This window comes from Bombina bombina, chromosome 7, assembly GCF_027579735.1.
Source record: "Bombina bombina isolate aBomBom1 chromosome 7, aBomBom1.pri, whole genome shotgun sequence".
Lineage (NCBI taxonomy): Eukaryota > Metazoa > Chordata > Amphibia > Anura > Bombinatoridae > Bombina > Bombina bombina.
The window spans coordinates 454,004,077-454,076,165 of NC_069505.1; the positions used below are offsets into that span (position 1 = coordinate 454,004,077).

General features: G+C 40.3%; 1 protein-coding gene across 1 annotated transcript; it reads left to right on the forward strand.

The window, feature by feature from the left end:
* The first annotated feature begins 616 nt into the window (after positions 1-616).
* On the forward strand, positions 617-34,020 carry LOC128636429 (gastrula zinc finger protein XlCGF26.1-like). The gene is made up of 3 exons (XM_053689444.1): positions 617-724; positions 18,749-18,844; positions 32,921-34,020. Exons 1-3 carry the CDS (start codon positions 667-669, stop codon positions 34,018-34,020), a joined length of 1,254 nt encoding a protein of 417 aa, XP_053545419.1. The 5' UTR covers positions 617-666.
* The last annotated feature ends 38,069 nt before the right edge of the window (positions 34,021-72,089 follow it).

Sequence of the window (72,089 nt, forward strand, 5' to 3'; positions counted from 1 at the left end):
GTGTGACAGAACCAGTCCCTGTGTCAGCGCTGAATGAGTTGTGTGTGTGTTTCAGGTGCCTATAAAGTGTGTGACAGAGCCAGTCCCTATGTCAGCGCTGAATGAGTTGTGTGTATTTCAAGTGCCTATAAAGTGTGTGACAGAACAAGTCCCTGTGTCAGCGCTGAATGAGTTATGTGTGTTTCAGGTGCCTATAAAATGTGTGACAGAACCAGTCCCTGTGTCAGCGCTGAATGAGTTGTGTGTGTGTTTCAGGTGCCTATAAAGTGTGTGACAGAAACAGTCCCTGTGTCAGCGCTGAATGAGTTGTGTGTATTTCAGGTGCCTGTAAAGTGTGTGACAGAACCAGTCCCTGTGTCAGCGCTGAATGAGTTATGTGTGTTTCAGGTGCCTATAAAGTGTGTGACAGAACCAGTCCCTGTGTCAGCGCTGAATGAGTTGTGTGTGTGTTTCAGGTGCCTATAAAGTGTGTGACAGAACCAGTCCCTGTGTCAGTGCTGAATGAGTTGTGTGTGTGTTTCAGGTGCCTATAAAGTGTGTGACAGAACCAGTCCCTGTGTCAGCACTGAATGAGTTGTGTATGTTTCAGGTGCCTATAAAGTGTGATGACGTTGCCGTGTATTTCTCTATGGAGGAGTGGGACACAAGGAGCTATACAAGGACGTCATGGTGGAGACTAATCAGAAACCTCAGACCACTGAGATCCCAGCGCACAAGGACTCAGGTAACACAGATTTTATTGTAAACCAACTGGGTCTCCTAAAATGGTTCCTAATAAATTATTTAAGTGTAATTCAGTGCTAGCTTTTACTTTGCATATGGATAATACGTACGTATGCCTAATGCACTCACTTTAGTCATCGTGTCTGCTCAGAGATCTGGCAGTGTGAGTATAACTTGACAATGATGCATATTGGCGCATCACCAAACTTGCTGTTCTGAAGACATTATGGGGGATAGTTATCAACGTGTCAACTTTCCTGCCTTCGCCGGCCCAATACGCCCGCCTAAGCTCGCCTACCATCGCCGCCGCAGACCTGAAAAAATTCGCCTAAGTTATCAATAAATCTGTCAAAAAGCTGCGCACCAAATACGGGGCGATGAGCAGCGGACTGTGAGAGTTATCACTCATCCGATCTCGCTGCTCTTCGGCTTTTTTTACAGCTTTATTGCTAGCCTGTCACTAAGCACCCACACTAAACTACACTGTTCTACCCCCTATACCAGTGCCCCCGGAGCCCCCCGCAACTCAATAAAGTTATTAACCCCTAAACGCCGCTCCTAGACCCCGCCGCAACTCTTATAAATGTATTAACCCCTAAACCGCCGCTCCCGGACACCGCCGCAACCTACATTATACCTAGTAACCCCTATCCTGCCCCCCTATACCGCCGCCACCTATAATAAATGTATTAACCCCTATCCTGCTGATCCCGCACCTCGCCGCAACTAAATAAATAGTTTAACCCCTAAACCGCCGTTCCCGGACCCTGCCGCAACCTATATTACATTTATTAACCCCTAATCTGCCCCCCACACCGTCGCCACCTATAATACATTTATTAACCCCTATCCTGCCCCCCACTACACCGCCGCCACTGTAATAAATTTATTAACCCCTAAACCTAAGTCTAACACTAACACCCCCCTAACTTAAATATTAATTAAATAAATCTAAATAATATTTCTATTATTAACTAAATTAATCCTATTTAAAACTAAATACTTACCTTTTAAATAAACCCTAATATAGCTACAATATAAATAATAATTATATTGTAGCTATCTTAGGATTTATTTTTATTTTATAGGTAACTTTCCATTTATTTTAGCTAGGTACAATAGCTATTAAATAGTTAATAACTATTTAATAGCTACCTAGCTAAAATAAAGAGAAATTTACCTGGAAAATAAATCCTAACCTAAGTTACAATTACACCTAACACTACACTATACTTTAATAAATTATTCCTATTTAAAACTAAATACTTACCTGCAAAATAAACCCTAAGATATCTACAATATAATTAATAATTACATTGTAGCTATTTTAGGATTTATATTTATTTTACAGGTAACTTTGTATTCATTTTAGCTAGTTAGAATAGTTATTAAATAGTTATTAACTATTTAATAACTACCTAGCTAAAAGAAATACAAAATTACCTGTAAAATAAATCCTAACCTAAGTTACAATTAAACCTAACACTACACTATCAATACATTAATTAAATAAATTAAATACAAATATCTACAATTAAATACAATTACATAAACTAACTAAAGTACAAAAAATAAAAAAAAGGGCCTTTTTGTGGGGCATGCCCCAAAGAAAACTGCTCTTTTGCCTGTAAAAGAAAAATACAACCCCCCCAACATTAAAACCCACCACCCACATACCCCTAATCTAACCCAAACCCCCCTTAAAATAACCTAACACTAATCCCCTGAAGATCATCCTACCTTGAGTCGTCTTCACTCAGCCGAGCCACCGATGGAACTGAAGAGGACATCCGGAGCGGCAGAAGTGATCCTCCAAGGGGCGCTGAAGAAATCTTCCATCCGATGAAGTGATCCTCCAGTCGGCGCTGAAGAAGTCTTCCATCCGGGCGATGTCATCTTCCAAGCGGCGCTGAAGAAGTCTTCTATCCGGGCGATGTCATCTTCCAAGTGGGGTCTTCAATCTTCTTTCTTCAGGATCCATCTTCATCCCGCCAACGCGGAACATCCTTCTTTCCCGACGGACTACCGACGAATGAAGGCTCCTTTAAGGGACGTCATCCAAGATGGCGTCCCTTCAATTCCGATTGGCTGATAGGATTCTATCAGCCAATCGGAATTAAGGTAGGAAAAATCTGATTGGCTGATTGAATCAGCCAATCAGATTGAGCTCGCATTCTATTGGCTGATCGGATCAGCCAATAGAATGCGAGCTCAATCTGATTGGCTGATTGGATCAGCCAATCGGATTGAACTTCAATCTGATTGGCTGATTCAATCAGCCAATCAGATTTTTCCTACCTTAATTCCGATTGGCTGATAGAATCCTATCAGCCAATCGGAATTGAAGGGACGCCATCTTGGATGACGTCCCTCAAAGGAGCCTTCATTCGTCGGTAGTCCGTCGGGAAAGAAGGATGTTCATTGTCGGCGGGATGAAGATTGAAGATTGAAGACCCCGCTTGGAAGATGACATCGCCCGGATAGAAGACTTCTTCAGCGCCGCTTGGAAGATGACATCGCCCGGATGGAAGACTTCTTCAGCGCCGATTGGAGGATCACTTCATCGGATGGAAGATTTCTTCAGCGCCCCTTGGAGGATCACTTCTGCCGCTCCGGATGTCCTCTTCAGTTCCATCGGTGGCTCGGCTGAGTGAAGACGACTCAAGGTAGGATGATCTTCAGGGGATTAGTGTTAGGTTATTTTAAGGGGGGTTTGGGTTAGATTAGGGGTATGTGGGTGGTGGGTTTTAATGTTGGGGGGGTTTTATTTTTCTTTTACAGGCAAAAGAGCAGTTTTCTTTGGGGCATGCCCGACAAAAGGCCCTTTTAAGGGCTGGTAAGGTAAAAGAGCTTTGAACTTTTTTAATGTAGAATAGGGTAGGGAATTTTTTTTATTTTGGGGGGCTTTGTTATTTTATTAGGGGGCTTAGATTAGGTGTAATTAGCTTAAAATTGTTGTAATATTTTTTAAATGTTTGTAACCTATTTTTTTATTTTTTGTAACTTAGCTTTTTTATTTTTTGTACTTTAGTTAGTTTATGTAATTGTATTTAATTGTAGTTATTTGTATTTAATTTATTTAATTAATGTAATGATCGAGTAGTGTTAGGTTTAATTGTAACTTAGGTTAGGATTTATTTTACAGGTAATTTTGTATTTCTTTTAGCTAGGTAGTTATTAAATAGTTAATAACTATTTAATAACTATTCTAACTAGCTAAAATAAATACAAAGTTACCTGTAAAATAAATATAAATCCTAAAATAGCTACAATGTAATTATTAATTATATTGTAGCTATCTTAGGGTTTATTTTACAGGTAAGTATTTAGTTTTAAATAGGAATAATTTATTAAAGTATAGTGTAGTGTTAGGTGTAATTGTAACTTAGGTTAGGATTTATTTTACAGGTAAATTTCTGTTTATTTTAGCTAGGTAAGCTATTAAATAGTTAATAACTATTTAATAGCTATTGTACCTAGTAAAAATAAATTGAAAGTTACCTATAAAACAAAAATAAATCCTAAGATAGCTACAATATAATTATTATTTATATTGTAGCTATATTAGGGTTTATTTTAAAGGTAAGTATTTAGTTTTAAATAGGATTAATTTAGTTAATAATAGAAATATTATTTAGATTTATTTAATTAATATTTAAGTTACGGGGGTGTTAGAGTTAGTGTTAGACTTAGGTTTAGTGGTTAATACATTTATTACAGTGGCGGCGGTGTAGTGGGGGGCAGGATAGGGGTTAATAAATGTATTATAGGTGGCGAAGGTGTAGGGGGGGCAGATTAGGGGTTAATAAATTTAATATAGGTTGCGGCAGGGTCCGGGAGCGGCGGTTTAGGGGTTAAACTATTTATTTAGTTGCGGCGAGGTGCGGGATCAGCAGGATAGGGGTTAATAACTTTATTATAGAGGGCGGCGGTATAGCGGGGGCAGGATAGGGGTTACTAGGTATAATGTAGGTTGCGGCGGTGTCCGGGAGCGGCGGTTTAGGGGTTAATACATTTATTATAGTTGCGGCGGGGTCAGGGAGCGGCGGTTTAGGGGTTAATACATTTTCTATAGTTGCGGTGGGCTCCGGGAGCGGCGGTTTAGGGGGTAATCATTTTATTTAGTTGCGGCGGTGTAGGGGGGCAGATTAGGGGTGTGTAACTAGCAAAAGTAGTCAGATTGTGCCGCACTTGTGTGCGGAACATCTGGAGTGACGTAAGAATCGATCTGTGTCGGACTGAGTCCGGCGGATCAAAGCTTATGTCACCAAATTCTACTTTTGCCGGTATCTAGGGCTTGATAACTAAGGTGAATCAGCCTCGCCACAAATACGCTGAGGAATTCCAGCGTATTTGAGGTTGATGGCTTGATAACTAGGCCCCACTATGTGGGAAATGGTTGTGTGCACGGGGCAAACGCACGTATGCTGTATTAGGTGACATATACAGTAAAAGGTGGCCTAGTAAATAGATGTATTTTTACTGTGCAATAGTCAAATGCTCAAACTTACATCTTAATTTTTTCTCTTTACTGATCTATGAGAAATATAATTATATTAAAATATAAAATAATGATCAATGCTTCTTGTCAGAGGGTAACAGACACTAAAATACTCTCAGTTCTTACATTTATTATTAATAATTATTCATTTACTTTTTTTCACTTACCGCAGGCTCATTGTGCCGCATTATATAGCTGAGTTATCAAATCCCATATGAAGCAAATTGTTATCATACTATAGGACGGTCACCTGTCATACGGCTAACAGCTCACTAGCGCTCTCTATAGAAGGGTCAGGTGTCATTGGCGCACTCCATAGAAGGGTCAGGTGTCATTAGTACACTCTATAGAAGGGTCAGATGTCATTAGTACACTCTATAAAATGGTCAGGTGTCACAAGCACACTTTATAGAAGGGTCAGGTGTCACAAGCACACTCTATAGAAGGGTCAGGTGTTATTAGCACACTCTATAGAAGGGCCAGGTGTCATTAGTACACTCTATAGGATGGTCAGGTGTCATTAGTACACTATATAGAAGGGTCAGGTGTCATTAGCACTCTCTCTATAGAAGGGCCAGGTGTCACAAACACACTCTATAAAAGGGTCAGGTGTCATTAGCACACTCTATAGAAGGGTCAGGTGTAATTAGTACACTCTATAGGAGGGTCAGGTGTCATTAGCACTCCCTATAGAAGGGTCAGGTGTCATTAGTACACCCTATAGGAGGGTCAGGTGTCATTAGCACTCCCTATAGAAGGGTCAGGTGTCATTTGCACTCTATAGAAATGTGAGGTGTCATTAGTACACTCTATTGAAAGGTCAGGTTCCATTAGCACACTCTACAGAAGGGTCAGGTGTCATTAGTACACTCTATAGGAGGGCCAGGTGTCACTAGCGCTCTCTATAGAAGGGTCAGGTGCCATTACAACACTCTATAGAAGGGTTAGGTGTCACTAGCACAATCTATAGAAGGGGCAGGTGTCATTAGTACACTCTAAAGAAGGGGCAGGTGTCATTAGTACACTCTATAGAAGGGTCAGGTGTCATTAGTACACTATATAGAAGGGTCAGGTGTCATTAGCACACTCTATGGAAGGGTCAGGTGTCATTAGCACACTCTATAGCAGGCTCAGGTGTCATTAGTACACTCTATAGAAGGCTCAGGTTTCATTAGTACACTCTATAGAAGGCTCAGATGTCATTAGCACACTCTATAGAAGGGTCAGGTGTCACTAGTGCTCTCTATAGAAGGGTCAGGTGTCATTAGCACACTCTTTAGAAGGGTCAGGTGTCATTAGTGCACTATAAAAGGGTCATGTGTCATTAGCACACTCTATAGAACGGTCAGGTTTCATTAGTACACTCTATAGAAGGGTCAGGTGTCATCAGAACGCTAAATAACATAATTTATGTAAGAACTTACATGATAAATTCATTTCTTTCATATTGGCAAGAGTTCATGAGCTAGTGACGTATGGGATATACAATGCTACCAACAGGGGCAAAGTTTCCCAAACCTCAAAATGCCTATAAATACACCCCTCACCACACCCACAATTCAGTTTAATGAATAACCAAGCAGTGGGGTGATAAAGAAAGGAGTAGAAAGCATCAACAAAAGAAATTTGGAAATAATTGTGCTTGATACAAAAAATCATAACCACCATAAAAAGGGTGGGCCTCATGGACTCTTGCCAATATGAAAGAAATGAATTTATCAGGTAAGTTCTTACATAATTTATGTTTTCTTTCATGTAATTGGCAAGAGTCCATGAGCTAGTGACGTATGGGATAGCGATACCCAAGATGTGGATCTCCACTCAAGAGTCACTAGAGAGGGAGGGAATAAAATAAAAACAGCCATTTTCCGCTCAAAAGATTAATCCACAACCCAAAAAAATAAGTTTATTTTCATAATTGAAAGAAAAAAACTTAAATCAAAAGCAGAAGAATCAAACTGAAACAGCTGCCTGAAGAACTTTTCTACCAAAAACTGCTTCCGAAGAAGCAAATACATCAAAACGGTAGAATTTAGTAAATGTATGCAAAGAAGACCAAGTTGCTGCTTTGCAAATCTGATCAACTGAAGCTTCATTCTTAAAAGCCCACGAAGTGGAGACTTATCTAGTAGAATGAGCTGTAATTCTCTGAGGCGGGGCCTGACCCTACTCCAAATAAGCTTGATGAATCAAAAGTTTCAACCAAGAAGCCAAGGAAATAGCAGAAGCCTTCTGACCTTTCCTAGGACCAGAAAATAAAACAAATAGACTGGAAGTCTTCCTGAAATCTTTAGTAGCTTCCACATAATATTTCAAAGCTCTTACCACATCCAAAGAATGCAAGGATCTTTCCAAAGAATTCTTAGGATTAGGATATAAGGATGGGACAACAATTTCTCTATTAATGTTGTTAGAATTCACAACCTTAGTTAAAAATTTAAAAGAAGTCCGCAAAACTGCCTTATCCTGATGAAAAATCAGAAAAGGAGACTCACAAGAAAGAGCAGATAGCTCAGAAACTCTTCTAGCAGAAGAGATGGCCAAAAGGAACAACACTTTCCAAGAAAGTAGTTTAATGTCCAAAGAATGCATAGGTTCAAATGGAGGAGCCTGTATGGCCTTCAGAACCAAATTAAGACTCCAAGGAGGAGAAATTGATTTAATGACAGGCTTAATACGAACTAAAGCCTGTACAAAACAGTGTATATCAGGAAGTATAGCAATCTTTCTGTGAAATAAAACAGAAAGAGCTGAGATTTGTCCTTTCAAGGAACTTGCAGACAAACCCTTATCCAAACCATCCTGAAGAAACTGTAAAATTCTAGGAATTCTAAAAGAATGCCAGGAGAATTTATGAGAAGAACACCATGAAATGTAAGTCCTCCAAACTCAATAATAAATCTTTCTAGAGACAGATTTACGAGCTTGTAACATAGTATTAATCACTCTATGACTTAGTACTAGGCATTCAATTTCCATACCTTCAAATTTAATGATTTGAGATCCTGATGGAAAAACGGACCTTGAGATAGTAGGTCTGGCCGTAACAGAAGTGGCCAAGGCAGGCAACTGGAAATCCAAACCAGATCTGCATACCAAAACCTGTGTGGCCATGCTGGAGCCACCAGCAGCACAAATGATTGTTCCATGATGATTTTGGAGATCACTCTTGGAAGGAGAACTAGAGGCGGGAAAATATAAGCAGGATGATAACACCAAGGAAGTGTCAGCGCATCCACTGCTTCCGCCTGTACATCCCTGGACCTGGACAGGTATCTGGGAAGTTTCTTGTTTAGATGAGAGGCCATGAGATCTATCTCTGGAAGACCCCACATCTGAACAATCTGAGAAAATACATCTGGATGGAGAGACCACTCCCCTGGATGTAAAGTCTGGCGGCTGAGATAATCCGCCTCCCAATTGTCTACACCTGGGATATGTACCGCAGAGATTAGACAGGAGCTGGATTCCGCCCAAGCAAGTATCCAAGATACTTCTTTCATAGCTTGGGGACTGTGAGTCCCACCCTGATGATTGACATATGCCACTGTTGTGATATTGTCTGTCTGAAAACAAATGAACGGTTCTCTCTTTAACAGAGGCCAAAACTGAAGAGCTCTGAGAATTGCACGGAGTTCTAAAATATTTATTGGTAATCTCGCCTCTTGAGATTTCCAAACCCCTTGTTCTGTCAGAGATCCCCAAACAGCTCCCCAACCTGAAAGACTCGCATCTGTTGTGATCACAGTCCAGATTGGCTGAACAAAACAAGCCCCTTGAACTAAACTATGGTGATCTATCCACCACGTCAGAGAGTGTCGTACATTGGGATTTAAGGATATTAATTGTGATATATTTGTATAATCCCTGCACCATTGGTTCAGCATACAAAGCTGTAGAGGTCTCATGTGAAAACGAGCAAAGGGGATTGCGTCCGATGCTGCAGTCATGAGACCTAAAACTTCCATGCACATAGCCACTGAAGGGAATGACTGAGACTGAAGGTGCCGACAGGCTGCAACCAATTTTAAACGTCTCTTGTCTGTTAGAGACAGAGTCATGGACACTGAATCTATCTGGAAGCCTAAAAAGGTAACCCTTGTCTGAGGAATCAAGAAACTTTTTAGTAAATTGATCCTCCAACCATGTTTCTGAAAAAACAACACTAGTTGATTCGTGTGAGATTCTGCAGTACGTAAAGACTGAGCTAGTACCAAGATATCGTCCAAATAAGGAAACACCGCAATACCCTGTTCTCTGATTAGAGAGTAGGGCACCCAGAACCTTTGAAAAGATTCTTGGAGCTGTTGCTAGGCCAAATGGAAGAGCAACAAATTGGTAATGCTTGTTTAGAAAAGAGAATCTCAGAAACTGATAATGTTCTGGATGAATCAGAATATGAAGGTATGCATCCTGCAAATCTATTGTGGACATATAATGTCCTCGCTGAACAAAAGGCAGAATAGTCCTTATAGTCACCATCTTGAAAGTTGGTACTCTTACATAACGATTCAAAGTTTTCAGATCCAGAACTGGTCTGAATAAATTTTCCTTTTTTGGGACAATGAATAGATTTGAATAAAACCCCAAACCTTGTTCCTGAAGAGGAACTGGCATGATTACCCCTGAAGACTCCAGGTCTGAAACACACTTCAGGAAAACCTGAGCGTTTACTGGATTTGCTGGGATACGTGAGAGAAAAAATCTTCTCACAGGAGGTCTTACTCTGAACCCTATTCAATACCCTTGAGAGACAATGCTCTGTATCCATTGATTTTGGACAGATCTTATCCAAATATCCTTGAAAAACCTTAATCTGCCCCCTACCAGCTGAGCTGGAATGAGGGCCGAACCTTCATGCGGACTTAGGGGCTGACTTTGGTTTCCTAAATGGCTTGGATTTATTCCAATTTGAGGAAGGCTTCCAATTGGAAGCAGATTCCTTGGGGGGAGGATTGAGTTTTTGTTCCTTATTCTGACGAAAGGAACGAAAACGGTTAGAAGCCTTAGATTTACCCTTAGGTTTTTTTATCCTGAGGCAGAAAAACTCCCTTTCCCCCAGTGACAGTTGAAATAATAGAATCCAACTGAGAACCAAATAAATTATTACCTTGGAAAGAAAGAGATAGTAATCTAGATTTAGATGTCTTATCAGCATTCCAAGATTTAAGCCACAAAGCTAATATAGCTAAAGACATGGATCTAACATCAATTTTGATAATATCAAAAATAGCATCACAAATAAAATGATTAGCATATTGCAGTAAGCAAATAATGCTAGATAAGTCAGAATCCAATTCCTGTTGCGCTAAATTTTCCAACCAGAAAGTTGATGCAGCCGTAACATCAGCCAAATAAATTGCAGGTCTGAAGAGATGACCTGAATATAAATAGACCTTCCTTAGATAAGATTCAAGCTTCCTATCTAAAGGATCCTTAAAGGAAGTACTTTTCTTCCATAGGAATAGTGGTACCTTTAGCAAGAGTAGAAATATCCCCATCAACTTTGGGGATTTTTTCCCAAAACTCTATAGATTTTGCTGGTAAAGGATACAATTTTTAAAACCTTGAAGAAGGAATAAAAGAAGTACCTGGCTTATTTTATTCCTTAGAAATCATACCAGAAATAGCCTCAGGAATAGGAAAAAACCCTTGGAGAAACCACAGGAGGTTTAAAAACAGCATTTAAACGTTTATTAGACTGAACGTCAAGAGGACTGGTTACCTCAATATCCAAAGTAATTAACACTTCTTTTAATAAAGAACGCATATACTCTATTTTAAATAAATAAGTAGATTTGTCAGTGTCAATGTCTGAGGAAGGATCTTCTGTATCAGATAGATCCTCATCAGAAGAGGATAAATTATTATGTTGTTGGTCATTTGAAATTTCATCATCTAAATGAGAAGTTTTAAAAGACCTTTTACGTTTATTAGAAGGTGGAAATGCAGACAAAGCCTTCAGGATAGAATCAGAAACAAATTCTATAAAATTTACAGGTATATCATGCACATTAGAAGTTGAAGGAACTGCAACTGGCAATGTACTATTACTGATGGATACACTATCTGCATGTAAAAGTTTATCATGACAACTATTACAAATGACATTCGGCTAAATAATTTCTACAATTTTACAGCAAATGCACTTAGCTTTGGTAGAACCGATGTCAGGCAGCAATGTTCCAGCAGAAACTTCTGAGGCAGGATCAGATTGAGACATCTTGCAAAATATAAGAGAAAAAAAAACATATAAAGCAAAATTATCTATTTCCTTATATGACAGTTTCAGGAATGGGAAAAAATGCAAATAGCATAGCCCTCTGATAGAGAAAAAGGCAAGAGGCAAACATCAATGGGGTATTGAAATAATGAAAAAGTTTGGCGCCAAGTATGACGCACAACGTAACTTAAACTTTTTTGGTGCCAAAAATAACCGGAAATGACACACTCGCGTCACTAATGACGCAACCGTGTGAAAGGTCTCGGCGTCAAGTATGACGCCGGAAATGACGAAATTGCGTCATAAACGTATTTTTTCACGCAAAGAATGACGCAATAAAGTTTAGCATTTGACGCACCCGCGGGCCTAATACCGCCCGCAATTTGCAAGAAGTAGTCAATTGAAAAAAAGACTAAACCCCAGGTAAGAAATACATTTCTTAAATTTTTTTTTATATTCCCCAAATATGAAACTGACAGTCTGCAGAAGGAAATACATGAACCTGACTCATGGCAAATATAAGTACAATACATATATTTAGAACTTTATATAAATGCATAAAGTGCCAAACCATAGCTGAGGTGTCTTAAGTAATAAAAAGCATACTTACCCAAAGACACCCATCCACATATAGCAGATAGCCAAACCAGTACTAAAACAGTTATCAGTAGAGGTAATGGTAAATTGAGAGTATATCGTCGATCTGAAAAGGGAGGTAGGAGATGAATCTCTACGACCGATAACAGAGAACCTATGAAATAGACCCCCGTTAGGGAAATCATTATATTCGATAAGTGATACTCCCTTTACGTCCCTCTGACATTCGCTATACTCTGAGAGGAATCGGGCTTCAACAATGCTGAGAAGCGCATATCAACGTAGAAATCTTAGCACAAACTTACTTCACCACCTCCATAGGAGGCAAAGTTTGTAAAACTGAATTGTGGGTGTGGTGAGGGGTGTATTTTTAGGCATTTTGAGGTTTGGGAAACTTTGCCCCTCCTGGTAGGATTGTATATCCCATACGTCACTAGGTCATGGACTCTTGCCAATTACATGAAAGAAAGAAGGGTTAGGTGTCACAAGCATACTCCATAGAAGGATCAGGTGTCACAAGCACACTCTATAGAAGGATCAGGTGACATTAGCACACTCTCTATAGAAGGGTCAGGTGACATTAGCACACTCTCTATAGAAGGGGCAGGTGTCATTAGCACACTCTCTATAGAAGGCTCAGGTGTCATTAGCACACTCTATAGAAGGGTCAGGTGTCATTAGCACACTCTGTAGAAGGGTCAGGTGTCATTAGTACACTCTATAGAAGGGGCAGGTGTCATTAGTACACTCTATAGAAGGGGCAGGTGTCATTAGCACACTCTATGGAAGCAGCAGGTGTCATTAGCACACTCTATGGAAGGGGCAGGTGTCATTAGTACACTCTGTGCTAGTGACACCTGACCCTTCTATAGAGAGTACTAATGACACCTGACCCTTCTATAGAGAGTGCTAGTGACACCTGGCCCTCCTATAGAGTGTACTAATGACACCGGACCCTTCTATAGTGTGTGCTAGTGACACCTATCCCTTCTATAGAGTGCTAATGACACCTGCCCCTTCCATAGAGTGTGCTAATGACACCTGCCGCTTCCATAGAGTGTGCTAATGAAATCTGACCCTTCTATAGATTGTGCTAGTGACACCTGACCCTTCTATAATCTATAGAAGGGTCAGGTGTCATTAGTACACTCTAAAGAAGGGCCAGGTGTCATTAGCACACTCTTTAGAAGGGCCAGGTGTCATTAGTACACTCTATAGCAGGCTCAGGTGACATTAGAACACTCTATAGAAGGGTCAGGTGTCATTAGTACACTATATAGAAGGGTCAGGTGTCATTAGTACACCCTATAGAAGGGCCAGGTGTCATTAGCACTGTATAGAAATGTGAGGTGTCATTAGTACAGTCTATTGAAAGGTCAGGTGCCATTAGCACACTCTATAGAAGGGTCGGGTGTCACTAGCGCCCTCTATAGAAGGGTCAGGTGTCATTAGTACACTCTATAGAAGGGTCAGGTGTCACTAGCACAATCTATAGAAGGGTCAGGTGTCATTAGTACACTCTATAGAAGGGTCAGGTACCATTAGCACACTCTATGGAAGGGTCAGGTATCATTAGCACACTCTGTAGAAGGGCCAGGTGTCATTAGTACACTCTATAGCAGGCTCAGGTGTCATTAGTACACTCTATAGAAGGGTCAGGTGTCATTAGTACACTCTATAGAAGGCTCAGGTGTCATTAGCACACTCTATAGAAGGGTCAGGTGTCATTAGTACACTCTATAGATGGCTCAGGTTTCATTAGTACACTCTATAGAAGGTTCAGGTGTCATTAGCACACTCTATAGAAGGGTCAGGTGTCACTAGCGCTCTCTATAGAAGGGTCAGGTGTCATTAGCACACTCTTTAGAAGGGTCAGGTGTCATTAGTGCACTATAAAAGGGTCATGTGTCATTAGCACACTCTATAAAACGGTCAGGTTTCATTAGTGCACTCTATAGAAGGGTCAGGTGTCATCAGTACGCTAAATAGAAGGGTTAGGTGTCACAAGCACAATCTATAGAAGGGTCAGGTGTCATTAGCACACTCTATAGAAGGGTCAGGTGTCACAAGCACACTCTATAGAAGGGTCAGGTGTCATTAGCACACTCTATAGAAGGATCAGGTGACATTAGTACACTCTATAGAAGGGTCAGGTGTCACAAGCACACTATAGAAGGGTCAGGTGTCACAAGCACACTCTATAGAAGGATCAGGTGACATTAGTACACTCTATAGAAGGGTCAGATGTCATTAGCACACTCTCTATAGAAGGGTCAGGTGTCATTAGCACACTCTCTATAGAAGGGTCAGGTGTCATTAGCACACTCTGTAGAAGGGTCAGGTGTCATTAGTACACTCTATAGAAGGGGCAGGTGTCATTAGTACACTCTATAGAAGGGTTAGGTGTCATTAGCACACTCTATGGAAGCGGCAGGTGTCATTAGCACACTCTATGGAAGGGTCAGGTGTCATTAGCACTCTATAGAAGGGTCAGGTGTCACTAGCACAAACTATAGAAGGGTCCGGTGTCATTAGCACACTCTATAGAAGGGTCAGGTGTCATTAGTACACTCTCTATATATAAGGGTCCGGTGTCATTAGTACACTCTATAGAAGGGTCAGGTGTCATTAGCACACTCTATAGAACGGTCAGGTTTCATTAGTGCACTCTATAGAAGGGTCAGGTGTCATCAGTACGCTAAATAGAAGGGTTAGGTGTCACAAGCACAATTTATAGAAGGGTCAGGTGTCATTAGCACACTCTATAGAAGGGTCAGGTGTCACAAGCACACTCTATAGAAGGGTCAGGTGTCATTAGCACACTCTATAGAAGGGTCAGGTTTCACAAGCACACTATAGAAGGGTCAGGTGTCACAAGCACACTCTATAGAAGGGTCAGGTGTCACAAGCACACTATAGAAGGGTCAGGTGTCACAAGCACACTCTATAGAAGGATCAGGTGACATTAGTACACTCTATAGAAGGGTCAGATGTCATTAGCACACTCTCTATAGAAGGGTCAGGTGTCATTAGCACACTCTCTATAGAAGGGTCAGGTGTCATTAGCACACTCTCTATAGAAGGGTCAGGTGTCATTAGTACACTCTATAGAAGGGTCAGGTGTCATTAGCACACTCTCTATAGAAGGGTCAGGTGTCATTAGCATACTCTCTATAGAAGGGTCAGGTGTCATTAGCACACTCTCTATAGAAGGGTCAGGTGTCATTAGCAAACTCTGTAGAAGGGTCAGGTGTCATTAGTACACTCTATAGAAGGGGCAGGTGTAATTAGTACACTCTATAGAAGGGTTAGGTGTCATTAGCACACTCTATGGAAGCGGCAGGTGTCATTAGCACACTCTATGGAAGCGGCAGGTGTCATTAGCACACTCTATGGAAGGGGCAGGTGTCATTAGCACTCTATAGAAGGGTCAGGTGTCACTAGCACAAACTATAGAAGGGTCCGGTGTCATTAGCACACTCTATAGAAGGGTCAGGTGTCATTAGTACACTCTCTATATATAAGGGTCCGGTGTCATTAGTACACTCTATAGAAGGGTTAGGTGTCATTAGTACACTCTATAGAAGGGTCAGGTGTCACTAGCACACACTATAGAAGGGTCAGGTGTCATTAGCACACTCTATAGAAGGGTCGGGTGTCACTAGCGCTCTCTATAGAAGGGTCAGGTGTCATTAGTACACTCTATAGAAGGGTCAAGTGTCACTAGCACACTCTATAGAATGGTCAGGTGTCATTAGTACACTCTATAGAAGGGGCAGGTGTTATTATTACACTCTATAGAAGGGGCAGGTGTCATTAGCACACTCTATAGAAGGGACAGGTGTCATTAGTACACTCTATAGAAGGGGCAGGTGTCATTAGCACACTGTATAGAAGGGTCAGGTGTCATTAGTACACTCTATAGAAGGAGCAGGTGTCATTAGTACACTCTATAGAAGGAGCAGGTGTCATTAGTACACTCTATAGAAGGGGCAGGTGTCATTAGCACACTCTATAGAAGGGTCGGGTGTCACTAGCGCTCTCTATAGAAGGGTCAGGTGTCACTAGCACAATCTATAGAAGGGTCAGGTGTCATTAGTACACTCTAAAGAAGGGTCAGGTGTCAGTAGTACACTTTATAGAAGGCTCAGGCGTCATTAGTACACTCTATAGAAGGGGCAGGCGTCATTAGTACACTCTATAGAAGGGGCAGGCGTCATAAGTACACTCTATAGAAGGGGCAGGTGTCATTAGCACACTCTATAGAAGGGTCAGGTGTCATTAGCACACTCTATAGAAGGGGCAGGTGTCATTAGCACACTCTATAGAAGGGTCAGGTGTCATTAGCACACTCTATAGAAGGGGCAGGTGTCATTAGCACACTCTATAGAAGGGGCAGGTGTCATTAGCGCTCTCTATAGAAGGGTCAGATGTCATTAGTACACTCTAAAGAAGGGTCAGGTGTCACTAGCACAATCTATAGAAGGGTCAGGTGTCATTAGTACACTCTAAAGAAGGGTCAGGTGTCAGTAGTACACTCTATAGAAGGCTCAGGCGTCATTAGTACACTCTATAGAAGGGGCAGGCGTCATTAGTACACTCTATAGAAGGGGCAGGTGTTATTAGTACACTCTATAGAAGGGGCAGGTGTCATTAGCACACTCTATAGAAGGGTCAGGTGTCATTAGAACACTCTATAGAAGGTGTGGGTGTCATTAGCACACTCTATAGAAGAGCCAGGTGTCATTAGCACACTCTATAGAATGGTCAGGTGTCATTAGTACACTCTATAGAAGGGGCAGGTGTCATTAGTACACTCTATAGAAGGGTCAGGTGTCATTAGTACACTCTAAAGAAGGGTCAGGTGTCAGTAGTACACTCTATAGAAGGCTCAGGCGTCATTAGTACACTCTATAGAAGGGGCAGGCGTCATTAGTACACTCTATAGAAGGGGCAGGTGTTATTAGTACACTCTATAGAAGGGGCAGGTGTCATTAGCACACTCTATAGAAGGGTCAGGTGTCATTAGAACACTCTATAGAAGGTGTGGGTGTCATTAGCACACTCTATAGAAGGGCCAGGTGTCATTAGCACACTCTATAGAATGGTCAGGTGTCATTAGTACACTCTATAGAAGGGGCAGGTGTCATTAGTACACTCTATAGAAGGGGCAGGTGTCATTAGTACACTCTATAGAAGGGGCAGGTGTCATTAGTACACTCTATAGAAGGCTCAGGTGTCATTAGCACACTCTATAGAAGGCTCAGGTGTCATTAGTACACTCTATAGAAGGGTCAGGTGTCATTAGCACTCTATAGAAGGGTCAGGTGTCATTAGTACACTCTAAAGAAGGGTCAGGTGTCAGTAGTACACTCTATAGAAGGCTCAGGTGTCATTAGTACACTCTGTAGAAGGGGCAGGCGTCATTAGTACACTCTATAGAAGGGGCAGGTGTTATTAGTACACTCTATAGAAGGGGCAGGTGTCATTAGCACACTCTATAGAAGGGTCAGGTGTCATTAGAACACTCTATAGAAGGGGTGGGTGTCATTAGCACACTCTATAGAAGGGCCAGGTGTCATTAGTACACTCTATAGAAGGGTCAGGTGTCATTAGTACACTCTATAGAAGGGGCAAGTGTCATTAATACACTCTATAGAAGGGTCAGGTATCATTAGTACACTCTATAGAAGGGGCAGGTGTCATTAGTACACTCTATAGAAGGGGCAGGTGTCATTAGTACACTCTATAGAAGGGGCAAGTGTCATTAATACACTCTATAGAAGGGTCAGGTGTCATTAGTACACTCTATAGAAGGGGCAAGTGTCATTAGTACACTCTATAGAAGGAGCAGGTGTCATTTGTACACTCTATAGAAGGGGCAGGTGTCATTAGCACACTCTATAGAAGGGGCAGGTGTCACAAGCACACTCTAAAAAAGGGTCAGCTTTGTCAGCTAACAAAAATTACAAAGGAAATAATGAGAGTTAGAGGGTTTGTTCCAATCCTTCAGAAATCCATTGGTGATTTTGTTTAACAGCTTAGGTGATTTTTCTGCCCATTGATCTAAAGCTCTCTGGCGAGATTATCTATAAAGTCTCTTCAGGACAGCGATGTCACTCAAAGAATTTTAGAAATACAAATTTTACCTTAAGATATGATTATCCCTCTATACAGGATTTTGTGTAGGAGACAGACTCCTATATTACAATATAAGGTCTCTATGCTGGTGAGTTTTTGATGATTAGGCCATAGTGAGATATGGATGTTCATGTGTGCGTCATTGGGGGAGAACCGTGTTAAAATAATTACTGGTCACTGCACTATCTCAGATACTATTATATATAATTATGATTAAAAAGCTTTCAAAACCAATAAGCTATGCTGTTCCTTTGCTGTTTTTTGTATTTAGTTACTAAATTATATTATTCTTTACATGATATGTGCAGATGAAGTTGTATTAAATAATGAGCCAACAGAATACCTGTGTATTAGTTACGTGGACTCTCTGGAGCAGGAGATCTGTGATTGTCATTGCAAGGGGCTATAGATCAGCACTTAGATTGCTGATGTCAGTTACATGAATACAGTGATGTTACAATATTTATAGAAGTTGTATCTACTGTAAACTTCTCTCCTTATACCAAAAATATTATAAATGCAGAATAATGTTAATATACTGACTGCAAACTTTATCTATGCAGGTGATGTTAAAATAAAAGCCGAACAAACAATTGAACTGGGTCTAAAGAGTCAACTGGAATCTCTGGAGCATAAACTTAGTGACAATATCAGTATAGGTGAGTGTATGTGTGTGATGTGTCTGAGGGATACAGGGCACAGGTGAGTGTGTGTGATGTGTCTGAGGGATACAGAGTACAGGTGAGTGTATGTTTGTGATGTGTCTGAGGGATACAGAGTACAGGTGAGTGTATGTGTGTGATGTGTCTGAGGGATACAGGGTACAGGTGAGTGTATGTGTGTGATGTGTCTGAGGGATACAGGGTACAGGTGAGTGTATATGTGTGTGATGTGTCTAAGGGATACAGGGTACAGGTGAGTGTATATGTGTGTGATGTGTCTGAGGGATACAGGGTACAGGTGAGTGTATATGTGTGAGATGTGTCTGAGGGATACAGGGTACATGTGAGTATATGTGTATGATGTGTCTGAGTGATACAGGGTACAGTTGAGTGTATGTGTGTGATGTGTCTGAGGGATACAGGGCACAGGTGAGTGTATATGTGTGTGATGTGTCTGAGGGATACAGGGTACAGGTGAGTGTATATGTCAGGGTGCCAGGAATCAGACTGAGACGAGAAGTGCAAAAATAATCACACCTTTATTAATAGCAAAAAATAATAAAAAGTCCACAAGTCAAATAACAAGCCAGGAATCAAAACCAGAGCTGGTAGTCAGACAAGCCGAGTCAGGAGCCAAAGCGAGTAGTCAGACGAGCCGGAATCAGGAACAAGGAGAACAGCAGAGTCAGGAACAAGCCAGGGATCAGGAACCAGGAAGGAAGTCAGACAGCCAGGTAATACACAGGAGCTCTCACAAACAGGTCTGAGACAACACAAGGACAAAGCATACTGAACAGAGGCCCTTTAAATAATAAGTGATGACATCACAATTCTGAGACTGCATCCTGTCTCACATGGATGATGTAAACCAGTCTGGCCATAAAAGGAAGTGCAGGAAGTGAGCAGCATCCCCCACAATGCACCATAATCAGGAAGAGAGGTGAGTAAAATGGCTGCCAGCAGCACATGGCAAACAAGTCAGGAAAAACCCTGACAGTACCCTCCCCTCAACGACCCCTCCCCCGCGGGAGGACAAAAGGCTTATTGGGGAAACGGGCATGGAAGGCACGGAGGAGGGCGGGAGCATGAACATCAGAGGAGGGAACACACCGTAGCCCCTCCAATGAACCAAATACTGTACGCGGCCCCTGGACATACGAGAGTCAATAATGCTGCTGACCTCATACTCCTCATGGTTGTCAACAAAGATAGGACGGGGACGAGGCAACACAGTGGTAAACCGATTACAAACCAATGGTTTCAAGAGGGAGACATGAAAAACATTGGAGATGCGCATTGCAGGAGGAAGGTCAAGAGCGTAGGCCACAGGATTGACCCGTCGGAGTATTCGAAAAGGACCAACATAACGGGGAGCCAGTTTATTGGAAGGCACACAAAGGTTCAAGTTGCGGGAGGACAGCCAAACTCTCTCACCAACCTGGTAGGAAGGTGCAGGCAGACGCCTACGATCAGCCTGGAACTTTTGGCGCTGCATAGAACGATGAAGGCAATCCTGAATCTGCACCCACGTGGAACGGAGTTGCCGGAGATGCTCCTCCAAAGCCGAAATACCCTGAGACATGAATGAATCGGGCAACAAGGATGGTTGAAACCCATAATTCGCCATGAATGGGGATAACTTGGAGGAAGCATTAATAGCACTATTACGAGCAAACTCTGCCCAAGGTAACAGTTCAGACCAATTATTGTGGTGATCTGAGACATAGCAACGGAGGAACTGTACCAGAACTTGATTAGACCGTTCCGCAGCCCCATTGGATTGAGGGTGATATGCCGAGGAGAAGGAGAGCTGGATCCCCATTTGAGCACAAAAGGAACGCCAAAATCTGGAGACAAACTGGCTACCCCGGTCCGACACTATCTACTTGGGTAACCCATGTAAACGGAAGACCTCACGGGCAAAAATTGAAGCAAGCTCCTGAGCGGTAGGCAACTTCTTCAAGGGAATGCAATGTGACATTTTAGAAAAACGGTCAACCACCATAAGGATAACAGTATTGCCATTGGAAACAGGGAGCTCGACAATGAAGTCCATGGAAAGATGTGTCCAAGGACGCTCACCATTAGCAGTAGGTTGAAGAAGACCCACAGGAAGATGTTGAGGAGTCTTATTCTGTGCACAAACTGAGCAGGAGGCAACATACGCAGTAACATCAGAACGAAGACCTGGCCACCAAAATTGTCGAGTGACAGACCAAATCATTTGGTTCTTGCCTGGGTGACCTGCGGCTTTAGGATAGTGGTAAGTGTGCAAAAGTTTAGTTCGAAGATTCTCAGGAACAAAACACTTACCACTAGGTTTCTCAGGAGGTGCATTGGTTTGTGGAGCCAGGATCTCCTCCCCCAAGGGAGAAGTCAAATTAGTATGTATGGTAGCCAAAATATGATCAGGAGGTATAACTGGAGTAGGTACAGACTCCTCCTTGGACAGAGGTGAAAATTGTCGAGAGAGGGCATCAGCCCTAACATTCTTACTACCAGGCAGGTAGGAGACGACATAATTAAATCGAGACAAAAATAGCGCCCATCTGGCCTGTCGGGGCGACAAACGTTTTGCTTCAGATAGATAAGTTAAATTCTTGTGGTCAGTAAGAATGAGCACTGGCACGCTAGTACCCTCAAGAAGATGCCTCCATTCCTTAAGTGCCAAAATTATGGCCAGTAATTCCCTGTCGCCAATTTCATAATTGCACTCCGCTGGAGACAATTTCTTAGAGAAGAAACCACACGGATGCAAGGAACCGTCAGGCGTAGGACGTTGAGACAAGAGGGCACCTACTCCAGTCTCAGATGCATCGACCTCAAGAACGAAAAGCAGGACAGGGTTAGGATGAGCCTGAACTGGAGCAGCAGCAAAGGCAGTCTTAAGACTATCAAAGGCCTCAATGGCAGTAGGTGACCAATGGAGTGGATCATTCTCTTTACGAGTCACGTCTGTGATAGGTTTGACCAAGGAAGAAAAGTTTTTAATAAACTTTCTATAGTAATTGGCGAACCCCAAAAAACGTTGAATAGACCAAAGACCAACTGGGCGAGGCCACTGCAGAACTGCAGATAACTTGTCAGGATCCATAGAGAACCCTGCAACGGAGATAACATAACCTAGGAAGGTTACTTGAGTCTGATGGAACTCACATTTCTCAAGTTTACAAAACAGGCCGTTCTCACGTAGTCTCTGAAGAACCCGTGTAACATCAGAACGATGAGCCTCAAGTGTGGGTGAGTGTATGAGGATGTCGTCTAAGTACACCACAACACACTGTTGCAACATATCTCGTAGGACATCATTAATAAATTCCTGGAAAACCGCAGAAGCATTACATAGGCCAAATGGCATTACAAGATACTCATAATGCCCGCTCCTGGTGTTAAATGCTGTTTTCCATTCGTGGCCCTCCTTGATCCTAACGAGATTGTACGCTTCTCTCAAATCAAGCTTAGTAAAGACCGTAGCTCCCTTGAGGTGGTCAAAGAGTTCCGTAATGAGCGGAATAGGGTAAGCATTCTTAATGGTAAGACGATTAAGACCCCTATAATCGATGCATGGTCTTAACTCGCCACCCTTTTTCTTCACAAAGAAGAAGCCAGCCCCTGCAGGAGAGCAGGATTTGCGGATGATCCCCCGCGACAGAGCATTGGAAACATACTCCTCCATAGCACAATTCTCTGCAACAGACAGAGGGTAAACCCGGCCCTGAGGAGGAATGGCTCCGGGTTGCAGGTCTATGGCACAATCGTAAGACCGGTGAGGCGGCAACGTACCGGCATGCACCTTGTCAAAAACGTCTAGGAACTCTCGGTACTCCTCTGGCAATGGAGATACTGAAGAAGTGCACAAGACTTTAACTGGTTTCTGAAGACAAGTGGAAATACATTGCGGAGACCACGACAAAATTTCGGACCTGCGCCAGTCGAGACTGGGATTGTGCTTTTGGAGCCAGGGATAACCCAGAACAACCGGAAAATGTGGAGAGTTTATCACCTGGAACTGGAGGGTTTCAAGATGGAGAGCCCCAACAGCCATGGACAACGGAGCGGTTTCGTGAGTAACGAGTGCGGGCTGAAGGGGCCTGCCATCAATGGCCTCAATAGCAAGCGGAACGGACCGAGGCAAAACAGGAATGGAGTGCTTCGATACAAAAGCACTGTCAATGAAATAGCCCACAGCACCGGAGTCAACAAGAGCCTGGGTGACTATGGAGGAGTTCACCCAGGAAAGGACAACCGTGACCAAAGGTTTCTCCTTTAGCGGTTCCGGGGACAAGGATAAACCACCTAAGGTCTGCCCCCGACAGGACTTTAGGTGTGAGCGTTTCCCGGCCGTGTAGGACAAGACTTCAAAAGGTGGCCCTGTAACCCACAATAGAGGCAGAGCCCCTCCCTCCTCCTAAAGGCCCTCTCCACCGCGGAGAGATGTGTGAATCCCAACTGCATCGGCTCAGCAGTACCTGGTGACTCGGGACCAGGAGGCATGGGAGGAGAGGGAGGCATGGGTGGGAACGAACACGTAGGAGACAACAGTACAGGAGGCTTCCGCAAGCGCTCCTTGAAAGAAGACCTCTCACTTAGTCTGATGTCAGTTAGGATCAAAAAAGACACCAATGCCTCGAGATCCTCTGGTAAATCTCTGGCAGCAACTTCGTCTTTAATCGCATCAGAGAGCCCATGAAAGAAGGCGGCAACAAGGGCTTCATTGTTCCAGCCTACCTCTGCTGCAAGCGTACGGAACTCAATGGCATACTGAGCAACAGATCTTGTACCTTGCTGAATGGACATGAGTAGTTTAGCAGCAGAGGAGGAGCGAGCTGGAACATCAAATACCCTTCGAAAGGAGGCCACAAATTCAGGGTAATTTGAAATCACAGGTTTATTAGTCTCCCACAAGGGATTAGCCCAGGCAAGAGCTGTGTCAGAGAGTAACGAGATAAGAAATCCCACCTTAGCTCTGTCAGAGAGAAACGCCTGAGGTAACATCTCAAAGTAAATGCCCACCTGGTTCAAAAACCCTCTGCACTGATTAGGATCGCCTCCATATCGCTGAGGTAGAGGTGCAGAACCAGACATGCTCCAGGTAGGCATAGGTGCAGCAGCGGAAACAGGAGCAGCCATAACTTGCGGGACACTTTGGTCCAAATGTGCAGTGCGAGTCAGCAGGGTTTGCAGGGCTAGTGCAAATTGATCCAAGCGGTGATCCTGTTCATCCATCCTGGAAATTATGGCAGGTAAAGGTGGATTATTAGCACCATCAGGATTCATGGTCCTTGCGTAATGTCAGGGTGCCAGCAATCAGACTGAGACGAGAAGTGCAAAAATAATCACACCTTTATTAATAGCAAAAAATAATAAAAAGTCCACAAGTCAAATAACAAGCCAGGAATCAAAACCAGAGCTGGTAGTCAGACAAGCCGAGTAAGGAGCCAAAGCGAGTAGTCAGATGACTATGTGTGTGATGTGTCTGAGGGATACAGGGTACAGGTGAGTGTATGTGTGTGATATGTCTGAGGGATACAGGGTACAGGTGAGTGTATGTGTGTGATGTGTCTGAGGGATACAGGGTACAGGTGAGTGTATGTGTGTGATGTGTCTGAGGGATACAGAGTACAGGTGAGTGTATGTGTGTGATGTGTCTGAGGGATACAGGGTACAGGTGAGTATGTGTGTGCTGTGTCTGAGGGACACAGGGTACAGGTGAGTGTACGTGTGTAATGTGTCTGAGGGATACAGATACAGGTGAGTGAATGTGTGTGATGTGTCTGAGCGATACAGGGTACAGGTGAGTGTATGTGTGTGATGTGTCTGAGGGATACAGGGTACAGGTGAGTGTACGTGTGTGATGTGTCTGAGGGATACAGGGTACAGGTGAGTGTATGTGTGTGATATGTCTGAGGGATACAGGGTACAGGTGAGTGTATGTGTGTGATGTGTCTGAGAGATACAGGGTACAGGTGAGTGTATGTGTGTGATGTGTCAGGGATACAGAGTACAGGTGAGTGTATATGTGTGTGATGTGTCTGAGGGATTCAGGGTACAGGTGAGTGTATATGTGTGATGTGTCTGAGGGATTCAGGATACAGGGGAGTGTATGTGTGTGATGTGTCAGAGGGATTCAGGGTACAGGGGAGTGTACGCGTGTGATGTGTCTGAGAGGTGCCATATATATATATATATATATATATAGATACACATGATTTACTTGCAATGTATAGTTTTATAAAAAAATAGTTTGTATGTATAAATGAGTGGTTATAAAGGAACCTTTAGAGTTGTCCGCAAAATAAAATCAGTTCTGTGAATTATTTATCATTTTCATCAGCTAGACTCAGGACCATTGATGTTTTGCTTTAAAATAAAAAGTCTAATGGAAGAATCCCACTCCCCTTATTTTGTTCCTCATGCCTATGGTTCTATCACATGATCACAATAATCACCTGATAGGGATGGTCTCTTACAGTAAATGCATTAGATAGAGGGAACTGCCCTGTTTCTAGACCAGAAGTCACTAAGTAGATATATAATTCCTAAAGTAATCACCTGTATTTGTTTTGTGACAATATATAGGTTTGATGTGTGATTTGTAATATGAAGAGTAGCACAATAACTGCTTATTCTGCAGCTAGTTCCTTTTTCTGTACAACCAAGCACACCGCTCTTTCTGCTGCATTACTGTAGTTATGTTCAAGTTTTATTCCTGACACTATGGTGTAAATACATTTCTAACACATACCATTTTTTTAATCCAGAATTCATATATTATTAATAATAATTTAATTTACCCTTCCAAAATTAAAAACATAATTTATGTAAGAACTTACCTGATAAATTCATTTCTTTCATATTAGCAAGAGTCCATGAGCTAGTGACGTATGGGATATACATTCCTACCAGGAGGGGCAAAGTTTCCCAAACCTCAAAATGCCTACAAATACACCCCTCACCACACCCACAAATCAGTTTAACGAATAGCCAAGAAGTGGGGTGATAAGAAAAAAGTGCGAAAGCATAAAAAAAAGAGGAATTGGAATAATTGTGCTTTATACAAAAAAATCATAACCACCACAAAAGGGTGGGCCTCATGGACTCTTGCTAATATGAAAGAAATGAATTTATCAGGTAAGTTCTTACATAAATTATGTTTTCTTTCATGTAATTAGAAAGAGTCCATGAGCTAGTGACGTATGGGATAATGACTACCCAAGATGTGGATCTTTCCACGCAAGAGTCACTAGAGAGGGAGGGATAAAATAAAGACAGCCAATTCCGCTGAAAAATAATCCACACCCAAAACAAAGTTTAAATTTTATAATGAAAAAAAAAAAAAAACTGAAAACATAAGCAGAAGATTCAAACTGAAACAGCTGCCTGAAGTACTTTTCTACCAAAAACAGCTTCAGAAGAAGAAAACACATCAAAATGGTAGAATTTAGTAAAAGTATGCAAAGAAGACCAAGTTGCTGCTTTGCAAATCTGATCAACCGAAGCTTCATTCCTAAACGCCCAGGAAGTAGAAACTGACCTAGTAGAATGAGCTGTAATCCTTTGAGGCGGAGTTTTACTCGACTCAACATAAGCATGATGAATTAAAGATTTCAACCAAGATGCCAAAGAAATGGCAGAGGCCTTCTGACCTTTCCTAGAACCGGAAAAGATAACAAATAGACTAGAAGTCTTTCGGAAATTCTTAGTAGCTTCAACATAATATTTCAAAGCTCTAACTACATCCAAAGAATGCAATGATTTCTCCTTAGAATTCTTAGGATTAGGACATAATGAAGGAACCACAATTTCTCTACTAATGTTGCTGGAATTTACAACCTTAGGTAAAAAAGCAAAAGAAGTTCGCAACACCGCCTTATCCTGATGAAAAATCAGAAAAGGAGACTCACAAGAAAGAGCAGATAATTCAGAAACTCTTCTGGCAGAAGAGATGGCCAAAAGGAACAAAACTTTCCAAGAAAGTAATTTAATGTCCAATGAATGCATAGGTTCAAACGGAGGAGCTTGAAGAGCCCCCAGAACCAAATTCAAACTCCAAGGAGGAGAAATTGACTTAATGACAGGTTTTATACGAACCAAAGCTTGTACAAAACAATGAATATCAAGATGATTAGCAATCTTTCTGTGAAAAAGAACAGAAAGAGCAGAGATTTGTCCTTTCAAGGAACTTGCAGACAAACCTTTCTCCAAACCATCCTGAAGAAACTGTAAAATTCTCGGAATTCTAAAAGAATGCCAGGAAAAATGATAAGAAAGACACCAAGAAATATGTCTTCCAGACTCTATAATATATCTCCCTAGATACAGATTTACGAGCCTGTAACATAGTATTAATCACAGAGTCAGAGAAACCTCTTTGACTAAGAATCAAGCGTTCAATCTCCATACCTTTAAATTTAAGGATTTGAGATCCTGAAGGAAAAAAGGACCTTGCGACAGAAGGTCTGGTTTTAACGGAAGAGTCCACGGTTGGCAAGAGGCCATCCGGACAAGATCCGCATACCAAAACCTGTGAGGCCATGCTGGAGCTACCAGCAGAACAAACAAGCATTCCTTCAGAATCTTGGAGATCACTCTTGGAAGAAGAACTAGAGGCGGAAAGATATAAGCAGGATGATACTTCCAAGGAAGTGACAATGCATCCACTGCTTCCGCTTGAGGATCCCTGGATCTGGACAGATACCTGGGAAGTTTCTTGTTTAGATGAGAGGCCATCAGATCTATTTCTGGAAGTCCCCACATTTGGACAATCTGAAGAAATACCTCTGGGTGAAGAGACCATTCGCCCGGATGCAACGTTTGGCGACTGAGATAATCCGCTTCCCAATTGTCGATACCTGGGATATGAACCGCAGAAACTAGACAGGAGCTGGATTCCGCCCAAACCAGAATTCGAGATACTTCTTTCATAGCCAGAGGGCTGTGAGTCCCTCCTTGATGATTGATGTATGCCACAGATGTGACATTGTCTGTCTGAAAACAAATGAACGATTCTCTCTTTAGAAGAGGCCAAGACTGAAGAGCTCTGAAAATTGCACGGAGTTCCAAAATATTGATCGGTAATCTCACCTCCTGAGATTCCCAAACCCCTTGTGCCGTCAGAGACCCCCACACAGCTCCCCAACCTGTAAGACTTGCATCTGTTGAGATTACAGTCCAGGTCGGAAGAACAAAAGAAGCCCCCTGAACTAAACGATGGTGATCTGTCCACCACGTCAGAGAGTGTCGTACAATCGGTTTTAAAGATATTAATTGAGATATCTTTGTGTAATCCCTGCACCACTGGTTCATCATACAGAGCTGAAGAGGTCGCATGTGAAAACGAGCAAAGGGGATCGCGTCCGATGCAGCAGTCATAAGACCTAGAATTTCCATGCATAAGGCTACCGAAGGGAATGATTGTGACTGAAGGTTTCGACAAGCTGATATCAATTTTAGACGTCTCTTGTCTGTCAAAGATAGAGTCATGGACACTGAATCTATCTGGAAACCCAAAAAGGTTACCCTTGTCTGAGGAACCAATGAACTTTTTAGTAAATTGATCCTCCAACCATGATCTTGAAGAAACAACACAAGTCGATTCGTATGAGATTCTGCTAAATGTGAAGACTGAGCAAGTACCAAGATATCGTCCAAATAAGGAAATACCACAATACCCTGTTCTCTGATTACAGACAGAAGGGCACCGAGAACCTTTGTAAAAATTCTTGGAGCTGTTGCTAGGCCAAACGGCAGAGCCACAAACTGGTAATGCTTGTCTAGGAACGAGAATTTCAGAAACTGATAGTGATCTGGATGAATCGGAATATGCAGATATGCATCCTGTAAATCTATAGTAGACATATAATGCCCTTGCTGAACAAAAGGCAGGATAGTCCTTACAGTTACCATTTTGAATGTTGGTATCCTTACATAACGATTCAATATTTTTAGATCCAGAACTGGTCTGAAGGAATTCTCCTTCTTTGGTACAATGAAGAGATTTGAATAAAACCCCAGTCCCTGTTCCAGAACTGGAACTGGCATAATTACTCCAGCCAACTCTAGATCTGAAACACATTTCAGAAATGCTTGAGCCTTCACTGGATTTACTGGGACACGGGAAAGAAAAAATCTCTTTGCAGGAGGCCTTATCTTGAAGCCAATTCTGTACCCTTCTGAAACAATATTCTGAATCCAAAGATTGTGAACGGAATTGATCCAAATTCCTTTGAAAAAACGTAATCTGCCCCCTACCAGCTGAGCTGGAATGAGGGCCACACCTTCATGTGGACTTAGGAGCTGGCTTTGATTTTCTAAAAGGCTTGGATTTATTCCAGACTGGAGATGGTTTCCAAACTGATACCGCTCCTGAGGATGAAGGATCAGGCTTTTGTTCCTTGTTGTGACGAAAGGAACGAAAACGATTATTAGACCTAAATTTACCTTTAGATTTTTTATCCTGTGGTAAAAAAGTTCCTTTCCCTCCAGTAACAGTTGAGATAATAGAATCCAACTGAGAACCAAATAATTTATTACCCTGGAAAGAAAGGGAAAGCAGAGTAGACTTAGAAGACATATCAGCATTCCAAGTTTTAAGCCATAAAGCTCTTCTAGCTAAAATAGCTAGAGACATATACCTGACATCAACTCTAATGATATCAAAAGATGGTATCACCAATAAAATTATTAGCATGTTATAGAATAATAATAATGCTATAAAATTATTATAAAAACAATGCTATGAGAATTGTGATCTGTTACTTGTTGTGCTAAAGCTTCTAACCAAAAAGTTGAAGCTGCAGCAACATCCGCCAAAGATATAGCAGGTCTAAGAAGATTACCTGAACACAAGTAAGCATTTCTTAGAAAGGATTCAATTTTCCTATCTAAAGGATCCTTAAAGGAAGTACCATCTGCCGTAGGAATGGTAGTACGCTTAGCAAGAGTAGAGACAGCCCCATCAACCTTAGGGATTTTGTCCCAAAATTCTAATCTGTCAGATGGCACAGGATATAATTGCTTAAAACGTTTAGAAGGAGTAAATGAATTACCCAAATTATTCCATTCCCTGGAAATTACTTCAGAAATAGCACCAGGAACAGGAAAAACTTCTGGAATAACTACAGGAGATTTAAAAACCTTATCTAAACGTTTAGATTTAGTATCAAGAGGACCAGAATCCTCAATTTCTAATGCAATTAGGACTTCTTTAAGTAAAGAACGAATAAATTCCATTTTAAATAAATATGAAGATTTATCAGTATCAACCTCTGAGACAGAATCCTCTGAACCAGAAGAGCCATTATCAGAATCAGAATGATGATGTTCATTTAAAAATTCATCTGAAAAATGAGAAGTTTTAAAAGACTTTTTACGTTTACTAGAAGGAGGAATAACAGACATAGCCTTCTTAATGGATTTAGAAACAAAATCTCTTATGTTATCAGGAACACTCTGAGTATTAGATGTTGATGGAACAGCAACAGGTAATGTAACTTTACTAAAGGAAATATTATCTGCATTAACAAGTTTGTCATGACATTCAATACAAACAACAGCTGGAGGAACAGCTACCAAAAGTTTACAGCAGATACACTTAGCTTTGGTAGCTCCAGCACCAGGCAGCGATTTTCCAGAAGTATCTTCTGACTCAGCTTCAACATGGGACATCTTGCAATATGTAATAGAAAAAACAACATATAAAGCAAAATTGATCAAATTCCTTAAATGACAGTTTCAGGAATGGGGAAAAAATGCCAGTGAACAAGCTTCTAGCAACCAGAAGCAATAAAAAATGAGACTTAAATAATGTGGAGACAAAAATGACGCCCATATTTTTTTAGCGCCAAATAAGACGCCCACATTATTTGGCGCCTAAATGCTCTTGGCGACAAAAATGACGCCACATCCGGAACGCCGACATTTTTGGCGCAAAAGAACGTCAAAAATGACGCAACTTCCGGCGACACGTATGACGCCGGAAACAGAAAAAAAATTTTGCGCCAAAAAAGTCCGCGCCAAGAATGACGCAATAAAATGAAGCATTTTCAGCCCCCGCGAGCCTAACAGCCCACAGGGAAAAGTCAAATTTTAAGGTAAGAAAAAAATTGTTTTATTCAAATGCATTATCCCAAATATGAAACTGACTGTCTGAAAAGAAAGGAATGTTGAACATCCTGAGTCAAGGCAAATAAATGTTTGAATACATATATTTAGAACTTTATAAAAAAGTGCCCAACCATAGCTTAGAGTGTCACAGAAAATAAGACTTACTTACCCCAGGACACTCATCTACATGTTGTAGAAAGCCAAACCAGTACTGAAACGAAAATCAGCAGAGGTAATGGTATATATATAAGAGTATATCGTCGATCTGAAAAGGGAGGTAAGAGATGAATCTCTACGACCGATAACAGAGAACCTATGAAATAGACCCCGTAGAAGGAGATCATTGAATTCAAATAGGCAATACTCTCCTCACATCCCTCTGACATTCACTGCACGCTGAGAGGAAAACCGGGCTCCAACCTGCTGCGGAGCGCATATCAACGTAGAATCTAGCACAAACTTACTTCACCACCTCCATAGGAGGCAAAGTTTGTAAAACTGATTTGTGGGTGTGGTGAGGGGTGTATTTGTAGGCATTTTGAGGTTTGGGAAACTTTGCCCCTCCTGGTAGGAATGTATATCCCATACGTCACTAGCTCATGGACTCTTGCTAATTACATGAAAGAAATACATATACTGAAGTATCTATAAAAATACATATCTTCCAATTATGTCCACTAGTAATATTACTAGAAATAACAGGCACCTGTCCTGAACCCTGAGGCATTCTTCTAGATACTATCTATATTTTAGCCAATATTCTACCTGGAAACAAACCTGATATAATTACACCACCCACAGTAAAATGCCATGGCCTGCATGGTGGAAAATGAAAGATGTATATGTTAACAGCCACACCTCTCCCTTTCACATGGTGCACACTTTCTGCATAGCTATATACCAATAATATTCTTCTTCCTGGCTATTCATAGCACCAAGGTTCATTGCTGTATTCTCTCCAACTGTTGTGGATGTGAAGTTCAGTTTGCTGTTGTGAGTGTTAACCTCTTAATTGCTTAAGTGTCTTACAGGCAAGTAAAGGTTAAAGCTTTACTTTTTAGCAGTTGTATTGTAATCATTTAATTGACCTGTATATAATATATTTGTGTGTTTTATAATACAACTCTCAACAAATTCACCAATATTGAAGCTTCAAATGTGGATTTAAAATATAATTTAATTTTAAAATCAGCATACAAAAATAACTAAATTTAACAATAGTACATATGTATTTTTCCTCTAAAAAAGTGAATAAAATAGTTAAAACAATAATAATAATGGAAGTAGCTCAGATAGAATTTCCCAAATAATATGAGAAAAAGAAGCAGATCTTGAGGTAAAATTGTGTTTCAATGTAGACAAGTTCTATTCAGATCCCAAAACTGCTTAGTTAAGGTACTAAACAATCACTCAGTTCCTTACTAACATCCAGGATCACTGGGTTATATCAAACAAAATAGCAATAATTAACCCTTTACCATCTGGACTTATTTGTCTATATCGGAACTGTAAACAAGTAAAAATTAAAATAACGCAATCTTTCATGCAATCGCGTCATTTCAATCATGTGATCGGGTCAGGGAGTAGTGTCGATGATGCTAGGCATGCCATCCAGCCCACATCCCATTTACGAAGCGGCTATGGCTTCAGGACAGCCAAACAGCTAGAACGCTCCACGCCGTCCTAACGGCGTTAACGCCCATCAAAGTTAGGATGGCATGGAACGTCCTACCTACGGAAAAGCATTAAAAGTACACTTAAGTAAATATTTAACTTTCATGATTCAGATAGAATATGCAATTCCAATTTACTGTAATTATCAGATATTCTGTTCATACACTTTATGAGTCACCCAGCTCGTGCTCAGCATGTGGAAGAATTAACTTTGTATACTTATACAAATCTGATTTGCTCATACCCTCACTCACTGTAGCCCTGATACATTTTCCCTTTATTTATTTTTCACAGATCGATCCATCAGCTTGGATATTCTTAGCGAAGGCCAAATAGCATCTTCATGTGCTGAATGTGGGAAACACTTTACCCGGCTATCACATCTTATTACTCATCAGAGATTTCACACAGGAAAAAAAGTATTTTCATGTTCTCAATGTGAAAACTACTTTTCCTGTCAATCAAGTCTTCTTAGATATCTGAAGATTCATACAGGAGAGAAACCATTTTCCTGTTCTATATGTGGAAAATGTTTTAAACGACAATCAAATTTGATTTCCCATCAAAAACTACATTCTGGGGACAATACATGTTCCTGTTCTATTTGTGGAAACTCTTTTACTCTTCAACCAAGTCTTATTAGACATCTGAAGATTCATACAGGAGAGAAACCATTTTCCTGTTCTATATGTGGAAAATGTTTTAACCAACAATCAAATTTGATTTCCCATCAAAAACTACATTCTGGGGACAATACATGTTCCTGTTCTATTTGTGGAAACTCTTTTACTCTTCAACCAAGTCTTATTAGACATCTGAAGATTCATACAGGAGAGAAACCATTTTCCTGTTCTATATGTGGAAAATGTTTTAAACGACAATCAAATTTGATTTCCCATCAAAAACTACATTCTGGGGACAATACATGTTCCTGTTCTATTTGTGGAAACTCTTTTACTCTTCAACCAAGTCTTATTAGACATCTGAAGATTCATACAGGAGAGAAACCATTTTCCTGTTCTATATGGGGAAAATGTTTTAACCAACAATCAAATTTGATTTCCTATCAAAAACTACATTCTGGGGACAATACATTTTCCTGTTCTATATGTGGAAAATCTTTTACTCTTCAACCAAGTCTTATTAGACATCTGAAGATTCATACAGGAGAGAAAGCATTTTCCTGTTCTACATGTGGGAAATGTTTTAACCGACAATCAAATATGATTTCCCATAAGAAAATTCATATAGGACAAAAGGCATTTTCATGTTTAGAGTGTAAGAAACAGTTTAACCGGAAATCACTTCTGATTAAACATCATAAAATTCATACAGGAGAGAAAGCTTTTTCATGTTCTAAATGTGGGAATGTTTTAACTGGCATTCAAACCTAATTGAGCATCAGAAAATTCATTCAAGAGAAAAATTATTTTCATGTTTAAACTGTGGGAAATGTTTTAACCGTCAATCAGAATATGTTAATCATTAGAAACTTCATACAGGAGAGAATACATTTTCATGTTCTGAATGTGGAAAATGTTTCAACTTTCAATCGAGTCTTAGTAGACACCTGAAGATTCATACACGAGAAAAAACATTTTCCTGTTCTGAATGTGGAAAATGTTTTATGTGGAAATCAAGTCTTGTTTCTCATCAAACAAGTCATACAGGACAAAAAAAAAATTCTTGTTCTGAATGTGGGAAATATTTTTCCTGTCAGTCAATTCTGATTAGACACCAGAAAATTCATAAAAAGAAAAATGTTCCTAATGTAGAAAATGGTTCAACCAGTATTCAGAATTAAGTGCAAACCCTAGAACACAGAGGAAAAAAAAGGGATACAATTTTTTCTTGCATGATTCAGATAGAGTATGCGATTTTAAACAACACTCTAATTTACTCCTATTATCAATTTCTCTTCGTTCTCTTGCAATCTTTATTTGAAAAGCAAGAATGTAAGTTTAGGAGCCGGCCCATTGTTGGTCCAGCACCTGGGTTCCGCTTGCTTGATTGGTGGCTAAATGTAGTCACCAATTAGCAAACTCTATCCAGGGTGCTGAACAAAAAATGGGCCGGCTCCTTAGCTTAGATTCCTGATTTTTCAAGTAAAGATAGCAAGAGAACAAAGTAAAAGTGATAATAGGAGTAAATTAGAAAGTTGCTTAAAAGGGACACTATATTCAAAAAAATTCTTACATGATTCAAGTAGAGAATACAATTTTAAACAACATTCCAATTTACTTGTATTATCTAATTTGCTTCATTCCTTAGATATACTTTGTTTAAGAAATATCAATGCACATGTGTGAGCCAATCACACAAGGCATCTATGTGCAGCAACCAATCAGCAGCTACTGAGCATATCTAGATATGCTTTTTAGCAAAGAATATCAAGATAATTGAGCAAATTAGATAATACAAGTAAATTAGAAAGTTGTTTAAAATTCTATGCTCTTTCTAAATCATGAAAGAAAAAATTTGGGTTTTATGTCCCTTTTTAAGATCGCATGCTCTAAGACAATATTTGGGTTTAGTATCCCTTTAATGTTAAACTAAGTGAGCTCTTTGTTGGAGGGAAAACAGCATTTGTTTAAATGTCCATTTATGTAATATATTTTTTTTATTGCAGTCAATAAAAACTACCCTATACAACCCAGTGTTTTCCTGAATAAAACACCCTTTGTTTTGTGTGAGTCTGAGCATTTCTGTCTAAGAGTTCCTGGTGCTGTGGTCTGGTTGTGACCCACAATTCTTTGCTACAGACCTTGTCTGTTATATACCACTAGATCTTTTGTCTTTTCCTGGAATTTCAAGCAATCCCTTTGTGACGAGACCAATCTCTCCACTGTGCATTGGAGGGCCTGTTATGGAACATTCTTTGGGATGGAGGTACATGGGCTTAAGGATACCCAGAGACTGCATGGAAATATGGAATTTTATATGCTGGACACCACATGTACTTTCATAACTCTGTCTTATGTCTATGTCACCCTGTATCCATAAATACAGGATGGGTACAGGGTGTGAGTGCCCCTTGTGGGAGCAATTGTGACTCTATAAGCCAAGTGAGCATAAAAGACTTTATAGCTAATAAGAACTGTTCCTATATTCTGTAATAAGATGTATTCTATGTATGTTTCAGATTTGATTGTGTCTCAGGAGTCTGTCTGGGTAAACTGATTGTGTTTTTGTGTGATTATGTTAACTAGACTGGCCAACATCAGATTGTCTGAGTAAACTTTCTTTCCTAGTTAATTAACTTAATATGTTAATCTGTTTTACCTGTGAATAGACAATTGTTAGAGGTTTGATGCATTGTTCATATGTTTGCTTTACTGTTTAACCAATGCCCTATGTAACCTGAAGCCAGGGTGTATAAATATGTGTGCTGCTTTTAAATAAACTATTCATTTTGCTGATATCTGTTGGACCCTCACCATGGAGCTTTGACTCATGCTTGGGGAGAGGGAGTGGGGAAATTTACTGTATGCTGCCTGTGCCTCTGCCCTTTTATGCCAGGGTTATACCGTTACAATTGGTGGCAAGCGACGGGATTGTTCCCACAGCCAGAAGGACAGCTACAGGAGACACCATTCCGTGGATTTACAAGTTGGGGCAACGCATGTCCCAGTATAGCGACCCAAAAAGCAACAGAATGGAACCAGCAGTGTTATATGAGGAGGATGACCTGGATGGCCGCGATGCATTAAGGAAAGGCATCTGGTACCAGACCCTGGATAATGTACAATACCAGCAGGGTAAGAGTCTCCCCAGTGAAGAGCAGCGGTTGCAGAAGCAAGTGGCCCTGCGGATGCCCTTCCTGGGAGAGCAGCCCCTGGAGGAATGGGTGAAGGAACTAGAGAACCGGGTATGGCAGGAGCTATGGCTGGAGGATGCCTACCAGGCGCTCTGGTGGTATATGGCACAGTATATACCCTGGACAGCCGAGCATGACAAACCAGAGGGAGAGGAGTTTGATGGTCCTGGCTTGTTATGGGAGTCCTTTGCAGAGCCTGACTTTGGGAGCCCTGCGCAGACCAGACTTCAGGACATTTTCTATGAGAGGGAGGCTAGGCATGACTGGGCTGACCCCCATGAGGTAGAGCCAGACCTGGCTCACTTAGCAGCCCTGGAGTGGGAACTGGAGCAGGACTACAGAGATCTCTTCCACTCCATTGGGAAGGCTCAGCAGGACAGCAAGGTGAAAGACCCAGATCCAGACCCATTCAGCTGGGAAGATATTGTGGAGATTTACTGGGAAGGACCCCAGGTGGCCGGTGGAGATGGGACCGAGGTCTCTCTACCGGTCCTGCAGGGAATTGGGAGCCCAGACTCCATTCCCCAGCGGCAGGCTGAGTTACAGGGGGCTGAGACAGTTGGTCCTGTCCCCCAGCAGCAGAGGAATATGCAGGGAATTGGGAGCCCAGACTCCATTCCCCAGCGGCAGGCTGAGTTACAGGGGGCAGAGACAGTTGGTCCTGTCCCCCAGCAGCAGAGGAATATGCAGGGAATTGGGAGCCCAGACTCCATTCCCCAGCGGCAGGCTGAGTTACAGGGGGCAGAGACAGTTGGTTCTGCCCCCCATCAGCAGAGTGAGATGCAGTGGATTGGGAGCCCAGTCTCCATTCCCCAGCGGCTGGAAGTATGTATGGGAGAGGAGCTTGTTACCCCCTCTCCCCAGCGGCAGCTTAACGCACCAGGGGGAGACAGTAAGCCCCACAACCGTGCAGATGGGACAGTGGTCTCTGCACTTACAGCACAGGGGGTAGGGACAGTTGGTCCTATCCCCCATCAACAGGGCTGTTTAGCCAAAGGGGAGACGATTGGTCTCCCCCTCCAGCAGCACAGTTATGTATCTAAAGGGGAGACAGTCGGTCTCTCCCTCCAGCAACCAGGCTCCCACCAGGCTACTTCCATGGTAGTGCTGGCACCTGGGCAGAGTACAGCTGGTCTCTGCCCACCTCGCAACCCACCAATTCAGCGTTCCAGTCCCCCACACAGCTGTGGTGAGGCACCTGGACATGGACAAGTTTTCCCTGTACTCAGGTGTAGTAACCATTTATTGTGGGTGGGCTGTACTACAAATTGTGTTTTATGGGTGGGTTGCTGGACTAACCAGGGCACTGACCGGCAGGAGGTCAGATACCCTGTTAGTCTGTTTGGAAAAGGGGAGAGATGTGACGAGACCAATCTCTCCACTGTGCATTGGAGGGCCTGTTATGGAACATTCTTTGGGATGGAGGTACATGGGCTTAAGGATACCCAGAGACTGCATGGAAATATGGAATTTTATATGCTGGACACCACATGTACTTTCATAACTCTGTCTTATGTCTATGTCACCCTGTATCCATAAATACAGGATGGGTACAGGGTGTGAGTGCCCCTTGTGGGAGCAATTGTGACTCTATAAGCCAAGTGGGCATAAAAGACTTTATAGCTAATAAGAACTGTTCCTATATTCTGTAATAAGATGTATTTTATGTATGTTTCAGATTTGATTGTGTCTCAGGAGTCTGTCTGGGTAAACTGATTGTGTTTTTGTGTGATTATGTTAACTAGACTGGCCAACATCAGATTGTCTGAGTAAACTTTCTTTCCTAGTTAATTAACTTAATATGTTAATCTGTTTTACCTGTGAATAGACAATTGTTAGAGGTTTGATGCATTGTTCATATGTTTGCTTTACTGTTTAACCAATGCCCTATGTAACCTGAAGCCAGGGTGTATAAATATGTGTGCTGCTTTTAAATAAACTATTCATTTTGCTGATATCTGTTGGACCCTCACCATGGAGCTTTGGCTCATGCTTGGGGGGAGGGAGTGGGGAAATTTACTGTATGCTGCCTGTGCCTCTGCCCTTTTATGCCAGGGTTATACCGTTACACCCTTCATCAGTTAATAGTCTGATGTGACCGTCTGCAATCAGTTGTGGATTTGCATAAATCTGCTTTTCCTTCTGGCCAGTTGTAATAATATTATGGAGAATATCTGTTGTCAAGAACAGTTAATTTAATAAAAAATCACTCCTAATCTAATTTGTTTAAGACTATAGATCTGCTGATTTGTAAGATCATAACCGATTGATATCAGAGCTCTTGTGAGGCTAAAAGCAGCTACAGATCTTTATACTTTATAGCACTGTTGTGATAAAGCTGTCATATTAGAACACATATGTGTGTGTATGGGCTACTAGGTGGCACTGCAGGATTATAAATACAAGTTGTAGATTACAGTTTACTGAACTAAGATATTATTCTTGCCTTTATAACTGAGTTGCTGTCACAATATACACTAGACTCTTCTGGCTCACTGCCCACACTAGTAATAATCTTATGCAAGTGAGAGACATTATTAAGCTGTTTTACTTACTTCTTCTACAACTAGATACGACTGATCCAATCATTTAGACCAGTTTCCTTGGACCATTTTGCAGATGCTCATTAAAGCAAAACATTAAGTAAAACAGCACCAGGATATCTTGTTTTCACTTGGTGGAATATATAATAAATCTATGTACAGGAGAGTAACACAGCACATCACATTTACTACTAATTCATCTGACATTATTGTAAACTACATAACATACAAATGGTGCCGATTCTGAATAATCATAAAGATTTAATACTTAAAGGGACATAAAACCCAATTTCTTTTCTATGATGAGTCCATATGATTTGCATAACTTGGGATATAATTCCCGCCACTATGAGGAGGTCTAGAACCCATACAAAGCTTTTAAACCCTCCCACCTCTCCTCAGTTTGTTCTTGGCCTCTAAGGGGCAAGATGAAGGTAGAGATGCTCTTCGGATTATTGTTTTATTTATTTATCATATATATTGGGAGCTCAAACCTGTGAGACCAATCATCCTTATCGGTATTCATCCAAGGAAGATTTCAGAGGAAACTTTGTTGACAGTTGGATGACCCTTTAGCCTCTCCCTTAGGGAATACAGGTATCTCCTCACAAATCCTCTGCAGTACATATACTAGCACTGGATGGGCTTTCTACTGGATCTGCAACTTATCATCATGCTAGTAAGCTAAGTGGAGAGGTGCCTCAGGCACTATATAGCCCAAAATCTATTTGCAGATACTTGTTTTGTGCAGGTAAAGCATAGCTGGGGACTCAGGATTCATCCCTGCAGTTATTTTTGTCAATGTTTATTCAATTTAAGGGTGTCCTGGTACCCTATTAAGGGCCAGATTAACAGTTATGCGCGAGCGATAAGAGGTTTATTGTGGCTGTGCTCCTTGGGGTTTTCGCTCTTATTGCAAGTTGAAAGTAAACGCAATTGATTGAGCGCAATTCAAGTTAATGTGTTTCAGGTTTGCGCGACCTCAGCACTCTGGTTAACTGCTTTGAAAAACAAAAAACTCACAAAACACATGAAAAATACATTTATAAGTAACGAACACTCACAATAACACTAATAAAAAAAAAAAATTATGGGGGGCGTGTCTAAGCCGCGGCCATGCTAAGTTGCAAAACCTTGAAGCTCTGTCTACAACTTTATTATCTCTATACTTCTCACCCTTCATCAAAATTTCATACAATTACTAAGGAGAAGACTCAATTAGATAATACTAATTTTATTGAGATCTGACAAGCAGAAGAAGTTAACCAGACTGCTCAGGATCGCAGGCGGCTACACCACCTTACCAACCCCCCCCCCCCCCCGGCTAGGCGATTAGCCGGGTAGAGCAGTTTTAACCTGCTATTTCTAACACGCTGTCACTTTCTTCTATAAGGTATGACGAGTCCACGGATTCATCCTTTACTTGTGGGATATTATCCTCCTGCTAGCAGGAAGTGGCAAAGAGCACCACAGCAGAGCTGTCTATATAGCTCCTCCCTTAGCTCCACCCCCCAGTCTAAGCCTACTCTAAGTACTAGGAAGGGTAAAGTGAAAGAGGTGATAAAATAAAGATATGGCGTAAATATCTTTATTGGTGCGAATCCAAAGGCTACTCATGGAGTAAGATCAGGATTCCTAGGATTTTGTCCTTTCTCCAAGAAGGATTGGAGAAGGGGCTATCAGCTAGTTCCTTAAAGGGACAGATATCTGCTTTATCAATTCTACTGCACAAGCGTCTGGCAGATGTTCCAGACGTTCAGTCGTTCTGTCAGGCTTTAGTTAGAATCAAGCCTGTGTTTAAACCTGTTGCTCCGCCATGGAGTTTGAATTTAGTTCTTAAAGTTCTTCAAGGGGTTCCGTTTGAACCTATGCATTCCATAGATATTAAGCTTCTATCTTGGAAAGTTCTGTTTTTAGTTTCTATCTCTTCGGCTCGAAGAGTTTCTGAACTATCTGCATTGCAATGCGACTCGCCTTATCTTGTTTTCCATGCTGATAAGGTGGTTTTGCGTACCAAACCAGGATTCCTTCCTAAGGTTGTTACTAATAGGAATATCAATCAGGAAATTGTTGTTCCTTCTCTGTGTCCTAATCCTTCCTCTAAGAAGGAGCGTCTGTTGCACAACTTGGACGTGGTTTGTGCTTTGAAGCTTCTTTGTTTGTTGTCTATTCTGGAAAACGTAGAGGTCAAAAAGCTACGGCTACCTCTCTTTGTTTTTGGCTGAAAAGCATCATCCGTTTGGCATACGAGACTGCTGGACAGCAGCCTCCTGAAAGGATTACAGCTCACTCTACTAGAGCGGTGGCTTCCACATGGGCTTTTAAAAATGATGCTTCTGTTGAACAGATTTGTAAGGCTGCGACTTGGTCTTCGCTTCATACCTTTTCCAAATTTTTCAAATTTGATACTTTTGCTTCTTCGGAGGCTATTTTTGAGGGAAAAGTTCTTCAAACAGTGGTGCCTTCTGTTTAACCATCTGTCTTGTCCCTCCCGTTCATCCGTGTCCTGCAGCTTTGGTATTGTATCCCACAAGTAAAGGATGAATCCGTGGACTCTTCGTACCTTATAGAAGAAAAGTAAATTTATGCTTACCTGATAAATTAATTTCTTCTATGGTACGACAAGTCCAAGGCCCGCCCTGTCATTTTAAGACAGATTATATTTTTTTATTTTAAACTTGTCACCTCTGCACCTTTTAGTTTCTCCTTTTTCTTCCTGTACCTTCGGTCGAATGACTGGGGGGTGGAGCTAAGGGAGGAGCTATATAGACAGCTCTGCTGTGGTGCTCTTTGCCACTTCCTGTTAGCAGGAGGATAATATCCCACAAGGAAAGGATGAATCTGTGGACTCGTCGTACCATAGAAGAAATTAATTTATCAGGTAAGCATAAATTTACTTTTATCTGAACTCCCATAAATCAGTTGAGTGTGAGATACTGACAATTAGAGAACTTAGAGAATATAAATACATATTCATTTGCAATAGAGTTTGGAGTCATAGCCCTCTTAGAACGTATATCCCATAAGATGTAGAACCACTACAGTTCCCTTGTGAGGCTCATGGAAGCAGAACGGGGTGATATTCTGTATAACCTCTCCTCCTTTGTGCTAAGATTTCTACGTTGACATGCGCTTCTCAGCATTTTTGAAGCCCGATTCCTCTCAGAGTACAGTGAATGTCAGAGGGATGTGAAGGGAGTATCACCTATTGAATGCGATGGTTTTCCTCACGGGGATCTATTTCATAGGTTCTCTGTTATCGGTTGTAGAGATTCATCTCCTACCTCCCTTTTCAGATCGACGATATACTCTCATATTCCATTACCTCTACTGATAACCGTTTCAGTACTGGTTTGGCTATCTGCTATATGTGGATGGGTGTCTTTCGGTAAGTATGTTTTTATTACTTAAAACTTAGCAGGATTCGATTATAGTCAATGTTAATACTAATAAAAATAATGGTACTTTAATTCATGATTTCTTTCATGTAATTAGCAAGAGTCCATGAGCTAGTGACGTATGGGATATACATTCCTACCAGGAGGGGCAAAGTTTCCCAAACCTCAAAATGCCTATAAATACACCCCTCACCACACCCACAATTCAGTTTTACAAACTTTGCCTCCCATGGAGGTGGTGAAGTAAGTTTGCCAGTAAAAGGTCTTTTAAAACTTCTCATATTTCAGATTAATTTTTAAGTGACCGCCATCATTCTGACTTATCTGTTTCTGATGAGGATCTATCTGGTTCAGAAGATTCTGCTTCAGATATTGACACTGATAAATCTTCATATTTATTTAAGATGGAGTTTATTCGTTCTTTACTTAAAGAAGTGTTGATTGCATTAGATATGGAGGAGTCTAGTCCTCTTGATACTAAATCTACTAAGCGTTTAAATTCAGTTTTTAAACCTCATGTAGTTATTCCAGAAGTTTTTCCAGTTCCTGATGCTATTTCAGAAGTAATTTCTAGGGAATGGAATAGTCTGGGTACTTCATTTACTCCTTCTCCAAGGTTTAAGAAATTGTACCCTGTGCCATCTGATAGATTAGAATTTTAAAGTTGATGGGGCTATCTCTACTCTTGCTAAACGTACTACTATTCCTACGGCGGATAGTACTTCCTTTAAGGATCCTTTAGATAGGAAGCTTGAATCCTTTCTAAGGAGAGCTTATTTATGTTCAGGTAATCTTCTTAGACCTGCTATTTCTTTGGCTGATGTTGCTGCAGCTTCCACTTTCTGGTTGGAGGCTTTAGCGCAACAAGTGTCAGACCATAATGCTTATAGCATTGTTAAACTTCTTCAACATGCTAATAACTTTATTTGTGATGCCATTTTTGATATCATTAGAATTGATGTCAGGTATATGTCTTTAGCTATTTTAGCTAGAAGAGCTTTATGGCTTAAATCTTGGAATGCAGATATGACTTCTAAGTCAACTTTGCTTTCTCTTTCTTTCCAAGGTAATAAATTATTTGGTTCACAGTTGGATTCTATAATTTCAACTGTTACTGGGGGGAAAGGAACCTTTTTGCCTCAGGACAAAAAATCTAAAGGTAAATATAGGGCTGCTAATCGTTTTCGTTCCTTTCGTCAGAATAAGGAGCAGAAGCCTGACCCTTCCCCTAAAGGAACGGTTTCCATTTGGAAACCTTCTCCAGTCTGGAATAAATCCAAGCCTTTTAGAAAGTCAAAACCAGCTCCCAAATCCGCATGAAGGTGCGGCCCTCATTCCAGCACAGCTGGTAGGGGGCAGGTTACGATTTTTCAAAGATATTTGGATCAATTTGATTCACAGTCTTTGGATTCAGAATATTGTTTCACAAGGGTACAAAATAGGTTTCAAGGTAAGGCCGCCTGCGAGAAGATTTTTTCTCTCACGCATTCCAGTAAACCCAGTGAAGGCTCAGGCATTTCTGAAATGTGTTTCAGACCTAGAGTTGGCTGGGGTAATTGTGCCAGTTCCAGTTCTGGAACGGGGTCTGGGGTTTTACTCAAATCTATTCATTGTACCAAAGAAGGAGAATTCCTTCAGACCAGTTCTAGATCTAAATGTGAGTGTAGGGGATATAGTAGTGCGCTGGTGTAGGGGTAGTTACCAAACACCTAAAAATAGAAAGATCCTTCCGTCTTTCAAAAAACGATAAAGTGAGTAATAGGGGGTGATAGGTGCGCTACTGAAAGCTGAAGGTATACTGAAAAATTTTAATGATATATATCAAAAAAAGTTATATGTTTATGGGAAATAAATAATGTGGGTTACAAGGTGAAATGTGTTACAATAAATAGTAGCTAATTAGTGTTCAATACTACAATACCACTCTGGAGGAATAAGAAAGAATTAATGTAGTCAATGTTAACGAAAAATATTTTATACAAAATTGCATGTATAACGATATACTAAAAACATCAAAATTAAGGGACGTCTCCCTTACTATGTAAAATATACAAAATAAAAACAAAGATTAGTGACACTTTCAATAATGATTACATAAGCTGCCCCATACATTAAAAATATATGTATGCAAATGTCCGTTTCTTTGAACGTTAGGCAGGTTAAATGATATTGATATGCCCTGCTGTACTCAAATGGGTAATAGCAGTTCAGACGTGCAGTTTCAAATATGCATGAGCATTTTAGACGTGCACCAGGTGAGAAGGGGAATCGGATGCGGTAAGACGGGTCTGGAGACCAACAGGTACTCGATTCTATTAAGAAAATATTGTCTTATAAACTGCTTCAACCGGAGATAATACTAATCTCAAAATAACCCTCTACATTAACATTGGCTAAAATGCTCATGCATATTTGAAACTGCACGTCTGAACTGCTATTATCCATTTGAGTACAGCAGGGCATATCAATATCATTTAACCTGCCTAACGTTCAAAGAAACGGACATTTGCATACATATATTTTTAATGTATGGGGCAGCTTATGTAATCATTATTGAAAGTGTCACTAATCTTTGTTTTTATTTTGTATATTTTACATAGTAAGGGAGACGTCCCTTAATTTTGATGTTTTTAGTATATCGTTATACATGCAATTTTGTATAAAATATTTTTCGTTAACATTGACTACATTAATTCTTTCTTATTCCTCCAGAGTGGTATTGTAGTATTGAACACTAATTAGCTACTATTTATTGTAACACATTTCACCTTGTAACCCACATTATTTATTTCCCATAAACATATAATTTTTTTTGATATATATCATTAAAAATTTTCAGTATACCTTCAGCTTTCAGTAGCGCACCTATCACCCCCCATTACTCAGTTCTAGATCTAAAAATATTGAATCGTTATGTAAGGATACCAACATTCAAAATGGTTACTATAAGGACTATTCTGCCTTTTGTTCAGCAAGGGCATTATATGTCTACAATAGACTTACAGGATGCATATCTTCATATTCCAATTCATCCAGATCACTATCAGTTCCTGAGATTCTCTTTTCTAGACAAGCATTACCAGTTTGTTGCCCTTCCGTTTGACCTAGCAACAGCTCCAAGGATCTTTTCAAAGGTTCTCGGTGCCCTTCTCTCTGTAATCAGAGAACAGGGTATTGCGGTATGTCCTTATTGGGACGATATCTTGGTACTTGCTCAGTCTTTACATTCTGCAGAATCTCATACGAATCAACTTGTGTTGTTTCTTCAAAGACATGGTTGGAGGATCAATTTACTAAAGAGTTCCTTGATTCCTCAGACAAAGGTAACCTTTTTGGGTTTTCAAATAGATTTAGTGTCCATGACTTTGTCTCTAACAGAAAAGAGACGTCTGAAGTTGGTTTCAGCTAGTCGAAACCTTCAGTCTCAATCATTCCCTTCGGTAGCTTTGTGCATGGAAATTCTAGGTCTCATGACTGCTGCATCGGACGCGATCCCCTTTGCTCGCTTTCACATGAGACCTCTTCAGCTTTGTATGCTGAACCAGTGGTGCAGGGATTATACAAAGATATCACAATTAATATCCTTAAATCCCAATGTTCGATCTTCTCTGACTTGGTGGTTGAATCACCATCGTCTAATTCAAGGGGCCTCTTTTGTTCGTCCAACCTGGACTGTGATCTCAACAGATGCGAGTCTTTTAGGTTGGGGAGCTGTATGGGGATCTCTGACAGCGCAGGGGGTTTGGGAATTTCAGGAGGCGAAATTACCAATCAACATTTTGGAACTCCGTGCGATTTTCAGAGCTCTTCAGTTCTGGCCTCTTCTGAAGAGAGAATCGTTTATTTGTTTTCAGACAGACAATGTCACAACCATGGCGTATGTCAATCATCAAGGTGGGACTCACAGTCCTCAGGCTATGAAAGAAGTATCTCGTATACTTGTATGGGCGGAATCCAGCTCCTGTCTAATCTCTGCGGTTCACATCCCAGGTGTAGACAATTGGGAAGCGGATTATCTCAGTCGCCAGACGTTACATCCGGGCGAATGGTCTCTTCACCCAGAGGTATTTCTTCAGATTGTTCAAATCTGGGGACTTCCAGAAATAGATCTGATGGCCTCTCATCTAAACAAGTAACTTCCCAGGTATCTGTCCAGATCCAGGGATCCTCAGGCGGAAGCAGTGGACGCGTTGTCGCTTCCTTGGAATCATCAACCTGCTTATATCTTTCCGCCTCTAGTTCTTCTTCCAAAAGTGATTTCCAAAATTCTAATGGAACGTTCGTTTGTATTGCTGGTGGCTCCAGCATGGCCTCACAGGTTTTGGTATGCGGATCTCGTTCGGATGGCAAGTTGCCAACCTTGGACACTTCCGTTAAGGCCAGACCTTCTATCTCAAGGTCCATTTTTCCATCAGGATCTCAAATCATTAAATTTGAAGGTATGGAGATTGAACGCTTGATTCTTAGTCATAGAGGTTTCTCTGACTCAGTGATTAATACTATGATACAGGCTCGTAAGTCTGTGTCTATAAAGATTTATTACCGAGTCTGGAAGACTTACATTTCTTGGTGTTCTTCTCATAAATTCTCTTGGCATTCTTTTAGAATTCCTAGGATTTTACAGTTTCTTCAGGATGGTTTGGATAAGGGTTTGTCTGCAAGTTCTTTGAAAGGTCAAATCTCTGCTCTTTCTGTTCTTTTTCACAGAAAGATTGCTAATCATCCTGATATTCATTGTTTTGTACAGGCTTTGGTTCGTATCAAGCCTGTCATTAAGTCAATCTCTCCTCCTTGGAGTCTTAATTTGGTTCTGAGGGCTTTACAGGCTCCTCCGTTTGAACCTATGCATTCTCTGGATATTAAATTACTTTCTTGGAAAGTGTTGTTCCTTTTGGCCATCTCTTCTGCTAGAAGAGTTTCTGAGTTATCTGCTCTTTCTTGTGAATCTCCTTTTCTGATTTTTCACCAGATAAGGCAGTGTTGCGGACTTCATTTAAATTTTTACCTAAGGTTGTGAATTCTAACAACATTAGTAGTGAAATTGTTGTCCCTTCATTGTGTCCTAATCCTAAGAATTCTATGGAGAGATCTTTACATTCTTTGGATGTAGTAAGAGCTTTGAAATATTATGTTGAAGCTACTAAAGGATTTAGAAAGACTTCTAGTCTATTTGTTATCTTTTCTGGTTCCAGGAAAGGTCAGAAGGCTTCTGCCATTTCCTTGGCATCTTGGTTAAAGTCTTTGATTCATCATGCTTATGTAGAGTCGGGTAAGTCCCCGCCTCAAAGGATAACGGCTCATTCTACTAGGTCAGTTTCTACTTCCTGGGCTTTTAGGAATGAAGCTTCTGTTGATCAGATTTGCAAAGCAGCAACTTGGTCTTCTTTGCATATTTTTACTAAATTCTACCATTTTGATGTTTTTTCTTCTTCTGAAGCAGTTTTTGGTAGAAAAGTACTTCAGGCAGCTGTTTCAGTTTGATTCTTCTGCTTATAATTTCAGTTTTTTTCATTATAAGATTAAAACTTTTTGATTTGGGTTGTGGATTATTTTTTCAGCGGAATTGGCTGTCTTTATTGTATCCCTCCCTCTCTAGTGGAAGTTCCACATCTTGGGTATCTGCTATCCCATACGTCACTAGCTCATGGACTCTAATTACATGAAAGAAAACATAATTTATGTAAGAACTTACCTGATAAATTAATTTCTTTCATATTAGCAAGAGTCCATGAGGCCCACCCTTTTTGTGGTGGTTATGATCTTTTTGTATAAAGCACAATTATTCCAATTCCTTATTTTTGATGCTTTCGCTCCTTTCTTATCACCCCACTTCTTGGCTATTCGTTAAACTGAATTTTGGGGGTGGTGAGGGGTGTATTTATAGGCATTTTGAGGTTTGGGAAACTTTGCCCCTCCTGGTAGGAATGTATATCCCATACGTCACTAGCTCATGGACTCTTGCTAATATGAAAGAAATGAATTTATCAGGTAAGTTCTTACATAAATTATGTTTTTTTATAATTTCATATATTAACACAGTTCTCACCTTATTTCTTTCTATATCGTTCCGTTTCCCAAACAACCTGTTTTTTTTTTTTTTTTTTAACTCTCCGGTCACGTTTGTGCATCATCCAATGGTAACTCTGGCCGTTAGGCGGCCGTCATTTGACGTCACAACAGTTCTTGTCCTTCTGCGCATGCGTTTGGGGTTCTTGTCCTTCCATTTCAAGCTGGGCTCGCTCCCGTTTCGCGCCTGCGCAGATTAAATCAAGCATAAGGGCGCAATAGAATGTACTCACGCAGGCGCAAATAGAATATATGGAGAAGTGTTTGCGCATGCGCAAATTCTCCGGCAAGCGAGAACGCACTTTTGAAGTACGTATAGAGCGGGTGGGACTGCTCTGTACGTAATAGGGTGAAAAACAAGGAAATTCATGGAGGGAGGAGCTAATAATGGAAGCGTGAGTAGATAAGAATAGTTTATAATACCATCATATATATTGCAATACTTAAAAAAAAAAAAAAGCGATCATACTATATAGCATATGCGTAATGTAATAAAGCTTAAAAAACAGCAAAACTTTACCTTCACTTTAAAGGGACATGAAACCCAATTTTTTTCTTTCATGATTTAGAAAGAACATGCAATTTTAAACAACTTTCTAATTTACTTCTATTATCTAATTTGCTTCATTCGCTTTATATCCTTTATTGAAAAGCATATCTAGATAGGCTCAGTAGCTGCTGATTGGTGGCTGCACATAGATGCCTTGTGTGATTGGCTCACCCATATGCATTGCTATTTCTTCAACAAAGGATATCTAAAGAATGAAGCAAATTAGATAATAGAAGTTAACTGGAATGTTGTTTAAAATTGTATTCTCTATCTGAATCATGAAAAAAAACTTTTGGGTTTAGTGTCCATTTAAGACACCCTCAGCTATGGTTTGGGCACTTTATGCATTAATATAAAGTTCTAAATATATGTATTGTACTTCTATATGCCATATGTGAGTTTATGCATTTCCTTTTGCAGACTGTCAGTTTCATATTTGGGGGGAAAACATTTAGGAAATATTTATTTTTTAAGACACGATGAGTCCACGGATCATCTTAATTACCAATGGGATATTCACCTCCTGGTCAGCAGGAGGAGGCAAAGAGCACCACAGCAGAGCTGTTAAATAGCTCCTCCCACTCCAGTCATTCTCTTTGCCTACGTTAGTGATAGGAAGTGGCAAAGTGAGGTGTTCTTCAGTCAAGAGTTTATTATTTTTAAAGTAGTGCCAGAGAGTGCTGCTTTGTTCTAGGGTGTAGCCGTAGTCCATGTCAGTCTCTACAGTAGAGATTTTGGTGGCTTTAATGGGAACTTGTGGGACATAATTCTCACTGCGCCTCCCATACGTTTATGCTGCCCTAATCCTGATAGCCTAAGCAAACTTAACTCAGGCTTTATCATTTTCCACAGGGCTATGGGAGGGAGAGGACTGCCCTGCTGCCTGGCAGAGTATAAGGTAAGTGCTGACTTAATTTTTCTGGGGGAAAAGAAACGGTCTCAGAAAAAAGTTGGGCACTTTATTTCCTTTGGAAGATAAGGATCTATATGGTATTCCTAGTGTATTAATAGGGGATCATATAGGGCAGCATTGGTTGGCACAGGGGACCGAGGAGTCCAGACTCATGGTGTACTTTTCTTCCTATTGTGTAGCCATAATATAAATGCGTGTAATAGGGGTGATATATATAATCCTATCCTAAGTGAAGGATGTGTGGGTGCGGTGACTGTATTACCCCCTGCAGCGTCTTGTTGTCTTATGATCGTTGTGACCTCTCCGCTCCTGGTCTTCACTGTCTTTCACCACCAGCGCTGTAATGCTATGTTTCTCGGGCTTCAAGTGGTGCGTGTGCCTTCGGACATGCGAAATGGTCTTTTCAAGCTCCTCGTGGCGTTGCAGTGCACCCAAGATGGCCTCTATGTGCTCTGTCTCCTCAGTGGTTAGGAAGTTGTTTTAACCCTCACGCCTCAATGCCGGGTGATACTGACACCTGGTAATGCCCCAAAACCAGAGTTCTGCAAGGCATTGACGTGGGAGCATGGAAAGTGTCAGCTAAAATGACTTTTAATGGCATCAGTTACGGAGCTCACATAGCCTTCTGCTCTTCCCTCGCTCCTCCCACCGGAAGTCTCAGCAGTTTCTTTTTATCATTTAAAGAGACAGTAACGTTATTTTTTCTGCATAAGATTTTAGAAAAATGTTTCTATTTGTCTGTCATAGTTTACAGAGAGCTGTTATCTTCTTTTTTTTTTTCTTTTTTCAAAAAAGCTTTATTAAAAGTAACGAGAAATGACACTGACAGAAAGGTAATAAAATCACAGAAGAATCAGCAGGCAATACAGTCCATTAAGTCGCAATACAGATGGCAAGACTGACGAACAGTTATAGCACATAAGCTAACAAGTATACATCAATTGTCTGGTGTCAGTAATATCTTCTGCAACGTAAGGAGGAAGTAAAGTTATATATACCAAAATCTGCAATGTACATCTCAAAACCATGGTAATAATAATTAACTCAGGTGCTTTTGTGCGCACCTGTAATGCTTAACTCTGACATGCGACGATCCATTCACCGCATGTCAGCTGAGATAGTAGAGAAAGAAGAGAGGAAGAAAGAGAAAAAAAAAAAAAAAGGGAAGGGGGGGGGAGAAGGGGAAGATGGGGGAGCTGTTATCTTTTTGACTATATAGTACCCCAATCAATTTCTTTCCCTCAGGTTTTGAGAGAACACAAAATTTCTAGGGCTTTATGCCATTGTTGGTAATTGAACAGTGTTCAAATTATGATGCAGTTTTTTCTCTCCTCAGTTCCCTAAATACATTTTTGTTCACCCAACTCATTAACAAATGAACTTCACTTCCCAACAGTTACCCTCATCTATCTCCTCATTAATATTCTCACCTTTGCAGTCCCCACCTCCTGTTTCCCATCCTCCTACCCATCTAGATTGTTTGTCTGTAAAATGTTGTGTGTGACGGAGGTTTTAATACCGACCTATATGAGATGACAACAACAGATAAGCTTCAAGCAGAGGCCAGAGTGAACTTATCTGGGGCTACTCTATCTGACAACCCACCACTTACAGGAACTAGTTCCAACACAGTGCCTAAAGCTGGGACATTGAACCTGAGCCCCCTGGTGATGCGGCTGATCGCTAGGGCATCTCTGGTTGATTCCGAGTTAAAGCCATCAGAGTCTACACAGCCGGGTGCAACATATACTATCGACAATAGTGCCAAAGACCCGCACTTACAGCAAACATATGGGACTCTTTATCTGGCATCTTGTCCGTGGGGTGTCTCTTGGTGATATCCTATACCGCCATCTTGGTTGATAATTATCGCCTTTTGCATCATCGATCATCTGAGAATGCGGCTCTACCTATTACACTTTAGGTATAGGGTAATGGGTGACTTTCAGACCTAGATGGAGGGATTACTTTATATATTGCAAACCCCCCTAACCCATTGTGTTTAGAATTTTTTTTTTTGTCTTTCATGCAATGCATGCCTTGATATCAAGATAGAGTATAGGACGGAATATATTTCCCCTGACTGAAGTAATAACTAGTTCTCACCGCTGAGTGCTTGCATTTAAGTATACTTAAGCAGATCAGTATTAAGGAGTCTATATACACAAATTTAATTTTCTGTTCATAGCAAGAAAATGATGACTAGTGCGATATTGCAATATACCCGAGATACTCTATAGCTTATAACTTAGCCTTTATATTTAGGAACCAACCACTCTGTGCATAGTTCTACCTTATGTTCTAATATTTTAATTCCAAATACCTAGCACCATACTCTCCTTATAAGATAGAGCTCATTTATCAGATAACTGCTAATAACTATTTGATTTAGCGCTACTTTTGGGTTCTAATGATAATAATGCACTGAACTACTTTAGGAGGATCATATGCTAATTTCTTAGGCCTTAAAGGCTGCCTCTAATCTAAATGCATTTTGATAGTTTTTCACCACTAGAGGGCATTAGTTCACGTGTTTCATATAGATAACTTTGAGCTCATGCACGTGAATTTACCATGGAAACCACTCTAATTGGCTAAAATGTAAGTCTGTCAAAAGAACTGAAATAAGGGTCAGTCTGCTGAGGCTTAGATAAAAGGTAATTACAGAGGTAAAATGTGTATAATTATAACTGTGTTGGTTATGCAAAACTGGGGAATTGGTAATTAAGGGATTATCTATCTTTTAAAACAACAAAAATTCTAGTGTTGACTGTCCCTTTAACTTACATTTCTGTCCTTAGGGAATAGGGATATATGATTTTAGGTCATTATGTTTCAGATCTTTAACCTTTAATTTACTTAATCAGCTCTTTCTGTTTAACCAGATGTAAATTACATTGCAGCTGAAGTTCCTTATTGTCAGTTTTAAATTGTTATTATATAGGAGTTTCAATCACTAGACTACTTTTAGCCATTACATTGTTATTAAACACAGTCCAGTTCTTACAACCTATATGTGCATCTAACAGTTCCTAGTTATCACATAACCGTAGTTATCTCTTATATTTCTACTAGCGAACAAAGGTCCAACAGCGACCGTTTATATATTTTCCCTCCATGTGTAACTTAGATTTGCATGGGTTCATGAGTAACCCTTTGAGGAATGGGAGGAATTAATACTATTAAAAAGAGGTTCCAATTTATTTAAGTACAATTATTATTGTTTAAACTCCTGTCTTTTTTTCTATAGCAATAATTAGCTATTTGTATAGAAACGGCATATTAATTTATTCTGTTACCATACTACATGAAGATGTACTATCAATTATCTCTGTAAAATGTGTACTTATTGCTGTATATACTGACAACCTAAATAAAAAATCTAAACATTAAAAAATAAATTTATATATATTTAAAAAATTTAACAAAAAAGTTTTAAAGACTCAATAATATCAGATCCTAGCTGTTAGAAGAAAACAAAATCAGGCAAAGTGCTTTAACATTGAGATACATCCATATACATGTCTAATGATGTCTATGTACTGTATTTATATATGTGTACATATGTATTTATATATGTGTATATACGTATTTATATGTGTATATATACATATTTATATGTGTATATATGTATTTATATGTGTACATACGTATTTATATGTGTACATATGTATTTATATGTGTACATATGTATTTATATGTGTACATACGTATTTATATGTGTGTGTATGTATTTACATATATATAAGTGCATTCAAGCCCTTTGCAGTTAAGTAGATGAAAACATGTAAAACATATTTATGCAAGAATCATATTTAATATTGTTATACGGTGTATTTACTGTATATATTTCACATTCCTATGTTCTGCATTTAGCAGAATATGTTGTAAGTATTTATAAATAGATATTGCTGTATTACCTTATACCAGGGTAGGACCTGTTAATCCTAGGTCTAGTTCGTCTCCAAATGAAAACGTTAATAATGGATTGTATTTGTTGTAGATAGGTGGCCGGTAGCTCAGTCGGGATGGTTTGAAGAAGGTATAGGATTTTGGGCTATGATGACATCTTCACTGTTTGTATATTGCCCCACCATGACAATTATTTGTTCTGCCAATTATTTAAAGGGACAGTCTAGTCCAAAACAAACTTTCATGATTTAGATATAGGGAATGTAATTTTAAACAATTTTCCAATTTACTTTTTTCACCAATTTTGCTTTGTTCTCTTGCTATTCTTAGTTGAAAGCTAAACCTAGAAGGTTCATATGATAATTTCTAAGCCCTTGAAGGCCGCCACTTAGCTCAGGGCATTTGACAGTTTTTCACCACTAGAGGGCGTTAGTTCATGTGTTTCATATAGATAACACTATGCTCACGCACGTGGAGTTCCTAGGAACCAGAACTGATTGGCTAAAATTCAAGTCTGTCAAAAGAACTGAAATAAGGGGGCAGTTTGCAGAGGCTTAGATACAAGGTAATCATAGAGGTAAAAAGTGTATTAATATTACTGTGTTAGTTGTGTAAAAGTAGGGAATGGGTAATAAAGGGATTATCTATCTTTAAAAACAATAAATATTCTAGTTTAGACTGTCCCTTAAAGTCTCTAGTAACAGTGTAATAAAGGTTTATAATTTAAGTTAAACAAATCAGGATATTTCGGAGTTAGTTTAATACCTAGGTATTTCAAGTTGGATAACAATTTTTAACTCTTTTCTTGCCCATTCTCATTCAGGAGGTGGGTGAGTACCTTCACAAGAGCAGTATAAGATTGTATACTCACTTTAGTATAACGTTTTGTAATTATTGCACTGTTTGTTATTTAACAATTTTGTTTGTTTTATGGAGTCTAACATATCTAGTCCCCCTCTTAATAAAAATATATATATATATACAGGGAGTGCAGAATTATTAGGCAAGTTGTATTTTTGAGGATTAATTTTATTATTGAACAACCACCATGTTCTCAATGAACCCAAAAAACTCATTAATATCAAAGCTGAATATTTTTGGAAGTAGTTTTTAGTTTGTTTTTAGTTTTAGCTATTTTAGGGGGATATCTGTGTGTGCAGGTGACTATTACTGTGCATAATTATTAGGCAACTTAACAAAAAACAAATATATACCCATTTCAATTATTTATTTTTTACCAGTGAAACCAATATAACATCTCAACATTCACAAATATACATTTCTGACATTCAAAAACAAAACAAAAACAAATCAGTGACCAATATAGCCACCTTTCTTTGCAAGGACACTCAAAAGCCTGCCATCCATGGATTCTGTCAGTGTTTTGATCTGTTCACCATCAACATTGCGTGCAGCAGCAACCACAGCCTCCCAGACACTGTTCAGAGAGGTGTACTGTCTTCCCTCCTTGTAAATCCCACATTTGATGATGGCCCACAGGTTCTCAATGGGGTTCAGATCAGGTGAACAAGGAGGCCATGTCATTAGATTTTCTTCTTTTATACCCTTTCTTGCCAGCCACGCTGTGGAGTACTTGGACGCGTGTGATGGAGCATTGTCCTGAATGAAAATCATGTTTTTCTTGAAGGATGCAGACTTCTTCCTGTACCACTGCTTGAAGAAGGGGTCTTCCAGAAACTGGCAGTAGGACTGGGAGTTGAGCTTGACTCCATCCTCAACCCGAAAAGGCCCCACAAGCTCATCTTTGATGATACCAGCCCAAACCAGTACTCCACCTCCACCTTGCTGGCGTCTGAGTCGGACTGGAGCTCTCTGCCCTTTACCAATCCAGCCACGGGCCCATCCATCTGGCCCATCAAGACTCACTCTCATTTCATCAGTCCATAAAACCTTAGAAAAATCAGTCTTGAGATATTTCTTGGCCCAGTCTTGACGTTTCAGCTTGTGTGTCTTGTTCAGTGGTGGTCGTCTTTCAGCCTTTCTTACCTTGGCCATGTCTCTGAGTATTGCACACCTTGTGCTTTTGGGCACTCCAGTGATGTTGCAGCTCTGAAATATGGCCAAACTGGTGGCAAGTGGCATCTTGGCAGCTGCACGCTTGACTTTTCTCAGTTCATGGGCAGTTATTTTGCGCCTTGGTTTTTCCACACGCTTCTTGCGACCCTGTTGACTATTTTGAATGAAACGCTTGATTGTTCGATGATCACGCTTCAGAAGCTTTGCAATTTTAAGAGTGCTGCATCCCTCTGCAAGATATCTCACTATTTTTTACTTTTCTGAGCCTGTCAAGTCCTTCTTTTGACCCATTTTGCCAAAGGAAAGGAAATTGCCTAATAATTATGCACACCTGATATAGGGTGTTGATGTCATTAGACCACACCCCTTCTCATTACAGAGATGCACATCACCTAATATGCTTAATTGGTAGTAGGCTTTCGAGCCTATACAGCTTGGAGTAAGACAACATGCATAAAGAGGATGATGTGGTGAAAATACTAATTTGCCTAATAATTCTGCACTCCCTGTATATATATATATATATATATATATATATATATATATATATATATATATATATATATTTATTATAGAGATCTCACATAGATCCCTGTGTAATTATTCAAGTATTGCGTAATATTGTTTAATTTCACTCAGTGTTTATATGAGTATATGCATTTACATATACTGTACTACATACATATAATACAGTTATGTATGTTTCTAGCCTCAATAATTTATAGTCAGATTGTCTGTTACAGCAACAAATTAGATACATCTATTTATATAGTGATATGTATTCTGCTTTCTCAAAATAACCTTTATATTTTTGTTAAGCTGTGTTTGTTACACGACATTTCTATGTATTATTTTATGCTCTGGGAATTGCTGTGTTTGTATATTTAGACTATATAGTGCAGAAACAAATACATAAAATGTGGTACTTTCAACGATGAGTTTTCATTATTACAGGGCTTGACAAATCCAGGTGCCAGGTAGCCACTGACTCCTAACTTTTTGGGTTATTTTCCATAGATCTATATACAAACACCAGTTTCTCGCTCCTAAAAATATGTTCGGGTCCAAAATATTCTCACTGGTTCCTAAATTTTAAACAGATTTGTCGACCCCTGCATTATTATATTATTCACTTGTTACAGTGTGTTATTTTATATAGTGTACCTTTATTGATATATTTAAAGGGACACTGAACCCAATTTTTTTCTTTTGTGATTCGGATAGAGCATGCAATTTTAAGCAACTTTCTAATTTACTCCTAATATCAATTTTTCTTCATTCTCTTGCAATCTTTATTTGAAAAAGAAGGCATCTAAGCTTTTTTTGGTTCAGATCTATGGATAGCACTTTTTAATTGGTGGATGAATTTATTCACCAATCAGCGAGAACAACCCAGGTTGTTCCCCAATAATGGGCCGGCATCTAAACTTTACATTCTTGCATTTCAAATAAAGATAGCAAGCGAATAAAGAAAATTTGATAATAGGAGTAAATTATAAAGTTGCTTAAAATTTCATGCTCTGTCTGAATCACAACAGAAAAAAATTTGGGTTCAGTTTCCCTTTAAATGCTTCCTATCGAGAACATTCCACAAGAACATTCATAACCTATGGAAAAAATTCTATAAGTTTGATGTTTTTGCTTTTGGGAGAAGGGTTCAACAAGCGGTGGTTCCTGGTTCTTAGGACTGCCTCCCTTATTTCCCTTCTGAACATTTGTGAACTCCACAGCTTGGGTATTGGTTTCCCATAGGTTGTGAAGGTTCTCGTGGACTCTCACTGCCTATTGAGGGAAAATAAAAATGATGTTTACCTGATCATTTCATTTCCTTCTTGGCAGTGAGAGTCCACGACCTAGCCCGACTGCTATTTGGTAATGACGGGAGTCCTAAGAACCAGGCACCACCACTTGTAGAACACTTCTCCCAAAAGATGCTTCCGCCAAAGCAAAAACATTAAACTTATAGAATTTTCCCCATAGGTTATGAATGTTCTCGTGGACACTCGCTGCCAAGAAAGAAATTAGATTATCAGGTAAGCAGAATTTGTATCCCCCCCCCCCCCAGTTTAATAATCAGGTTTTCAAATTCAGATCAACTGAAGCCTTATTCTTGAAAGACGAAAAAACATAATTTATGTAAGAACTTACCTGATAAATTCATTTCTTTCATATTAGCAAGAGTCCATGAGCTAGTGACGTATGGGATATACATTCCTACCAGGAGGGGCAAAGTTTCCCAAACCTTAAAATGCCTATAAATACACCCCTCACCACACCCACAATTCAGTTTAACGAATAGCCAAGAAGTGGGGTGATAAAAAAGTGTGAAAGCATATAAAATAAGGAATTGGAATAATTGTGCTTTATACAAAAAAATCATAACCACCACAAAAAAGGGTGGGCCTCATGGACTCTTGCTAATATGAAAGAAATGAATTTATCAGGTAAGTTCTTACATAAATTATGTTTTCTTTCATGTAATTAGCAAGAGTCCATGAGCTAGTGACGTATGGGATAATGACTACCCAAGATGTGGATCTTTCCACACAAGAGTCACTAGAGAGGGAGGGATAAAATAAAGACAGCCAATTCCTGCTGAAAATAATCCACACCCAAAATAAAGTTTAATAAAAAACATAAGCAGAAGATTCAGACTGAAACTGCTGCCTGAAATACTTTTCTACCAAAAACTGCTTCAGAAGAAGAAAATACATCAAAATGGTAGAATTTAGTAAAAATATGCAAAGAGGACCAAGTTGCAACTTTGCAAATGTGATCAACCGAAGCTTCATTCTTAAACGCCCAGGAAGTAGAAACTGACCTGGTAGAATGAGCTGTAATCCTCTGAGGCGGAGTTTTACCCGACTCAACATAGGCAAGATGAATTAAAGATTTCAACCAAGATGCCAAAGAAATGGCAGAAGCTTTCTGGCCTTTTCTAGAACCGGAAAAGATAACAAATAGACTAGAAGTCTTTCGGAAAGACTTAGTAGCTTCAACATAATATTTCAAAGCTCTAACAACATCCAAAGAATGCAATGATTTCTCCTTAGAATTCTTAGGATTAGGACATAATGAAGGAACCACAATTTCTCTACTAATGTTGTTGGAATTCACAACTTTAGGTAAAAATTCAAAAGAAGTTCGCAACACCGCCTCATCCTGATGAAAAATCAGAAAAGGAGACTCACAAGAAAGAGCAGATAAATCAGAAACTCTTCTGGCAGAAGAGATGGCCAAAAGGAACAAAACTTTTCCAAGAAAGTAATTCAATGACCAATGAATGCATAGGTTCAAAGGGAGGAGCTTGAAGAGCTCCCAGAACCAAATTCAAACTCCAAGGAGGAGAAATTGACTTAATGACAGGTTTTATACGAACCAAAGCTTGTATAAAACAAAATATATCAGGAAGAATAGCAATCTTTCTGTGAAAAAGAACAGAAAGAGCAGAGATTTGTCCTTTCAAGGAACTTGCAGACAAACCCTTAACTAAACCATCCTGAAGAAACTGTAAAATTCTCGGTATTCTAAAAGAATGCCAAGAAAAAAGATGAGAAAGACACCAAAAAATATAAGTCTTCCAGACTCTATAATATATCTCTCTAGATACAGAATTACGAGCCTGTAACATAGTATTAATCACAGAGTCAGAGAAACCTCTTTAACCAAGAATCAAGCGTTCAATCTCCATACCTTAAAATTTAAGGATTTGAGATCCTGATGGAAAAAAGGACCTTGCGACAGAAGGTCTGGTCTTAACGGAAGAGTCCACGGCTGGCAAGAGGCCATCCGGACAAGATCCGCATACCAAACCTGTAAGGCCATGCCGGAGCTACCAGCAGAACAAACGAGCATTCCTTCAGAATCTTAGAGATTACTCTTGGAAGAAGAACTAGAGGCGGAAAGATATAGACAGGATGATACTTCCAAGGAAGTGATAATGCATCCACTGCCTCCGCCTAAGGATCCCGGGATCTGGACAGATATCTGGGAAGTTTCTTGTTTAGATGAGACGCCATCAGATCTATTTCTGTAAGTTCCCACATTTGAACAACCTGAAGAAATACCTCTGGGTGAAGAAACCATTCGCCCGGATGCAACGTTTGGCGACTGAGATAATCCGCTTCCCAATTGTCTACACCTGGGATATGAACCGCAGAGATTAGACAGGAGCTGGAATCCGCCCAAACCAAAAAAATTTGAGATACTTCTTTCATAGCCAGAGGACTGTGAGTCGCTCCTTGATGATGTATGCCACAGTTGTGACATTGTCTGTCTGAAAACAAATGAACGATTCTCTCTACAGAAGAGGCCAAAACTGAAGAGCTCTGAAAATTGCACGGAGTTCCAAAATATTTATCGGTAATCTCACCCCCTGAGATTCCCAAACTCCTTGTGCCGACAGAGATCCCCACACAGCTCCCCAACCTGTGAGACTTGTATCTGTTGAAATTACAGTCCAGGTCGGAAGCACAAAAGAAGCCCCCTGAATTAAACGATGGTGATCTGTCCACCACGTTAGAGAGTGTCGAACAATCGGTTTTAAAGATATAAATTGAAATATCTTTGTGTAATCCTTGCACCATTGATTCAGCATACAGAGCTGAAGAGGTCGCATGTGAAAAACAAGCAAAGGGGATTGCGTCCAATGCAGCAGTCATAAGACCTAGAATTTCCATGCATAAGGTTACCGAAGGGAATGATTGTGACTGAAGGTTTCGACAAGCTGAAAACAATTTAGACGTCTCTTGTCTGTTAAAGACAGAGTCATGGACACTGAATCTATCTGGAAACCCAGAAAGGTTACCCTTGACTGAGGAATCAATGAACTTTTTGGTAAATTGATCCTCCAACCATGATCTTGAAGAAACAACACAAGTCGAATCGCATGAGATTCTTTGAATGAGAAGACTGAGCAAATACCAAGATAATCGTCCAAATAAGGAAATACAAAAACCCTGTTCTCTGAATACAGAAAGAAGGGCACCGAGAATCTTTGAAAAAAATTCTTGGAACTGAGGCTAGGCCAAACAGTAGAGCCACAAAACTGGTAATGCTTGTCTAAAAAGAGAATCTCAAACACTAAAAGTGATTTGAATGAATCGGAAAATATGCAGATACACATCCTGCAAAACTATTGTAGACATAAAATGCCCTTGCTAAACAAAAGGCAGAATAGTCCTACAGTAACCATCTTGAATGTTGGTATACATAACGATTCAATATCGATAGATCCGGAACTGGTCTGAAGGAATTGACCTTCTTTGGTACAATGAAGAGATAAAATAAAACCCTAGCCCCTGTTCCAGAACTGGAACTGGCATAATTACTCCAGCCAACTCTGGATCTGAAACACATTTCAGAAATGCTGAGCCTTGCTGTGTTAACTGGGACACGGGAAGAAAAAAATCTCTTAGCAGGAGGCCTTAACTGAAGCCAATTCTGTACCTTTCTGAAACAATGTTCTGAAACCAGAGATTGAGAACGGAATTGATCCAAACTCCTTTGAATAAAACGTAATCTGCCCCATACCAGCTGAACTGGAAAAAAGGGCCGCACCTTCATGGGTACTTAGGAGCTGACTATAGGTTTCAATAAGGCTTGGATATATTCCAAACTGGAAATAGTTTCTAAACTGAAACCGCTCCTGAGGATGAAGGATCAGGCTTTTGTTCCTTATTATGAGAAAAAGAACGAAAAAATGAATATTACCCTGGAAAGAAAGGGAAAAACAAAGTTAACTTAGAAGACATATCAGCATTCCAAGTTAAATCCATAAAGCTTTTCTAGCTAAAATAGCTAGAGACATATACCTGACATCAACTCAAATGATATCAAAAGATGGTATCACCAATAAAATTATTAGCATGTTATAGAATAAAAATAATGCTATAAAATTATGATCTGTTACTTGTTGCGCTAAAACTTCTAACCAAAAAGATGAAGCTGCAGCAACATCCGGTAAAAATATAGCAGGTCTAAGAAGATTACCTAAACATAAGTAAACTTTTCTTAGAAAGGATTCAACTTTCTTATCTAAAGGATCCTTAAATTTAGTACTATCTGCCGTAAGAATAGTAGTACATTTTAGCAGGAATAGAGACAGCCCCAAACCTTAGGGATTTTGACCCAAAAAACTCTAATCTGTCAGATGGCACAGAATAAAAATGCTTAAACGTTTAGAAGGAGTAAAAGAATTACCCAAATTATTCCATTCCCTGGAAATTTCTTCAGAAAAAGCATCAGGGAGATTAAACACTTCTGGAATAAATACAGGAGATTTAAAAAACCCTATTTAAACGTTTAGATTTAGTATCAAGAGGACCAGAATCCTCTATATCTAAAGCAATTAGTACGTCTTAAAATAAAGAACGAATAAATTCCATCTTGAACAAATAAAAAGATTTAACAGCATCAACCTCTGAGACAGAAACTTCTGAACCAGAAGAACCATTATCAGTATCAGAACGATGATGTTCATTTAAAAATTCATCTGAAAAAAAGAGAAGTTTTAAAAGACTTTTATGTAAACTAGAAGGAGAAATAACAGACATAGCCTTCTAAATGGATTTAAAAAATAAAATCTCTTATGTTTATCAGGAACACTCTGAAAATTAAATGTTGACGGAACAGCAACAGGTAATATAACAGTACTAAAGGAAATTTTATCTGCATTAATAAGTTTGTCATGACATGCAATACAAACAACAGCTGGAGAAACAGGTACCAAAAATTTATAGCAGATACACTTAGCTTGGTAGCTCCAGCCCCGGGCAGTGATTTTCCTCAAGTAACTTCTGACTCAGTTGCAACGTGGAACATCTTGCAATATGTAATAGAAAAAACAACATATAAAGCAAATTGATCAAAATCCTTAAATGACAGTTTCAGGAATGGGAAAAAAATGCCAGTGAACAAGCTTCTAGCAACCAGAAGCAATAAATAATGAGACTAAAATAATGTGGAGACAAAAGCGACGCCCATATTTTTTTAGCGCCAAACAAGACGCCCACATTATTTGGCGCCGAAATGCCTCTTGGCGCCAAAAATGACGCCACATCCGGAACGCCGACATTTTTGGCGCAAAATAACGTCAAAAAAATGACGCAACTTCCGGCGACACGTATGATGCCGGAAACGGAAAATAATTTTTGCGCCAAAAAAATCCGCGCCAAGAATGATGCAATAAAATGAAGCATTTTCAGCCCCCGCGAGCCTAACAGCCCACAGGGAAAAAAGAGTCAAATTTTTGAAGGTAAGAAAAAATGATTCATTCAAATGCATTATCCCAAATATGAAACTGACTGTCTGAAAAATAAGGAAAGTTGAACATTCTGAGTCAAGGCAAATAAATGTTTGAATACATATATTTAGAACTTTATAAACAAAGTGCCCAACCATAGCTTTAGAGTGTCACAGAAAATAAGATTTACTTACCCCAGGACACTCATCTACATGTTTGTAGAAAGCCAAACCAGTACTGAAACGAGAATCAGTAGAGGTAATGGTATATATAAGAGTATATCGTCAATCTGAAAAGGGAGGTAAGAGATGAATCTCTACGACCGATAACAGAGAACCTATGAAATAGACCCCGTAGAAGGAGATCACTGCATTCAAAATAGGCAATACTCTCCTCACATCCCTCTGACATTCACTGCACGCTGAGAGGAAAACCGGGCTCCAACTTGCTGCGGAGCGCATATCAACGTAGAATCTAGCACAAACTTACTTCACCACCTCCATCGGAGGCAAAGTTTGTAAAAACTGAATTGTGGGTGTGGTGAGGGGTGTATTTATAGGCATTTTAAGGTTTGGGAAACTTTGCCCCTCCTGGTAGGAATGTATATCCCATACGTCACTAGCTCATGGACTCTTGCTAATTACATGAAAGAAAATTGCAACTGAAGTAGAATTAGTAGAAATTCGATGCAGCAGAGGTGCCTCCAAAAAAAGCTTTGGAAACCAAAAATCATAAAGATCTAGTTTAGCCCAGAGACAAAAACAGGGACAACCAATACCATGTTCTTCAGCCCTGGACACAAAAGCTAAAAGCAGCCACTTTAACAGGAGTCCCCAGAATCCCACAGTAGAAGGCTGTAGGACAAGTCCTTGTGACATCTGAGGGCAGCAATGGCTGAAATCCAGTAGGCAAAACCTACAATACTTGTTTTAAAGTGAGAGAGCAGTCAAATGCTTCAAATCTGCAGCCTTGAAAACCCCTTTCTCTGAAGAATCAAACGCAAATCTTCATTTTTCAACCACATCCAGCTGAGGCACAGTAAAGACTGAGGTATATGTGAGATGGGAGGGGTTATATAGAGCTCTAGGATTTGGGACTCTTTGTCTCCTCCTAGTGGTAGAGAAGGGTAATTCTCATGAGTAATGGATCGTGGACTTTCACCAACTGTATGAAAGAAACGTGTTATAAATGCAACATTCTTCAAAAATAAAGCTGAAATTAATTGCTATAAAGAGTAGTTTTGGGACTGAAATAATTGAATTACTCAAATTGTATGTGAACAAAATTTTAAAATTCATGAAAAATTTATAAAATTAAATTTAAATACATTTAGCTTAGCATAGAAAATGGGGAGAGGTGTAGGAATTATAGCCGGCCCCACCCCAATGTTCTCAAGATTAAATAATTATGTCAGGAGGGTGGGGCTTCAAGATGGCCACTGACTTGCACTGCTTCTTGCTATTTAAGAGCTATTAAGGCAATTTGGGGCCATAATACTAGCCATCCTTACCTCCCTTGGTAAAAATGGTGCCCAGGAAAACTCCAGGATAAGGATATATAATCCCTGGCCACTGAGGAGTAATCCAATCTTATTGAACCGACTAAACTTTATAGAGAAACTCTGTGTTCTGTCTGTTACATAATTACTAATTTGAGTGACATCTACACATTATTTTACTCTATACAGACTATAATGAAAGATCACGCAGGAAAGCAGCATACCTAGGGGGAAGGTCCTATGGGCTTGACTACAGTTTGCGCTGCTGATTACCTGGCAAAGGGGGTACAATACACCCAAGGTAATTCTAGATTGCTCTATCTTGGTCCTCAAGACTGTTCTCTTCAACAGCACAGAAAGCACAGCAGGTTTGGCGTCACAACTTAGGATCATGTCAGGGAGTCTGTAATAGAAGCTGGACTGGTACCCAAGGGATCTAAAAGAGCTATTTTCCCTTGTATCCTCTTGGCGAACAGTGGAACGGATGGCGCTAAGAGTACTCCATTGCGCTCACAGATCCCCTTGTCGGATTCTCTGAACCTTCCATGCTCCCTTATACACTAGAGGAAGGTTGATTTTGTAGGCTGGAGGGATAGCATGAAAACAGGAGTGGGTTAAAGGGCCACTAAACCCAAATGTTTTCTTTCATGATTCAGAAAGAGCAGCAATTTTAAGCAACTTTCTAATTTACACCTATTATCAATGTTTCTTCATTCTCTTGGTATCTTCATTTGAAAAAGCAGGAATGTAAGCTTAGGAGCCAGCCCATTTTTGGTTTAGCACACTGGGTAGCACTTGCTGATTGGTGGCTACCTTTAGCCACCAATCAGCAAGCGCTACCAGGTTCTGAACCAAAAATGGGCTGGCTCTGAAGGTTACATTCCTGCTTTTTCAAATGAAGATACCAAGAGAATGAAGAAACATTGATAATAGGCGTAAATTAGAAAGTTGCTTAAAATTGCTGCTCTTTCTGAATCATGAAAGAAAAAAAGTTGGGTTCAGTGTCTTTATATTAAAATTGTGGTGGCTGCAGTACCAGTGTCAACACCTAACAGGTAACCTTTAGGCAGCCATTTTGTGATTACCAATTTTACAAGACTTATTTACATTGACAAAAAACAGGTCTGTTTAATGCTGAGATGTGAAGCAGTTTTTGTTTTGTTTACTGCATTAGAGTGTCAGGTGCAGTACCGTCTGCAAGTTGTTTGCCACTAGAATGCTATTGCAATGCACACATTTCATTTTACTGCAACTTAATATACTTTCTCATCCATCCAAACCTGTGTGCTGAATGATAGGTTTATTTCATTACAAGAAGAACTCTGTGTGCTTTTAAAGGGACAGGCTACTCCAGAATACCCAATTTGCCAGTTTTGCATAACCAGCAGTTATAGCAATACACGTTTTACATCTGTAATTACCTTGTATCTCATCTTCTACAGACTGCCCCCTTATTTCAGTTCTTTTGACAGACTTGCATTTTAGCCAATCAGTGCTGACTCAAATACCTCCACTGCATGAGCACAATGTTATCTATATGGCACATATGAACCAGTGCCGTCTAGCTCTGAAAAACTGTTGAATGCACTGAAATAAGAGGCGGCCTTCAAGGGCTTAAAAGTAGCATATGAACCTACCTAGGTTTATCTTTCAACAAAGAAAACTAAGAGCACAAAGCAAATTTGATGATAAAAGTAAATTGGAAAGTTGAATCATGAAAGTTGAATTTTGATTAGACTGTCTCTTTAACTGTATCCCACAGGCTATGAAAGTATTGCAGTTATTCCTCTTTACAATTGTCTTCCTTTACTCCTGTTTATTCAATATGTGATTGGATTCTTTTATCTCCGCTTAGACTCTGCTGTCCCACCCAAATACAAATACGTGTAATATATAGCAACATAATACAACAAACGGACATAAGTTTGCATCACTATGGCCATGAGATCCATCATTAGATAACGTATCTAATGGTGACCTTTCTTTCGGTAAAGATGCAGAGTGATAGGTCTGATTTAAGGGCCATTATACACTCATTTTTTCTTTGCATAAATGTTTTGTAGATGATCTATTTATATAGCCCATAAAGTTTTTTGTTTTTTTTTAAATGTATAATTTTGCTTATTTTTAAATAACATTGCTCTGATTTTCAGACTCCTAACCAAGCCCCAAAGTTTTATTTGAATACCGTCAGCTACCTTCTCCAGCTTGCTCCTGTTTGTGTAAAGGGTCTTTTCATTTGCTAAAGAAGGGGGAGTGTCTTATTTCCCACTTGCAGTGGGCTTTCCAACTTCCTTTTCAACAGAGCTAAACTGAAAGCTTCTAAGTAAGTTTTTAAACCATTTTATACTGGATTTTTATATCAGTATCTGTGCATCTTATTCTTTATAGTAGTGTCTATTACATGCAGTTATATGAAAATGAGTGTATAATGTCCCTTTAAGCAGTCTCACTAAAGCCTCCTAAAGACTGTAAACATATTATTAGCTGCTTATCAATGACCCTACACAACCTGAATACAGCCGCTTTCATTGCTAATAAACTCAACATACATAACTTTATTTACTTGACTACCAAACACTCACAACCCTGTATTTATTAGCAGGAGACTACTATCATTTTTATATAAAATCTCTAAGTCATCTTTTCTTTTACAAGATATGACGAGTCCACGGATTTCATCCTTACTTATGGGATTACGCCTCCTGGTCAGCAGGAAGAGGCAAAGAGCACCACAGCAGAGCTGTATATATAGCTCCTCCCTTCCCTCCCACTCCAGTCATTCTCTTTGCCTGTGTTAGTGAAAGGAAGAGGTAAAGTGAGGTGTTAGTTTAGATTCTTCAATCAAGAGTTTATTATTTTCAAATGGTGCCAGTGAGTACTATTTTTCTCAGGGTGGAGCATCAGAGTTTCAGCAATGGGAACTGAGGAGTTTTCTACATTATCACTTCACTCCCCATGCTGGTGCTGCCCTGCTAATGGTCTTATAAGATGTCACATAAGGCCCTATTTGTCCCCACAGACCTGCAGGAGGTGATGTAAAGAGTCCTCTTCTTCGTGTGGGACAAGTTTAGATCAGCACTACAATAACAGTCTTTTTGTTTTCTGGGGAGAGTGTAGCTCAGAACAGACTGGACTTTAGCTGCTGCAACACAAGTGGGGTAACTAACTTGCATAATAATAAAAGTTTTATTCCCCTGTTTCTCTTATTATACTATTTAGATAATATGCAAAGGTATAATATGCAATGTTTTGGTGTACTTATGTGATCCGTTTTTTTGCTAAGGGGTCAGACACGGTCACACTTATGAGCAGGCTGACGCTGGAGAAAGATTGTGTTAAAAGGGTTTATTATACCTATACTTTTGTAACAAGACTTTGCTTTGAGGGACACATTGGCTGTTAAACGACTCCGGTTTTTCCGACATTGATTAATTTCATGCTACGTTGGTTTTTTCTCTATAACGCCCACGAAGGGCGAGGCTTACTTTCGCGCGCTTTGCTGTGCACTTGTTATTCCGGTCTCTGCAACGGAGGAGTACTACAGAGCTCCTGTTGCTTCCTAGGTCCACTTGGTTTGATTTACTCGCAAGCGGACTTAGGCAGTGATTATTGGGCATCTAGATTGGTGTGAGGTAGGCGCCACAGAGGAGCTGTGGTTCAGTGCAGGGGTTAATTTTAGTCAGAGGGTCTTTAATTGTTAACGATGTAAATACACCTGGCTATAGCAACTGCATATTAATTATTGCTATCATTTACAGTAGAAAACTTATATCATAGAAAGTTTATATCATTTTCACATTTGCAAGAAAAATTCATGTCGTTTTAAAATTTAAAGGCGAAGTACAGTTTTTCAAATTTAAAGACACAGTACTTTTTTTGTTATTTCATATATCTGACAACCAATATTGCCCTTGTTTTTCTGTTTAACATGGCTAACCTACTGGAACAGACTTGTTCTATGTGCTTAGCTGCCAATGTGGCTCCCCCCCTTACTTTTTGTCCTTCCCGTACTGAGAGGGCTCTACAGTTTAGAGAAAAAAAATTCTTTAATGGAAATAACTATAAGGATGCTTCTCAGCTTGATGAGACTCAGGGTATGCCGCTACTTTCTCCCCAAGCGTCACAGCCTTTAACACCTGCTCATGCGCCATCAACTGCGTCCACCTCATTTACTCTGGCAACTTAAACAAAACTTCTGTAAGAGTAGATGACATAACTGCCACCATATCCTGCAGTGTTGCAAGGCAAACATAGTAGAAGAGCAGACCAGGTGGTCGAGGCGACTTCTGACTCTTTGATGGCGATCTCCGATGTACACTCCCAGTGCTCTGAAGTGGGAGTGAGGGAGACTCTATCTGAAGGGGAATTGTCCGATTCAGGAAGTGCATTACCCCAGACAGATTCGGACGTGATGTCCTTCAGATTTAAGCTTGAACACCTCCGTTGTTGCGGGAGGTTTTGCTGACTCTGGATGATTGTGACTATTGTGGTACCACCAGATAAATTGTGTAAGATGGACAAATACTTAGAGGTCCCTTCTTACTCTGATGTTTTTCCGATTCCTAAGAGAATTTCGGATATTATTACACGGGAATGGGAAAGACCGGGTATTCCGTTTTCACCTTCCCCTACTTTTAAGAAAATGTACCCTATAGCCGACACCGTTCGGGATTTTTGGCAAACGGTCCTCAAGGTGGAGAGAGCTATATCTACCCTGGGTAAGCATACGACTATCCCCATTGAAGACAGTTGTGCTTTCAAAGACCCTATGGATAAAAAGTTGGAGGGTCTTCTGAAAAAGCTGTTTATTCATCAAGGGTTTCTATTACAACTGCGTCCGCTTTTTGGTTTGATGCCTTAGAAGAATCTCTTAAGACTGAGACTTCTTTAGAGGAAATAATGGATAGAATTAAGGCCCTTAAGCTGGCGAATTCTTTTGTGACGGATGCCGCTTTACAAATTGCAAAATTGGCGGCTAAGAATGCAGGTTTTTCCATTTAAGCACGCAGAGCCTTATGGTTAAAATCTTGGTCTGCGGATGTGTCCTCTAAATCCAAGCTTTTGGCTATTCCTTTCAAAGGTAAGACCCTATTCGGGCCTGACTTGGAAGAGATAATTTCTGACATTACGGGAGGTAAGGGTCATCTCCTACCTCAAGATAAGACTTCTAAGCAGAGGGGTAGACAGAGTAATTTTCGTTCCTTTCGAAACTTAAAGGGAGTCCCCTCTTCCACTAAACAGGAAGGGAACTTTGCACAAGCCAAGTCCGTCTGCAGACCCAACCAGGCTTGGACCAAGGGTAAACAGTCCAAGAAGCCCGCTGCTGCTCCTAAGACAGCATGAAGGGGCAGCCCCCAATCTGGGACCGGATCTAGTAGGGATCAGATTTTCTCTCTTTGTCCAGGCTTGGATAAGAGACGTTCAGGATCCCTGGACATTAGAAATCGTGTCTCAGGGGTATCTACTAGAGTTAAAAAATTCCCTCCCAAGGGGAAGGTTTCTCCTTTCACGATTAAACATTCTGAATACATGCCGAGCCCTTCAGTCCAATTCTCGACCTTCAGTGGCTCAATGCATGGAGGTAATTGGATTGATGGTGGCGGCAATGGACATCATTCCGTTTGCTCGTTTTCATCTCAGACCTCTACAGCTGAGCATGCTCAGTCAGTGGAATGGAGATTATGCAAATTTGTCTCCTCAGATAGATCTGGATCAGGAGACAAGAGACTGTCTTCTTTGGTATTTGTCGCAGGATCATCTGTCCCAAGGGACATGCTTCCACAGACCCTCATGGGTGATAGTGACAACGGACGCCAGTCTACTGGGTTGGGGTGCAGTCTTGAATTCCCTGAAGGCTCAGGGTGTGTGGACTCGGTCGGAGTCTCTACTCCCAATCAATATTCTGGAGTTAAGAGCGATATTCAATGCGCTTCAGGCTTGGCCTCAGTTGGCTTCAGCCAAATTCATCCGGTTCCACATCACAACTGTGGCTTACATCAATCATCAGGGAGGAAAAAGGAGTTCCTTAGCGATGACAGAGGTATCCAAGATAATTTGGTGGGCGGAGGCTCACTCTTGTTATCTGTCAGCAATATACATCCCAGGAGTGAACAACTGGGAAGCAGACTTTTTGAGCAGACAGACGTTTCATCCGGGGGAATGGGAACTCCATCCGGAGGTCTTTGCCGCTCTAATTCTCAGGTGGACCGGAATTGGATCTGATGGCGTCTCGTCAGAATGCCAAGCTCCCAAGATACGGATCCAGATCAAGGTATCCTCAGGCCGAACTGATAGACGCCTTGGCAGTGCCTTGGTCGATCAACCTAGCTTAAGTATTTCCACCGTTTGCACGGATCAAACAGGAGAGGGTTTCTGTAATTTTAATCGCTCCTGCGTGGCCGCGCAGGACTTGGTATGCAGATCTGGTGCACATGTTCTCTCTGCCACCATGGAAGCTTCCATTGAGGCAGGACCTTCTCATTCAGGGACCCTTCCTTCACCCAAATCTAGTTTCTCTGCAGCTAACTGCTTGGAGATTGAACGCTTGATTTTATCTAAGCGAGGGTTCTCTGATTCAGTCATTGATACCTTGATTCAGGCACGTAAGCCTGTTACTAGAAAGATTTACCATAAGTAAATATCTTTATTGGTGCGAATCCAAGGGATACTCATGGAGTAGGGTTAGGATTCTCTGGATTTTATCTTTTCTCCAAGAAGGATTTGAGAAAGGGTTGTCAGCAAGTTCCTTAAAGGGACAGATTTCTGCTTTGTCTATTCTGTTACACATACGTCTGTGAGATGTTCCAGACGTTCAATCTTTTTGTCAGGCTCTAACTAGAATCAGGTCTGTGTTTAGACCAATTGCTCCTCATTGGAGTTTGAATTTAGTTCTTAATGTTCTTCAAGGGGTTCCGTTTAAACCTATGCATTCCATAGATATTAAGTTGTTATCTTGGAAAGTTTTATTTTTGGTTGCTATTTCTTCTGCTCGTAGAGTTTCTGAGCTTTCATCTTACAATGTGATTCTCCTTATCTTATTTTTCATTCTGATAAGGTGGTCTTGCGTACCAAACCTGGTTTTCTTCCTAAGGTTGTTTCTAATAATATTAATCAGGAAATTGTTGTTCCTTCCTTGTGTCCTAATCCGTCTTCTAAGAAGGAGCGTCTGTTACATAACTTAGACATGGTTTCCACATTTCCACCAGATCTGCATACCAAGTCCTGCGTGGCCACGCAGGCGCTATCAAGATTACCGAAGCCCTCTCCGGTTTGATTCTTGCAATCAGACGAGGTAGGAGAGGAAAAGGAGGAAACACATAAGCCAGGTTGAACGACCAAGGTACTGCTAGAGCATCTATCAGTACTGCTTGAGGGTCCCTTGATCTGGACCCGTAACAAGGAAGTTTGGCATTCTGACGAGATGCCATCAGATCAAATTCCGGTGTGCCCCATTGACGGATCAATGCCGCAAACACCTCCGGAT

What these genes read in the sequence shown, in the direction of transcription:
- LOC128636429 (XM_053689444.1), top strand. Translation starts at nt 667, where the DNA reads ATGGTGGAGACTAATCAGAAACCTCAGACCACTGAGATCCCAGCGCAC. An exon ending in CCCAGCGCACAAGGACTCAG is followed by an intron (nt 725 to 18,748) that starts GTAACACAGATT and finishes TTATCTATGCAG; the next exon opens with GTGATGTTAAAATAAAAGCC. An exon ending in TAGTGACAATATCAGTATAG is followed by an intron (nt 18,845 to 32,920) that starts GTGAGTGTATGT and finishes TATTTTTCACAG; the next exon opens with ATCGATCCATCAGCTTGGAT.